This window comes from Helobdella robusta (assembly GCF_000326865.2).
Source record: "Helobdella robusta unplaced genomic scaffold HELROscaffold_1, whole genome shotgun sequence".
Classification (NCBI taxonomy): Eukaryota; Metazoa; Annelida; class Clitellata; order Rhynchobdellida; family Glossiphoniidae; genus Helobdella; species Helobdella robusta.
The window spans coordinates 4,172,652-4,244,740 of record NW_008703570.1 but is presented as its reverse complement, the minus strand read 5'-3'; the positions used below and the strand labels follow the sequence as shown (position 1 = coordinate 4,244,740).

Genomic DNA, 72,089 nt, shown 5'->3' with positions numbered 1-72,089 from the left:
ACCACGAAACACTGACCTTTTATTCAATAAATATAGGGAATAAAAAATTGTCCAAATTTTCTGTATCTACTAAAAATATCTTATTTTTGAAATTTAAAAGAATGTGCTTAACAGACACTAATAAATAATTTTTTAAATAGAATAAAATAGTGTTGTTAATATTTGTTTTACTTGTAATAGCTAGATTTAAAATATCATAATTAAAATTTAACGTTGAGTGTTCAAGAGAGAACAGTTTGGTTAATTCAATTATTCATTTAAGATTTTTGAAATAGAGAAATTTATAATATTTTGTGAAGTGTCTCATCTATTTTAAGAGCTCCCGGGCGCCTCTCCTCCTCCATTAGCGGAATGCCACTCTGTAACACATTTCACATTTCATTTCATTCCATGTGGTCATTATTTAAATTTGCCTGAAAAATTTAAAAGATTCATCTTTGTTTTGAATGATTTGCACTGATACCATTCATAGCTAAGTCGACCATTAACTTTTAATTTGAAATTTTCATGTGCTGAATAAAGTTAGTGTACAAATAAAAATACCGGGTGAAAATTCTGTAAACAAACCAACCTTCGTTCAATTTATTTTTTATTAAGTTAGAGTTGGATGACGCCCTCCACAAATTTGGCTTGAGCGAGATAACAGACGTCTTGAATGAAACTCAGAGCAAGTTGCAGGCGACCACGACGAATTATGAAATTGAACTTTTCAAACTTAAATGTGAACTGCAAAGTTGGTTAGTCCTCACATTGATTTTAATTTTATTGTCATGCTAATATAAAATAAGTTGAAAGTTTTTATATTTCAATATTATTTCACAAATTTAAAATGTGTGAGCCATTCAAATTGATTACAATTGAAAGCTTTCTGAAGAATGAAACTTTAACAAAATTGTTGGAAAAGCAAAGAGCTAACTACGAAGAGACTAGCAGGAAAGTGGACGAGCTGGAAAAAAATAACAGAACAATTTTTAATCAGTACTTACTTTTATAGAAAATTATTAACTGTTAATAAACGTTATTGTGCATTTTAGAACGCTCTTCAGTCCATTCATTTATACCTATAGAGTGATTTTCATTTGAATAAATTTTTTGTTCCTTGATCCTTCATTTTACCACATTTTTATTTAAATTATTTCCTTTTGTTTTATATATTTTCTTGCTATAACTTGATAAATGATTTATGACTTGATGAAAATTTTTCCGACAAAGATACGAAAACGAGAAGCAACAACTGAAAGTTGACCTCCACAATCTGAAAGTTCAAAATGCAGCCCTTTTAAAAACTGAGGTTTGTTGGCTTTTTTGCACTTATTTAAGGTCTACAAGTATGGTTTATCGGTTTGCTCAGTTTTTATTTTTTTGCTACCAGTCAACTTCCACTTCAGTTCAGATCGGCAAACGTTTCCCCGATCTACAAAAATGGAGACAAAACTGTAGCAACAAATTATCGCCCGGTTTCTTCAACATCAATTCCGTGTAAAATAACGGAAAGTTTAATTGGAAAAAGTGTAGAAGATGATCTTTTAAGAAATAACATAATAATAAGACAACAACATGGCTTTGTCAAAAGTAAATCATGCACACAACAAATCTACTCGAAACTCTTGATTTTATTTCCTATAATTTGGATAATTCTATTCCAGTGGATGTAGTCCTGCTTGATTTTGACAAGGCATTTGATACTGTTCCACACAGAAGATTATTTGCTAAATTAAATGCTTATGGAATAAATGGATTAGTTTATAAATGAACTGAATCGTTTCTTAAAAATAAAAGACAAAAAATTGCTCAAGGTGAAATTATTTCTGACTGGGCTAATATTTTTAGTGGTGTTCCTCAGTGTTCTGTTATTGATCTTCTATTCTTCGTTCCCTACCTTAATGACTCACCAACTAATCTGAAAAATACAAAACTACTACTACTACTACTACTACTACTACTACTACTACCACTATTACTACTACTACTACTACTACTACTACTACTACTACTACTACTACTACTACTACTACTACTACTACTACTACTATTTGAAATTTGACAATAATTCAACTTTATAACTTTTTTAAAAAGTTGCTTGAAATAAAATTTTCAACACCATTGATTGATCCTATATTTATTTGTATAACATTGCTATACTTGTATGAATTACCTATTGTTTAAAAAATACAATTTGTTCCTCGTGGAGTGAATATGAAATATATTCGGTGTTCACGCACACACAGGCGAAAAATGAGGAGAAAATGAAAGAGTCGGAGCGGCAATGTAGAGACTTGGCGGAAGGCAGTGGGGCACTCACTCAACAGCTCAATGCACTTCAGTCGCAAATAACTACGGTTGGTATTACGAACACAATCTAACGATTGCTCTTGTAGCAATTAACTGCACGTGTTAACGTATTGAACGATGATTATTTTAGAAAAACTGTGAATTGTCGGAAACAAACTTAAAGTTGAGAGAAGCTGAAAAGCTGATCGTTCAGTTGAAGAAAGAAATTAGCAGCATGAACATGAGGGGCGAAGAAATATCTTCCACTTTGGAATCAGAGCGCGAGTTGCGAATCGATTTTGAAAAGAAATTTAAAGAAAGTGAAGCAAGTCTCACTAAAATAAAAATTCAACTTGAAAATGAGCTTCTCAAAAACGCAACGTTGCAAAAATCTTTGAAGGATGTCATTAAAAAAGTTTGCCATATATTTATGTTATATCATTAAAAGTCATCGTAATATATTTTTTCACTTCGACATTTTCCGTTACAATTTATTATTGTGACATGTTTTATTGTGACAGTGAGCAAATAATTGAGCCAATTAATCAAGCGAACCATTCAAATAAGCGAGCCAATCAATTAAACAAACCAATCAATTAAACGAACCAACGCATTCAAAAATTTTTGAACTGATGCATGCGAATGTTTGAAAAAAAGTGAATGAAATTGGTGATGTTAATGCATTGATTGAATTGAACGGTTGCAACTTTTTATAAAAAAATTTTTGTGAACTTTTTCAAATATGGACATATCAAATATTAAAGAATAAATGTTTCATCAAATATCGGACAGGTTGAAGATATGCCTGAAAATCCGTCTAGAGCAAATAATGATTTAATGGAGCAGATTAAAACTGGCTACGATACTAAACTACAGATGATAGAAAACGAATTAAAATTAACTGAAACAAAATGTTTCAACTTACAACAAACAAATTCAAAACTCTCAGAGCAAGTCAAAAAATTATCTTCCGATTTGGAAAATGTTTGTATCATTAAAAAAAAATTATATTTATATTATAAATTTTTGCTAAATTAATATGAATGCAATAAACATCGATCATACATTCCAGGAGCAAGCTTCTAACAATTTCTTACAAAAACGTCAAAACAATTGCGAAATAACATTCGAAGATTGGAAAAGAAAAGTTGAAATTTTAGAAAACATCATTTCTAAGACCAAACAAAGTTATAAATGCAATGCTGCGGAAATATTTAAACTTCAAACGAAAATTGAAGAAAATCAAGAAACCATTTCCAATTTGAAATTGGCCAACAGCCGCTCAGCAGGTGCTGACAAGATAAATTCAAATGAATACCAATCAACCATTTAAGCTGACCTATATCATTTTAAAATATAAACAATAAATCATTAATCTTGAGTGGAAATAGATTTAACTTTTTTTTGAAGATTTGATTGGAGAGCTAAAAAAAGAAGTAGAGGAAGAAAAGAAAAAGAATCAGCACGAGGAATGTTGCAGGTGTCGCTTGGAATTGGAAAAATCTGAAATGAACAAGATTATTGACGATATGAAAGCTAAAATTGAAGAACATAAAAGAAATTACTTCAGCGCTCAGCTTGATACTGCTGAAATAAGGCATATTTTAGAAAAAGAATGTTCTGACAAAAATATAATCGAAAACTTGAAGTAAACTTTTTATATTATTTTAATTTTAAATTCAAGTTATTTTTCTAAAATTTAAAAATATGGCACTTTTGATAGTCGATCGCTAAAACGAACTGTGGAAACACTGCAGCCAAAGTTAGAAATTGAATTGCATAAGAAAGAAGAGCTGCTAAACAACAAAAACAAACTGGAGCAGACGATCAATGATTTGAACGCCAAATTAGAAAAAGCAAACATCGATAAAACAAATCAGCTAGCTCTTATAAACAGGCAGCAAAACCAAATCAATCTATTTCAAGAAAATGTATTTTTTCATTTTTTTGAATAAATATTATCATTTGATGAAATAAGATATAATTTGTTTCAGCTGAAATATGAGCAAGAAAGTAAAGCCTTTATAAAATTTGAGCAAAACAGGATAGAAAAAAAAATAATTGAACTAAAAGAGGAATTGGAAGTCACAAAAAGTCAGTTGGAAAATAAAGAAAAAGAAAAGTTGAAATCTGACAATGAATTAAAATATGCGCTCAATCATGTAATTGAACTAAAAAACAATAACCTTATTTTAATAGAAAAGAATAAAACGTTAGCGGCTGGTGTAGAATTAATGAAAAGCGATTTAGAAGACAAATTAAATAAGCTGGGAGCATCGAAAAATACTTTTCTTAAATTAGATATGGAAAATAACAAATTAACAAATGAAGATAAACAGCAAATTGACAATTTTGATAAGCTATTAACATCTAAAAAACATCTAGGAAAAAAACATTTCTCTTTTTACAATTTCAAGAACATGCAACACTCATATATTGTGACTAAACTCTATAATTTAGAGCACAAAATTCTTACTAATGAAAAAGAAATAAAAGCGGAAAAACAGAAAAACGCAGAACTCGAAAGACTTACAAGAAAGCAAAAACGCCGCATCGAAGAGCTGATGGATGAAACGGAAACCGCCAACAAATATCATGAAAAAATGTCGCGAGTCATCAACGCTCTGCTGGAAAAAATTGAAATTTCTGTCGATTGGATTAGTAAAAAAGTCATTGCATGTGTTCCATATTTGTTCAAATTTTTTATTTATTTTTTGTTTATTTACAGAATTTTGTAGATCCAGAAAACACAGGAAAATATCACGGAACGCAAGTTAAATCGAATGCAATTATGGGAGGAACGTGGCCGCCAGCAGTGCAGAGGTGTCGAGACAACCAGGATTGTGTGCATTCCTGCAGCTCTTTATCAATCGAACCATCCATACAATCCATTTCCACTGCTGTCAGCGAACCAGTTTAGTAAATATTCACACTAATCTTTGTTTTTTGTTTATTATTATTGAAAACATATTTTGTTTCTAATTTATTTTCTCTATTTGCTTCAATAACTATCTACAAAAGTGTTTTGCTTTATAAGAATTTACACGTTAGGGTGTTTCAGTCAATTTTTTCAACCTTTCAGGACATTGTCAAGAGAACTTCAGATAGAAAATGGTTTGGAAGATCAAACTCCATATCATGACTTGGCCATTCTTCAAACTCAAATTATGAATTGAAAATGTTTTTAAAATTAAATTACAACTACTTTGTGGAACAATAGAAAAAAATATTTTAAACATTTGAAATAATTTTGTTGCACTTTCGTTTCAACTGTAAATTCACTGAGCCGTGTAAGTTTAACTGCTATTGAAATTAATTGTAAGGATGGAGAAAAGTGTGGCGGATCCAAAATTTTGCAATGGGAGGGGGGAATTTATTTCAAAATTGTAAAGTTGGTGACTTTTTCGCAAATTTACGTTCTTGTTTATTCAAGTTTTGGTGGGAAGATGATTTTTAAAATTCTTGGTTGATGACCTTTTTTTGTTAAATCCCGTTTACACTGTTACCATATTTTATAAAGAATCTTCAATATTTTTTTCTTTCATGGTTTTGTGAGAATATGCCTCCCTGCACCCCCCTGTATCAGCCACTGCAGCCAGCACTAACAAAACGTGAATGATGTGCCCACAACACAGAGCATAAACAGATGTTGTTAAAAGTTACAGAAAGACTATAAAAATTTAAAAAAATTCTGTTATTTTTAATTTAATTTTTTTTTAAATTTTAAAATTCGCATTAGATTTTATTCTCATAACTAATTTTAAGAGACAAGTATCAGCGAAACAGAGTTCATATGAATCCGCATGAATGAATCTACGTAACAGAAACATGAGGTAGGCGGAGAGTCCATTCAAACCGACCTACCGCAACTGCAGAATCAGGCGTCTCTGCCAATCCACAATTTTCACGCCCATCGTTCGCATGCACACCCACCTGCCAACCACACACACACACACACACACACACACACACACACACACACACACACACACACACACACACACACACACACACACATCCCACACACATACACACACAAACATACATACAGGCAGATATAACACTAACAAACAATCACTAAGTCAGTTGGCTAGTTAACCAGCCACCCAGTCTGCCAGGAACGTCTCGTGAAGGTTTTCTTGATTGATCATGACGAACATCATGTAAACCGCTTGCAAGACTTTATTTTTTTATTTATTTTTATTTTTTTTATTTTCTTAAAAAAGAGGGGTTAACTAAAAAACAGCCAAATGCTTGTAGGAAAGTCACCCTATCCAAATGAAATTAAAATTGACTTCATCGATGTTCCACGTGACGAAAACATTTTGTTCTATTGAAAGACTTCGAGTGTGGCGTGTGTTACGTTAACCATTAAAATCAGAACAAAGAAATAAAGTCTAATTTATTGATCTACAAAATATGAAAACATCTAACGCGCAAATCTAATATTATGTAACATCAATTAAATAATTTAATTACTGAAATCCAAAGAATTCTTAATTAATAAATTAATTAGTCAATATATTCATTAATTAGTTAATTCATTACAGATATCCAACAACTTGAAAAGTTTTCATCATGAAAAAGTTGCTTGTCTAAAGTGGTTGCAAGTATTCAAGTCAGTCAACAACAAGAAACATGTGATTGAACAAACTGATGTTTGAAATAATGAAATGTATTGCTCTCCGTGCGAACTGAACTTGGGCTTAACGTCAAATGAGGATAATATCAATTTTATGTATATCAACACTACAACAACAGATCATATAATTTATGTACGCATACAATGCATTTTATTTGCGGTGGTTTTAAAGGAAAACATGCTTTATTGACGCATTGACGAATGTGCAATTTATGTATTAAATATTTAAAATTATTTCATAACAAAATACACACACGCACACGCACACACAAACATATAAGTTATGTATATTTATATATATATTATAAATACATATTTGTTTATATATTTTATGCAAAGACACGTGTCTGCTTTTGTGTTTGTGTTAATGCAACTGTCTGATTTGAAGTTTTGAAATAAATCCCAGTAATTGGTCTTCACAACAAAACAATTGTAACAAATGTTGACCAAAATTCGGTCACCTTATTTCAACTTATTGAGTGTTTGCAGAATTTTATCCAGCCAGGAAAAGAAGAAAGTGAGGGAATTTGAATGTTCAAGTTTCGTAGTGAGTGCTACTGCTGAAGGCCATCCGCGAATAATGCTGGCCCGAGTAGGAAATAATTTGCCAACATTAATATCATAAATATGCTTAGGTTACCAGAATAGTTTCTAAATTTTTAAAAGAAGATGATAATGTGAATTCTTTAGTTATTTATTTAAACTTCCTGCAAATGTTCTTTACGACGAATTCGAGCTTAATTTTAAAAATGTTCAAACGTTTGTGAGCCGATTTTTATTAATATTAACAGAAAAGGCCTTGCTATCCAAAGTATAAATATGTGTAAATATATCGTGACACTAACTCAAATATAGTGTTAATGTGCATTTCTTTCAACTTTTATGAATTCATATATATTTTTCTATTTTTAAATGCATTTCTAGATGTTTATATTTGCACAAATTATATATTTTAGTGTGCACTCTTATTTAATGAGCACTAACATGCCATCATGTAAGAAATTCATTTTCAGCTATAATCTCAGGTTTGTTGGTTTGAACCTACCTATTATAGTAAGATCTAACGGTAAGTTCCTATGCTCCTTTGTTAAAATTGCTAATCTTCCAAATTAATGCCAAAACTAAATGCACATTCATTAACGTAACTCATCTGTGAATTTCTAAAAAAGAGTTTATTATTTTCTTATTTTTCTACCTTGCGGTTGCTTTCAATGTGCTCATTCTAGAAAGATAAATGCTCTTTTTTTGGCTCGTAATGCAGTTTGTTCTAAAGCTTTTAATCAAATTAACTTTTTTCAATTCAAATTTTTAACCATTCATTATTTTTGAGAAAAGGTATAACTAGAGTACGTGTATGTAAGTGTGCGTGCGTATAGCGTGTTAACTTGCATGTATAATCCTATAAACAAAAAATTAGACATGTATTTATATTGTACTTTATAAATACATATGTATGTATGTATGTATGTATGTATGTATGTATGTATGTATGTATGTATGTATGTATGTATGTATGTATGTATGTATGTATGTATGTATGTATATATGTATGTATGTATGTACGTACGTATGTATGCATGCATGTATGTATGTATGTATGTATGTATGTATTTATGTATGTATGTATGTGTGTGTTGTGTGTGTTGTGTGTGTGCGTGTGTCTAACATAAAATGAAACATACAATTTTGTTTTACACAAACCATTAAAAAGTGGTTGAATCATTGATGAGTTCATTGATTTAAGGAAATGTCTAGGAAGTTATTTTGGACAAACGAAGATTAATGCATCACCGTGTATAAGTGTACATAAAAAACATGCCAATGGTAATATAAAATAATATTAATATCAATATATGAAACATCGCGTTATTAAATTTCAAACTCATGGAACTGAAAATTAATCCAATTAAAGTCATAATTAAATATAATCACTTGAAGGTAATGCAATGACGAGGCTTTCATTAACAAGGAGAAACAAGAGATAGATTGCTGTTTCAGATTAAGGAACAATGTTTTATAATCTAAAAAGATAAAAAATTAATTGTAAGCGTAAACTTTGTTCATGTTTTTAAATGTCAACAACTTTAAACACACTTTCAACACGATCATTGCACATTTTTGTTCACTTTCATACTGACCTCTTTTTCATTTCGCAAAATAATTTTTCAAAAAATTTATATACATAAATAAAAATTTGATTCAGAGATTCGAGCAGACCCATCTTCGTGGCTGTTAGATCTCAAACCTCTTCCATGCTAAAAACGTTCAGTGAATTCTTTTTCCTTTCAACAAGATGTTCATGTGTGTTGAGTCAATATTCTTCTAAATCTTCAAATCTTGCGCTAAAAGGAATAAAACATTAAGAGAACGTTAAATATTTAAAAAATGAATGTGAATTCATCATGTTGTCTGGCTATGTGAACGTATGTTCGTATGTATGTATGTATGTATGTGTGTGTGTGTGTGTGTGTGTGTGTATGTATGTATGCGTGTATGTATGTATTTATGTATGTATGTATATGTGTGACCAACACATGAAGAGTAGAAAAATTTAGCTATTTACGCATAAATTGAAATATAACCCAGGGCACCAAATTTGGAGAATCGGTGAAGAAAATTTTTGGAAGATATGAGAAGTTAACGGAAGAAATTTATGTAGTTACCAGGAATGAAATAGAAGACCGGCTCAAAAGTTTTGTTCGTTCTTGTCATTGCTGGTGTGTGCAGTAGCTAGTGCTGCCGTGTAAATGTTCGGAGCATATATTATTTTCAAATGGTCCTTATCACAAAAAGTATTTTTAAAATTATTTTGATAAACAACGAGTGCATAATAAATTCAGTACTAATGTAAATATGTTATTTTCATAAAAATTAATAAATAAGTGAGGGTGTAGTTGATATCCATGCGTAATTCGTCGTTGTTGTTTTTATTGCGTGACATTTTGGAGCGGTGTTAGTTTCGTTAGTTTATTAATCCGGCACCGCCTGCCGTCTGCAGACCACGTCACAGCAAGACTTCATTCGTTCAGGTCACTTTCAATAAATTATTTTTGACGATAGAACTGGCAGAGTTAGTTTGTCATTAGAGCCGAGTTAAAAATGAGACTGTCCAAGTTCTCTACAGATTAACAAAGTTCCACTGATTGAAGTATTTCTTAAAGCATGAAAGGTTGTGTAAAAGGGAACACGAGGCTAGAGGTTTACAAGGATGTAACGAAGGAGCGCGTCATCTCGAGAGCCCAGGTGTGGCGTACGTGTGTGTGTATGCAGGTATGCTTTTCATAACATTTCACAATTTAATCTTCCAGACTTTCTCAAATTTGTTCACCCAATTTAAATAAGAATTAGGAAGTGGAATTTTACGTCAAGTGGGGCAAGTACACCGCGTACTTACAATTTTTGTCATACGTTTTAAGACGATGAAACTTAAACTTTAGTAAATTATCTGACCAAAAGATTTTATGAAACAGATGAACCCAAAAATGTGATGTCATTTTTTTGCGGGCTTAACTACGGGATGCACGGCGTTTCTTTGAGTTAAAATGGGAAAGTGTTTGTGGAAATTTAATTTTAGATTTGTGAAGGCCTCTTCATTGGCTGTATTGTTCGCATTATGCATTGCTGCTTCAACGTTGCCACGCCCCTGATGACTGATGAGACACCGTCAGGATAAGCAAAACAGCACATCGAAATTTTTGGCAGAAAAGTGGAATTTTCGCAGGTCAAAAATGAATGACCGCAGCCATTTCAACGTATGACCACGTCTACGCAAGTTGAAAGCATTAAACAAATGAATGTTATCGGCACATCTTTCCCATCCAAACCCCCTCTTACACCATTTCTACCCGTTCTGACTGATAGTGTATGTATGTCATGTACGCATGTGTGCATGTGCCATACGCATGTAAAACGTATGCGTAAATGTACACACGCGTATCAAAAATGATGTATGTGTTAATGGGTGTGCTGCATTTTACTTTACTTGTGTGTGGATATGCTTTTTAGTTTGTATATGTACGTACGCATGTATTTATGTACGTAGAATATGTAAGTATGTGCACATTATATTGTATACTACGGTATCCGGTTGCATGCGTTCTTCTTATATTGATACTAATAGGAAGGCCTAACTCGCATAATAATTGAAACCAAGGAAGTGTTATAAAGTGGGATCATTCTCAATTAACATCCTGGCCCATAAATAAAATCTTCAAATGCAAATAATTCTAAAGGTTCAAGCAATAAATCTCAATTTGAAGATCAAGTAAGATCCAACGACGTTTAGATGGCAACCGCTGACGGATGAAGAAGCAGCCAACAAGCAAAAAATTCAAATGGCAAAAAAATCTTATCTCAATTTGTTCTGTACATACCTATGTGAAAAATCGTACTTGCTGAATTACAAAGAAAATTTTGCTCTAATTTTTACTTTCCACTCAAAATAATGAAAGGCGTAAAAGAATTTGTAACGTCATGTAAGTTACCATCGATCGGATCAACTGCCCATTCAATGGTTATTTAAAGATTTTAAATATACATCAATCGTAATTCATTACACTTTACAAAAGTAAAAATTAATTAGAGAATATATTTTTACACTTCCGGTTCAACTGTTCATCGACCATTTAAAAACAGCCATACTCATCTGTAAATCAGTTATATCAATACAATATTTTTGATTGAAGTTTGGGTGGAGGATGAACTATTGTAACAGGTGTTAATGTATCCGATTTGAATGCATAGAAAAAATGTCGGTATAAATTAATTATATAGGGATTATTATTTTAAAATGTTGACAGTCTTCCAAGGAAAATAAATTAAGAAAGTTTTTATAAAGGAAGGATCTGATTTTTATAACTCGGCCAGCCAGCCTGCAACTCATAAATTTCTAGCTATGACGCGGTGGCAAGGCAAAACCTGCATACATCCACACCACATCTAGCGTTTAGTTGACCTTAGTTGAGTCAGTTTAGAAGTATTATGTGGATGTTTGCTTCTATTCCACTTATATATCTGACGCAATAATATTTGAGATGTTACAAAACTCATAAATTTATTGTCGTTTCATTGTAACAGAAGTTTCAATCAAGTTTTTTTTTTTTTTTTAACAAGTTTATTTCATGAAGCGTGATAACGAAACATTAAAAGTATTAGTTAGTTGAGGGCTTCAATAATATAATATATACTATTATAATTATTCTATCAATTTATAATAATTTAATTCACTGTTTAAATAACGATTTTAATTTTGCAATATATTTAATGGCTTCAATTAAAATGCCACGTTGCTTATTAACGGCGTCAATAAGAATGAAACTTGAATGGAATTTCTATTCTTGAAAATATTACCTACGTAGCTTTTAATTTGTGATATCTACACACACACACACACACACACACACACACACACACACACACACACACACACACACACACACACACACACACACACACACATCATCATTTTAACTTATGCTGGTTTTATTTACGAAAATATAACAATATAAATAATAAAATTATTGAAATAATAATCGATCAAAATTTTTAATGGAGATATTATTTATATGATAATAATAATAACAACAACTACAACTACAACAACAACAACAACTACAACTACAACTACAACTACAACAACAAAAACAACGACGACAACAACAACAATAATAATAATAATCATTATTATAATTAATGATTTGGCTTCATTCAACTGACCTGAAATGAATCGTGCAGCAGCTGAAGGTGGAAAGCAAGCTATTTTTATGACGATGATGGTGGTGATGATGGGATGATGATGATGATGTCAACATGATGAAGATGAAGATGGTGATGATTGTGGTGACGATATGACGCTGATAGTATGGTGATGATGATGTCAAGATGATGAAAGAAGAAGTAGTTATGATTATGATGATGTTGTCAACATGATGATGATGTTGCCAACATGATGATGATGCTGCCAACATGATGATGATGTTGCCAACATGATGATGATGATGTTGCCAACATGATGACGAAGAGGAAGATGATGTCGAGGTTCTGTCTGCCATCAACATTTCCACTTTAATTTATTTTTTTCCATTCCCTCTTTGCGTTTTTATCACATTTTATTTCTGCCGTTCCATCCTTTAACAACTGCACTCCTCCAATTATAACTCCAACAACTTATCCATTATCCATCCATCATTATCCATCATATCCTTGTCCATTGTATACTACAAAACTATATATGAAATACATCTACACACGCACGCATATATATATATATATATATATATAATATGTATATTTAAATGTATATATACAAATAAATCTGTGTATGTGTGTATGTGAAGGTTAAACGTCTGCGTAAAATGACAATCAAAAATATCTACAAATATCTAACACTTTAAGACTTTGTTGATCTATCACTAAGCTGTTTCTTGTAGTAAACGCACTAATGTAAGAATGTAATGAAATGAAAGGTGACGGGTAGGGTTACGTACCCTACGTGCACAAATTCGCATCCTTCTGGTATAACTTCTTCTCCCTAAATAATTCATTTGTCTGCTTGAGCCTGAATCATGAGCAACTTGTAGAAAGAGATTGGAGACTAGCAGGAGAATAAATAGGAAACTAATTAATTGATCGATTAAATAATGTGATAGCTCGAAGTTCGTTTAATGCAAAAATTAATGGTTAAAAAAATTTAATTCTAAAATGTGAAAATTTTAGTGGACAAATTTGTTCTTTAATAATGCTGCTTATGCGTATTCCTGCAAGCCTATTTGCACTGCACGTCAGTTCACTTCCTAAATATTATTTTCGCAAAGTGCGCGCTGGAATATTGAAAGAGCTCGAAGAATTACGAACGTCCTAATTCGTTAGAATGATTGTTTCTAATGTCGAGAACCAATCATTCTTGTTAATATCTGATACAACTATAAAAATAATTTCAATTTTGAAACATCACTAAACATTAATCAAAAATATTGGTTCGCCGATTAATCAAAACTGAAGACAAACGTGACGACAGAGCTTCGTCTTAAAAAAGTTATTGCAGAATTCAGAGACAGTGCAAGCGACGTAGGAAAGAAAGTTGAGGGCTCCTTACTGAAGGGAACATTTATCGGTGGCCTCGGTGACTGTCGTCATGACGGTGCCCGGCAGGTCCTTCACCTTGGCCGTTAGGTCGTCCAGGTTCTTCGGGAAGCCTGTGGCTGGTGGAATAGAAAAAATAATTTAATAACGTGGTTGTTGGCTCAAATTATTTCTGTTTATTAAAAGAATTATTTAATGAGATGAAATAAAAAGTTTGTTAAAAATTTAGCGGTTTCTGAATGAATCACTTTAAATGTTTATTGTTTTATATAACAATAATGACGAACCAATCAAGGTTTGAATTTTTGGTTCAGGTTGAAGCTGGTGACTCAGAGATGAGTATTGAACCATGTGATTTTGTTGATGTTGGTAACGAAATGATTTTTTTTTATTACTATTATTTTTGCCAAGAATTTTTTTTATTTTTATAACAACCAATTTTTCCTAATACAAACTCAGATTTATTTAAATTGAAATTAATGATGGTCTTCAAAGCACGAGTCTTAATTAGGATGGAAGTGCATTTTTTCTGATTAGCACGCAATCGAATCTTGTTATTCGAGTGTTTGTTTTTGTTTAATCATTTGATTAGCTTGGAAAAGTTAGATGTTGGTCGGGCAAAAATTATGAAAAACTGACCTCGTGCAGAGTTGTGCTAAAATGCTACTGAATAATAAAAATTGTGCAGTTATAAAATGTTACAAAATAATATTGAGGAGCATTTATAGGACGTGCCCCATTTTTATTGAAAATATAAGATTAATATGATGAAATTGAATTATGTTGAAATTATCTGATTACTTGATTATCTTAATTGTCTTCGTGCTAAGAAAACCTGGAAACTTAAAATATGTCGTTAAAATGAAAACAGTGCCGTCAATGTGTGATGCTGGTCACTCATCTCTGTTTCAAAGAACATATTTCAAATTCTTTTTAAACTGAATGAACCCACGTGTAGGCAGCTTTGAATACTAAAAACTTTTATTTTTCAGACTTCATTATTTTGTGTCATAAAATTTAAAACTGTTGATAACATTTGAAATATTTCCACCGGAAATGTTTGAAAATGTTAATCATAAAGAGGATATAATAGACTGAGAAGAAAGTATAGATAAGATTGGTGAATGAATGTTGTGAAGAATTGGTGGCAATCGAGTTCAAATGGTCACAAGTTTTTACATGACAACATAAAAGAATGAATGAATGAATGAATGAATGAATGAATGAATGAATGAATGAATGAATAAGCAAATGAAAAAATTAATAAATGAAAGACTTGTCGAATGGACCAAAAATGAGTAACAATCATTAACCAAAAAAAAGTTTATTAATAAGTCTGAACAAAAGTTTAAATGAAAAAATAAACAAATGAATAATTTAATAATAGTAATAAAAAAAAATAATAATAATAAATAAAGTGTAAATTAGTTGGAGGGCACAAAGGCGCAAACGTTGGTCGGTGCGCAAATTTAATGATATGCGGGCGGTTAGGCAATACTTGAAGAATCTTGATTAATATAATTTATTCTATTTGATAGCCCAGCAGTGGTGGGCGCGTGCAATATAGGCACGCACGCAACAGACCCACGTACAAAAACAAACACACACACAGACAAAACAAGCGTATACAGACACAACAAACCAACACAGACACAACAAACAAACACATGCAAACAAAACAAAAACTCAAACAAAACAAAACACACAGACACAATAAACACAAACAGACATAATAAACACATACAATAAAAAACAGGCAAACACCCGCAGATGCAACAAAAACCCAAACACAACACACACAGGCATAACGGACAAAACACACACGCACACATACACACACAGACTCCTGCAGAGACAACAAATAGACACAACACACTCTTAAACAAATCACACACGCACGCAGCAAACACACATACACAGAATCCCATTAAGCGAATAGGAAAGGCAATGGAATTAGTTTCAGGACGTCATACGTCATTGGGGGAGTGTTGTGTGGTGTGTGGTTGTCGTCTGGTGTTGGTGGTCGTTGAGTGGTGTGTTGTTGTATGGTGTAGCTGTTGTGTGGTGTTGTGGGGTGTAAGGTGGTTGTTGTGTGGTGTAAAGTCTTTTCGTGGTGCTGTGCGGTTGTTGCTGTGTGGTTTGTTATTTGTAGTTTTCATGTTGTGTTTAATTTTTCCCAGTGATTTTGTTGTGGGTCGTTGTTTCATAATTTTTTGTGTTGTATAGTGTCATTGCTGTGTGGTGTTGTTGTGTGGTGTTGTTGTTGTGCATTAAATTTATACAATATTGTTAAACGTCATTTCTAACTCCTTCAATGTAAGCAATTAGCATTCTACTAAATTTTTCCACAAACGTTACGAAATTCAAAGAAAATTATTATCTTTTAAAAATATTTTTAAAAATAAAAAAATAATAAATCTCAATAAATGACATCCATGTTACTGAACAGTGCCAGATTTTCAAATGTTTAATTAAATAAAGTGATTAATAGCAAATGTTGATTAAACAATTTTTCTGAAATTCGGTAGGAAAAAAATTTTTTAGCCGAAATAAATTATTTCTTTTGTTTGTCATACACAACAATTTATTCAGTATATATTTATCAAATAAATTTATCCGCATAAGTTATCAATAAATTTATTCATTCGTCAACAACCTCATAACGCATTTCGAAGTTTAGGTTGGAGCCGATCGTTTAATACTACGTAACAAAAACAACTGTAGCATTTCCCTCACCAACCACTTCAAAGTTCTCTCTCTCTCTCTCTCTCTCTCTCTCTCTCTCTCTCTCTTCCGCTCCATAACAAACACATTTTTTTTATTTATTTAACCTAGTTCATCGGAATCACAGTTTTGGAAAAACCAGAATCGGATATTTTTCCTCCTACTCCAAAAAGTGTTAACAATTTGGATAAAATTTTTTATTTTATTTTAAAAATGATTTTTTAAGTTCGAGTTTTTCAGAAAATGTGAGCCGCGCAATCAATTTTAATACTGAAAATTAATAGTTGCTATCAAACGCGTCTTCCAGCACATTTTCATTTTAAAAAGGGATGTGCCTTTTAATATGCGCAGTGTTGTGCTGCGTTTTGATGAATTCTTGTAAGTTGTGACTTACAAAACCCCTCATACAAAAAGTATTCACAATTAACCCCGTAAATACTTTTCATTCTTGCTACAATAATATTAAGTTTAAAATAAAAGAAAATGATGGTTCTATAAAGAACGCGTAGAAATTTTTTTAAAATTTTTGATCAAGTTTAAAAAAATTGAACATTTGTTGAAGTTTTTATGATCCACTCATTTGGTTTGAATCTTATACTTTGTTTAAATAAACATAATATTGTTTGAACAAATTTAAAACAATGTATAGTTGTTTTTATGATCTACTTATTTGGTTTAACGTTAAATTAAATTCACTAAAGATTTTGTTCAATAATTCAGCAATACGCAAACATCCCTTCGAATAAGCCCTACGCCTCAAAATGAACAAGCTGTAGTTTCATTGAATGTTTGTGTTTTGATTCAATTTCTCAAAACTGTAGTCCTCTGATGACGCTTCATATCCTTATTTTTATGTTCCATGGTTTCATCATTCTTTCAAAGTCTTTCACTAAACTAAATTCTTGTTCGGTTTCTGCTTCCATTTGTTCTAATTTCATAAACAGCCTGAATTGAAACAAAATCATGAAGAAATTTGTATTCTAATCGATCAAATTTTCTAATAGAGAAGATGTGGAAATGTTTCTTGTTTGAGCGTTGTTATGAAACTTGCCAATTTGGAACTTTGCACATTGGCAACACTGCAAAAAACAAAACAACGCAATTTTGTGTACGGTCACAAAAACTAGATGGTGCACAATATTGCAAACAACATAATTAATATCTTTTCGCAGATTTTTAAACACGAATGTAGATTAATGTTACTAAGCAAAACAGCGAATCGAATAATTTAAAATGCTTTTTGGAGTATCTTTTATTTAGTAGTGATAGTAGCGATATTTAATTAACATTGTAAATCAAAAGTCTAAAATTTTTCTTGAAATTGAAATCAGGAGTAGTTGGAGTCGGAAATTGTTTCCCTAAGTAGAAATCAACCATATTTTCATCCGACTTTAAGGCCATGAGTTTAATCCATAATATGCTTTAACTCAAAACAACACTTTTTATAAGTTTTTTGTTCTAGTTTTTTCAGAATGTCTTACAGATGAGTTTTAATAGAATTTATTGATTCTCGCCTTTTAAGTCTGCATTGCATTTTGTTAATTTTATTCAGATTTTATGGTGATGAATTTCTAAAAATAATTTGTGACGTAATAAATCTCAAACACCCCCCTCTCACTCCCTGTAACCCTCCTTAAAAAATTTTAAACTTCCGCTCCGGGTAGCGTGACGTCATATTTGCACTAATCCTGATTGATGCAGAGACTAACGATAATGATACGAGTTGTAATGAAGTAAGTAAGAAAATGATGATGATGATGACGTTGGAAATTATTTCAATGGCAGAGAAGAAAAATAAAACAATTATTGCCTTTTTGTTTTTGAAACATAATTTCTGTTATGTCTATGGCTTCAAATTAGGACCTCGGTAAAGAAGCAATAATATTTTCAGCGAAACATTGTAACGACGGCATTAAAGGTCGCTCAAATGACAATGAAACGAAGCAGCAGAAACAAGCCACAGTTGCGACAGCTGCAACGGCTGCGATAGCTACGACACTGCGGCGTTCATTGGGGAGAAGTTGTGGTAACGTCAACACCTACGACCTCAAAACAATTGATCAAGAATCGAGCCGCCATACAACCCTGCAAGGCCTTCATCAAGCCAACACAATGATTTTGATACACTTCCTGTGCTTACATTTTTGGAATTTTACATAATATTTTGAGATTTTAATAAATAAAAGCTTGCAACGCTGTTTGATCTCTTACAAAGCAGTTTATGGTAAAGGATGACATGAATTTCAATGAAACCCAACTGATGTTGTCCTGTGCATGTTTAGCAATTCAAACAAAAACTGAACCGTAAAACGTTTTAGCATATCAAAAAATTTTTTCTACAAATTTTATCATCTTCTTTGAATATTCTTTTACTTCATCGCCTCCACTTACAACACACTTTTTTTTATCACTAGATTAGGTTTCAAGGCATATTTATATTAAGGTTCAAGACATCTAATTTAAAGGTTATAGTACGTGTTAAAGGTTAAAGGTCATCCTCTCTTGCTGGCTGTTGCACCTGTCACGGAGACACCAGTAACAATAAACATCCAACGCGACCACTTCTACTACCTGCTGCCCCGCTATCGTACGAACGACGATCGCTCATACAATTTATTGAAGAACACCCTCATGCTAATACGCCTTCCTTGGCAAAATGGAAAATATTTAATCAAAATATAATGCAACCGGTCAATAATTTTTCATACAAACTTTTTTCACCAATTTTACTCCGATTCGGTCTCATACAAAACATACAAATATAATTATTATTACATAGAGATGAATGTGTAATCCTTGAAATGGCAGGTTAATCGTTGACAGATTTGCATAGTAAATAAATGCTGCGCCATGAATGAATTTCTCCCACAATAACGGAAATAAGAATTCTTTCAAATGTGTGTTTTTAAAAATAAGGCAATTGATATTTTGACTTTATGAAAAACTAAAAAAAAATACTTGCATTATGAAGATGGTGCTAGAACGAGTTATTCTACACGAGTTAACGAAAAATCCAAACTTCAAAGTTTTTTTTTGATATTGCTTAACTGACATCAGAAACATTCAATCAGGCGGGTCATACTCGTTCGGCCAAATTTTCCCCGCGTTTTGCCGCCCATCAAAAAAATTTTATTTGAAGACGTTCATTAAAACATAAAAAACAAACATACAAAAACTTCGATATTCATCATATAACTTTGTTATCATAACAACAGAAACAACGTTCAAACAGTTTGCTATGCTTTTGTTCCTTCTGCAAGAGAAAAATTGACATGTCAAATTAAAACGGAGAACATAAACAAAAACGACCATAAACTTAATTATAACAGAAATGAATCACTCAGCTGCAATGTAAAATATTTGTTTCTATTATTCTATTTTTATTATTTGTTTATTTATTGATTCATTTATTTATTTGCTTAATTATTTATTCACTTATTTATTTAAAATGCACAACGCAGACGTATGACAAGCAAACCGCGCAATGTATATGCAAGGTAAACCCGTCACCAAAAACACTGGATGAGACGATAATCTTCAATCTGCGCACAGTCAGCATTCGAATCGAAACGAATCTAAACAAAACAAAACTATTCAAATCGAAACGAATTTCAAAGAAGTCAGCGAGGCAACAGACACGTGAAACGAGCAACTTCAGTTGTTGCCGCATTTATAACGCTGTATCTCGAGAGCGTGTTGCTACGTTTCAGAAAAAAATGCATTCACATTCATCTAATTCGATCGTTCTTAATTTAAAAATTTTGTCACTGTTAAATAATCATTATTAGATCATCATTAGATCATCATTAGATCAAATTAGATCATAATTAGATCATCATTAGATCAAATTAGATCATCATTAAATCATAATTAGATCATAATGATATCATCATTAAATCATCATTGGATCAAATTACTTCATTCTTTCTTTTATAGAAATCGAGTCATAATGATATTTGAATTTTTGTACTGCTCTGTGGAGGAATTTTCATTGTACTTCTGTTGCAATTATTAACCACTTGCATCAATCTTGCGATGTTACTGCTGTCAACTCAAATTTTCATAACTATCGATTATGTTAACACATCCTCATCATCATCTCATCATTGTTCTCATCATCAGCATCGGCATCATCACCACCACCACATCATCATCATCATCAACAACAACATAATCAGTATCATTACCACCATCACATCACTATCATCACCACTATCATCATCACTATCATCATCATCATATAACGAGATACACTACTGGCCAGCGACGGCATATAATTTCACGTGTCAAAGGCAAATAAGCAGTCTCAACCTTCCGCCGCATTCAATTCTAACTACTTCTTCTCAGTCCCTGCCAGTTCCTCTTACCTTTTCTCACCTTCCATTTTGTTACTCCACAGCACGTGACTCAAACTTCAAAACACAAATATTGACGTTTTTCTTCTTTTCATAATTTATAAACTTGTCCTTCCGTCGTGTTGTCGTGTGATCCACTTCCAATGCACCCACCAGCTGAAACTTTCAAGGTTGGCATACTTTAAGATGAGCTATCTAGCAAGCGTGTTCCTATGAACGCTAATTATATCAAGTCTAATTTATCAGCCAAATTTAATATAACTTTCATCCTACTGTAAAATTATTATTTTTAATTTAAATTTTTATTTTCGAAATATTTTTATATTTAGTTTCATAATTCAACCCATTTATTAAACGAATACTTGATGAAACTTACAATTGTCTTTTCGGGTTGAATAATTTATGAAATTTTTTTTGAAGCGTTTCTTCCACATGGTAGATTTTATCGATGCAAGAAATTCGTTGAGATGGAGATTTTGAAGGAAGGCAATTGCACAACAAGCTGGTTTCAAATAGCTGGCAAGAAGAAGATTGAACATCAAACTGCCTTTCAAGAAAGATGTCTCTACAATTTTTTTAACCATTTTTGTTTCACAACAATGTGAAAAAAGAGTGAAACAGAGTCGACTTAGCAATGTATTCTAGATTGATGTAACTACATACACATGGAATACAAACAATATTTTACAAGGGTCATTCATATAGATGAATTGAAAGAAAATTTTCGTTTGACTGGACGTAATGGTTGTGGTTTAAAAATAATTTATAACTCAAAATTGATGCTCTGTTTCTAATTCGCTATAAATTCTTAATAGTATTTGAGGAGGGGTTCTCATTGTCACTTCAACTTTTGCAAATACTTCAAAGCAGCACCTGGCCATGCAATCTTCTTAACTTTTCAATGTGATAAACGGGACAGACCAGCATACATCAGCAACTTTTTAAAAATGAAAACTTAAGCTACTTTTGCATCGTAAGCTACTTTTAGTTAGTAGAAATATGATAACTATTAAACTATTGTACGTAAAGGTATTTTATATAATAGAAAATATTGGCAGGGCAGGCAAAGCCCTTTGCCACTATCTTCATCTTTCCTTCCGAATATAAAATCCGTCTTGCCAAAATTTATCTAGAGCTTTCTAAAAACTAGTGATGTTGACTGGTTTGACCACATATCCAGTTTGCCCATTCCAGTCCTCCGCTGATCTGTTGAAGTTGTATTTTCTGCACGCTTACTTGATCAACTTCAAATCATTCCCTCTCGTCAATATAATAACATTCCTTTATAACTTCTATTTAATTTACCTAATTAATTTAATTAGACTACACTCTCCAGGTATTGCCAGCAAAACATTGATGCCCATTTGAAACACCAAGCCGAGAACATCCGTCAAGCACTTTAAATGCATTTTAACAACAATTCATCGTCGCCTTTGTATGTTTTAACATGCATTAAAGTTATTTGTTTTAAAAATTTAAACATACGAAAACCTTTTTTTGAAATTGTGTTTTGAAATTTATTTTCATGCAATGCAGCATTTCAGTTGACAAATGTATCACTCTTCAAGAGAGACAATGAAAGAACATTTTTCTTCATGTACGTACATTCAATAATTTGAGAGTTGTTCAACATTGTACTGAGTTTTCAATTTTGTGTTTCATTAAAAAATGTAGGTGTTGGAAATAAAAATATAAATAAAAAATAATAATCCAGGTTGCTTTTCTATGAGAGTGATGAATTTTATCAGTTTTTCACATTTTGTTTGTTAATAACGCAAAATTGGTGCAGGCGAAGATTGATAGGATCGTGATGTTGTGTTGGTGTTGTTGTTGTTATTGTTGTTAGTGATGTTGTGTTGGTGTTGTTGTTAGTGATAATTTGTTGGTGTTGTTGTTTTTGTAGATGCTGCTGCTGTTTTTGATACTAAGTTGATGTTACCACAATGTTGCTGTGTTGATGTTGTTGTTGTTGATGTGCTGTTGGGTTGAGGCTGTTGTTGTTGATGTGTTGTTGAGTTTGGGTTGATGATATGCTATGATGATATGCTGTTGACACAGCAACAATAAGAAAATAATGATAATAGAAGAAACGATATAGAAATAATTTCAAAACAGTAATCATAGTAATGTCTGCCCGTGTTTATTAGAGGGAGCAGACTGACATGGCAGATATTAGGAATGCGATCGTGTGTAAATGTCATCAGAGCGCAAATCCTTATCAGCCACCTGCAACCCACCCTTCTTTATTTCTTCCGCTTCTTTAAATTTATTCTTTTTAGTTTAGATTTCAGGTTTCCATTTTATTCGAAATTACTTCTAACCCAAGCCTGAATTCTAACGTCAAATTTTGTTAATTATCCTCCTAAATTTATCCTCAAAACAGCACACTGAAATAAACTTTTATAAACTTTTTGTTAACGTTGTGAAAGAGCAGAAAAAGTTGTTATTACATATACTTACACATTAACATATAACATGCAGATGCAAAAACTACTGAGTTCGCGAATTCAACACACACACACACCACGCACACACTCACACACACACACGCACGCACAAACACACACCACACACACATACACACACATACATACTGGCAGATATAACACCAGGATTAAGAATGTTGACATGCAAGCAGCAGAGGTCCGTTCCCGGGAGGAGACCAGTGGATTGTTTGTATCATCAGGTTCCTCTTCAGTCGGATGCATGTCATCAATTTTTAATAAGATTCTTTTGCAAGCGTAAACATTGCTACGTTGTTTTGTTTTAGTTGTGGTTGTGTTGTTTCAGTATATAAGCAGATGACAACTTACTGATTACAACACACACTCAAATATTTTTTTCATTGCGCTAATAAAAGTTATGACCAGTGATGCAAACACTTTGTAGGAGGGCCAAAATTTTAAATCCACCAAAGCAAACGAGGAAAATCAGACGGTGGTTAAATTAATTATGCATCAGATATTATGTTTTTAATCGCCATTAACTAACTTTTTAATTTAAATTTCTGGATTTTTTTACTTTTCTCGACCAGTCTAAACGTTGTCAGTGGCACATTTGTATTAATCTTTTTTAACTCATCCACATCCAACTACAACCAAGTTTCTCCACCAACAGTTCGAACTGTTTTGTGTTGCGCTGCCATGGACCAGTTGCGTAAATTAAGAAAGCGTTGCGTGCCAAGTCGCAAAGTCTGACCATCAATCTCCGCAATGTCTCGCCCTTCCAATTGTTATTCGTGACTGTCGAACGAGTTAGTAAATTACATCATCCATCCACTCCAACAACACCCACTTCAACCCCAATTATTCCACCTCCGATTAGAATTTTTATGCAACGTCAACATCGATCGAATTATTTTGCAAAAAAGAAAAAAAAATAAAATGCCACGTATTTCACAGAAAAACAACAAAAATGTGTCTTATTTTATTAGTGAATACATTCCTCTTTCAACCTCACTGAAACGTTCGTTTGTATGATCTTATTTCTGAATTGTTTTCAACCATCATTATTATTATTATTAAATTATATAGCGCCGAGTGCATTGACAATATTTGTTGTTGAGTCATGCTTTTTACTTCTTCAGCTCGAAAAAAATGGCTGATTGATCCTACGTAAAAGCAACAAGAGACCTGTCTTTGCAACAGAATCAACCAAAATCTGCATTAGAAGCATTTCTAACAATTGCAAACTCATCTACTAAATGTTCCTCTAGACAACATCAACTATTAGAGCCGACATAAAAGCCACCACCAGAGCAGCAGCAGCAACATCAGCGGTAAATATTTAGAGGGAGGTGTCATGCACGAAAACAGCTACGAGAGCAATAAGTTGGAAATAACGTCTGCAGTTGATCACGCAAGGGGGCCATTGAATGTGGAGCTGGAAATGAAATTATTACCTGCCTGAGTTGGAGTATAAATAACGATAATATACATAAATAACATAGAACTATAAACAACATCTGGTCAAGAATATATATAAAATATAAATAATATACAAATATGAATTACATACAAATATAAATAAAATTAGCATAACAACATAAATAGCATAAAAATGACTTTAAATAATGAAAATTAAAACAAGATAACAATAGGTTGACATTGAATATAAAAGGTTTGATAAACTTAAAAATATTTTTCAAATTCAAAAATTGAAATTTGGTGATAAAGCCAAACATTTTTCACATTTTTCACAAAAAACCCAAAAAAATAGCAGCAAAACAACTACAAAGAAGGCAAAAACGACAAAGCAACAACAAAACAGCAACAAAAGAAACGACAAAAAACAACAACAAACTTGTTGCAAACAACTGCATTCATACACTTGTGTGCATATTGATTCCTCGCTTTGCCATATTTATTCAGACTTGCCAATATGAAAGATATTCTTAATGTTCTTTGTACACGCAACTCAAATAAACGTACATTTCTATGCCATGTTGCGCCTAAAATTGCGCATGTTTCTACACAAACGCAGAACTTGTGGACTGAATGTTTGTTCCCATGCTAAACACATAACTTGCTCTAGCAGGTTGAAACACGTAAGATCCTTATAAGCGTATCTGATATGTTTACGAGTGCTTTATTTATAAGGTTATTTCTACCCGTTGCATTAATGGCTCTGTCTATTTTTGCTTGCAGTTTGAAAAAAATATTAAAATAACTTTTTTTATGATTGGTGTCTTCGGTTTTGTTTATTGTTCATAAGTCTTCAATGCATGCATGTCTGAACAACTTGTGTTCTTACAAATGACTTGGTTTGTGATCGTTGCATGTGCATTTAAAAGGAGATTGTGTTGATGTCTTGAATGTTTTGTTGATGTCTGAAATGTTTTGTTGATGTCTTGAATGTTTTGTTGATGTATTGAATGTTATGTTGATGTCTTGAATGTTATGTTGATGTCTTGAATATTTTGTTGATGTCTTGAATGTTATGTTGATGTCTTGAATATTTTGTTGACGTCTGAAATGTTTTTATGATGTCTGAAATGTTATGTTGATGTCTTGAATATTTTGTTGATGTCTTGAATGTTATGTTGATGTCTTGAATATTTTGTTGATGTCTTAAATATTTTGTTGATGTCTTTAATGTTTTGTATGTCCATACATCGCCGCTCGTGCACTAGATGCTAATTGAAATTGTGACAACCCAAAAGTCGGAGTCTGATTAAATTTTAAATTGCATCTTTTCTTCCACAAAATCTTGCCCAGACATCTCTCGGAAGCACGAAAACTTTTGTTTAACGGTGTGGCGTGTAGTGGTGTGGTCTGTATTCTCAGTGCCTTAACAGAATAATATAAAAATTTTATATGTAATTTTAATACTTTTAAAAATGCTACTACTACTACCACTACTACTGCCACAACTACTACTATTACAAGAGTACATAATACGAATATTACTATTACTGTTCATAATAATGCAGCTATTACTACTAATACTACATCTCTTATCACTACCACCACCACAACAACAACAACAACAACTATTACTACTACTACTACTACTACTACTACTACTACTACTACTACTACTACTACTACTACTATTGCTACTACTACTACAGTTAGTAGTATTAATGATAGTAGTACAACAACCAAAAATCGTAATGATGATAGTAGTAATAATAATAATAAAAATGCAAACACCAATTTTAATGATGATGATAATAATGCTAATAACAAGGACGAAACTGATGAAAAACACTTATGCACTGGGGACAAAATGCAGAGACAAGATGCTGTTGGTTAGTTGAGGGATGAGATGATGGTGTGTCATGACAGGAAATTAAATATTCTGCTGCTGTAATTAAAGTTGGATGAGGAAATTGTTGGAATTCTTTGAAGTTGCCGATGGTAGAATGTTTGTTGGTGAGAAAAATGTTGTAGTTGTTGTGAGTGGTTTTGAAAGTGCTACTAATAAGGGAAATGTTGTTGTTGAAAATGTTGTTGTTGTTGAAAATGTTTTTGTTGCTGTTGGTTGTAAAAATGCTCTTATCAATGATGATGTTGTTCTTGTTGTTTCTGCTTTTGTTGTTTGTTGGCGAAAATGATGATGTTGATTTGTTGAGTAAAAAGTTGTGGACTGTATTTTTTTTGTTGCATATGGAAATGTCGTCAATAAAGATGATGTTGTTGGAAAATGTTGTTGTTTTTGTTGTTGTTGATATTGTTGTTGTTCATTTTGTTGTTCATGTTGCTGATGAAAATGTTGTTGTTGAGAGTTAAGCATACGGACTTATAATCTTGACTGTATCTTTTCCTCAATAATAATAATAAAAAAAGCAAAAGAAGAACAAGAAAAACAAAAAATGTAGGAGGAGAAGAAAGAGAATAGAAAATAATAATAATAATAATAACAATAATTACTACAACAATAATAAGAATATTGTTGTCTCGTCATATTTTGTTCGGATTTTGTCTTCAAATGAGTAACCTATGAAAGGCAAAAGAAGAAAACAGTCGATACTCCAGCATTGTTGCATTTGTTTGTATTTTGCACACGCGCCCCTAATCAGATATAACTGTCAGTGACATGTTTCCTTTCAGATGAAGTGCTCTGAAATGAAATGTTCGGTTTAATGATGAGACTTTTGAATGTTTATCTGCTGCTGCCTTTGTCTAAGTTGATGCCGAACTGTGAGTAGATGTTGGCTGCTTCTGTTACCCTGATTTGCTTATTGAAAGCAATGCTTTTTTCAGTTTTTTTTATAAGAACAACATTTAAAAAAAATCAATTCACTCGCTGTTTTGTGTATGTTTTTGAACAATTAGTTCAAAAAAGAATTCCTACAATTTCATATTAGAGCGTCCATAACTGAACACCAACGTGTCAGGATTGAAAATCTTTGCGCACGCGTAACGAAGATGGTGCAGGTGTGTGTGTGGAAGCCAAGTAGTGCTGGAGAGATCTTCATGTGCGTGTGAGAGAGGGGAGGTACGTTGATTTTGCTGATGGAAAGTGAAGAAATATGAGTGCTTGAGTGCGTGAGTGAGTGAGTGAGTGAGTGAGTGAGTGAGTGAGTGAGTGAGTGAGTGAGTGAGTGAGTGAGTGAGTGAGTGAGTGAGTGAGTGAGAGAGCGGAGATACAGCTAATGGAAGAGTTTTATATTATCGATATTCTGTTGATAATATTGGACTAAGTATCGATATTTTGTTTTCTATTAATCATTATGTGGGTGAGTTTTGAAGACAAAGCATGTTGCTCTTATTTCATACAGAATGAAAATTTTCATTCAATGTACAATTCCTAATAATTCATTCAATGTACAATTCCTAATAATTCATTCAATGTACAATTCCTAATAATTCATTCAATGTACAATTCATAATAATGAACGTTTTATTCAACACTGGCGACCGTACTGTTTGTAATGGTTGCTGGTAATTGGAGGAGTTTGTTTGAACGCTGGTGAACAGTGTGTTACACGTTTCGCGTTCAACAACAGCTTAATGGTCTGTGTGTCAATTGTCATGTTCAATGTTGAGAATAATTTCATAAATTCAACAAAACTAAATTAAACTTACAAGTGTTTTTAAATAGAAAAAAGAAATATAAACCTATAAAGAGAAAAATAAACAAATAAATAAACCATGAAAAAATAATGTTATAAAATCGTTTAAATGTTTTTTTATTGAGTATAAATGAGTAAAGTCTCAATAAAAGTCGCACGCTTTGCAGAAAAAATAACAAAGTTTTTTGAAAAATGGATTCGAAGAAAAGTTCAATTAGGAGGAAATGTGTTTTCAACTTATTGTAGATGAAGAACCTTTGAACATTTTAAACATTTGTGAAGAAAATATTAAAATAAGATTTTGTTAATGAGATTTTTTATGTTCAACATGAAAACCAAATATAAATTGTAAATCTATATATTCGAATCAAGGAATTTTCGGTCTCGAAATTTTCTGTCCCGGAGTTTTCGGTCCCAGATTTCGATATATAGGAATTTTCTGTCTCGGAATTTTCGGTCCCCAACGTTTTTAGTACACAAAAAATGAGGCAAAGGGGATCAACGCCAACATGGCTGTTTAAAAATCTATTAGCATATTAAAAGAAGTGGGCGTGGTTAATTAAATGCGTGGCGTAGAGATATTTACTTAACCTTCGTAATGTATCTCTAACCCTAACACTAAGCAAATGCAAGGAAATTTTGAACTACTATTATTACCTTAAAATCCTTGAATACAATGCAAGCATTACTCAAATAATCCATTGTTCAAAGCAATACAATCACTATTTTACATACATGAATGCAAGCACGATTAATTTGATTTACGCTGCGGGTGTGGTGTAGTGGTTACGAGCGTGGACCCCGGGTTTGAATGCATGCTATGCCACATTCTAAAGCTTATCATGTGCTTTGAGTACGTGATGCGGTGAATAGCGCGTGCCTCGGCCCGACGTTTGAGCGCCGTTAAAATAGCGCTGTATAAATAAACTGACGTTTACGTATAAATTTTAAATAGGGGACCGAAAACTCCGGGACCAAAAATTTTTATACATTAAAATCTGGGACCGAAAACACCGGGACCGAAAATTCCGAATACCATTTATTCGTATGTGGGAAAATATGTGTTAAATTGTTTACAAAATTTCATTTATCAGAAAAAAATTCCATTTATTGAGTTTAGTAAAATATTATAGTTTTTATTTCCATAAATATTTCAGATGCTTTGCGAATTGATACAGTTTTCGTTGCTGTTGTTTGACTGTCCCTCCCATCTTGGAGCTAACAAGTGCCTTCGCGGAGTGCTGCCTGGATGGACGATGGAAAGACAAGTGGTGGTCAGTTGTGGTTGTCGGTGGTGGGCTTGAAAAGTTTGAGAACATTGTTTGGGTTGGAAGAGGGTAAGCGTGTTTGTTGTTGTTGTTGAGTTTGATTTGAAGCTCTTGAGACAAGCAACGCAACCGCGTTGAGCTGTGCAAGTAGTTGTTTTGTTGAAATTGTTGGTATTTGTATTCATCTATTTATTAATGGAAAAGTTCGGTTGAACGCTGGCATGGAACGTTTTAAGTGGAAGTGTCGGATAATGAATAAACTAATGAATGACTGAAGTTGCATGCATCAATACAACGGACAGATCTAAAGAAACTAGGTGGGAACAGTTTTTGAAAACTACTTCATTCTTCATTTCTCAAGTTTAGAAAATATTAAGGCTGAGGAGTTCTCTTTAAACTATTTCAAACAAAAGTTTTTCAAAATAAAAATTCACGACAATTTTTGTTTCAACAAAACATAGAATATTGATAAGGCTTCATGCATTTTCGTTTCATTTTGCTTATTTCATTCCAATTGCAGATCAAAAGTTATTTCTTTACTGAAATCTTGATGACGTTCTGTTAAGTGTTACCGAATATGCGCAATATCATATCTGTTCATTGCATGTGTTGTTACCTGTGCGACGACGCATCTACGTGTGTTGTCTGTGTGTGCGTGTAGCATGCGTGCGTGTGGTGCGTGTGTGTCTGTAGTATCAATGTGTTGCGTCAGCAATTTCGCAATTTTCAACTCCATCATGATCTGTGATGGAAATCATTCCAAACTGTTCGACGACCGAATAGGAAATCCCAGGACCTATCTCTTTTGCGTTAACGCTGCATCGCCATGATGATGATGACGACGACGACGATGATGATTATGATGACGATGATGTTGATGATGACGACTATGATTATGATAATGATGATGACGTTGATGAAGACACACCAATAGTATGAGTGGTGGAACTGGTGATGGCGATGATGATAATAGTATCTATGACGATATGGCAAAAGTGATGATGATTTTGTAATGACATAAAGAATAATAATAATGTTGATAATGATGTTTCGCATGTTGAAGATGATGATGATGATGGGAATAATAACGATGACATTTTATGCCTTGCTGCTGACGTCATACTGGAAATGAAAGAGAAGGAAGGAAGAATTTTTTAAGTTGAAAAAAAAAATCTTTGCATTAATATGATGTACGCTTTTAGTACGCTGTTGTTGTGAGCGTTAACAATGCTAATTTCGCCTCTGGCTGGTTCGTTGGTGATCACAGCAAATTCGTGCTAATATCAAAATAAACTATTACAAAAAACATTACAAACAACATTACAAGCTACATTACAAGCTACATTACAAGCTACATTACAAGCTACATTACAAGCTACATTACAAGCTACATTACAAACTAGATAGACCAATTCATAATTTTAACAAAGTAAACTTCTAATAATCCTAACTAGATTAACGTAATAATGATGTTGCATTACAATAATGCCGTATTGTATTATTTATAATAAGAAATGATGGTCGGAATAAAAGTGCAAAGAAAATAGAGAATGAAGTGGCAGGTTATTTTATTGGGAGGAAATTGGATGACTTGTTGACTTCATTCCGATGTTCAGGCGCATAAAAAAACGAGAAAAAAAGAAATTGTTTTTTTTTATGTTCATTCTTGGTCATTTCAACTTGACACACATAGGTGGTTGCATACCATCCCATTGAAATGGTATGTCCATCATTGAGGTATTTTCGCATGTAAGTGATTGCATTTATTCTTTCATACTTTCAAATCATCTTGAAATTGTGAAGACCTATAAATTATTGAAATGATGCTCGTCTTTCGCCTTAAATTATTTAGATTTGTGGTGCAAAATAATCATAGGCGTACATTTTTGTAGTTAGTCTTCGTTTTCAGGTAATGCATCATTTATGTTTGAGGGGGTACTTTTGTTGTTGAAAACAAATTTTTATGTAAGTTTTTCAAAGTTTTCGGTCTTCAAAGTTTTCAATAAATTTTGGTTTGCTGATAAAAGTTTGAAATTGAATATTTAAAAGGCTTTTAAAAGTTCTTTGGCATGCCATGGAGAATGTTTTTCGAAGTAAGATTGAATGTTTTAAATTTAATTAATTGAATACTTCTTTGCAGCAACATCAATCGAAACAAATTAGCTTTGAAAATTTAATCGCAACGTATTTAAGAAATGTCGACACTCATTATTGTGCATTTGATATGTTATGTTTCCGTTAGTGTATCAACTTTATTTCAACATCTCATTGATATATTTTATGTTGAGACACCAAATATTCACGTTATTTAGTTAAAAAATGGTGTCCCAGTGACAGTGGGGATGTGCAAAAATGTAAATGAATTGAAAAAAAGTTGGAACCTTGTGTGCCAGACGCACTCGGGTGGAGGGGGTCCGATCCTTCATCATCCCTCTTCTTCCTTCCAAGTCTGCCCTCCAACCCAGGGTCCTCCTTTGGAACTTCTTTCTTCTGGATGTGGTACTTTGGAAACATGTTGTAATTTGAGTGCACAACACAATCACAAAATGATTTTGATGTTGGGAAAAAATGACGGAGGATTGGTTCTGTCAGTATTTCAATAGGAAGTAATAACTGTTGCGTGCCGATGTGCAGCTTGATGTATTAGAAGAAAAAGAAAAAAGTAATTGCTGTGGAATAAGTTGCTTCAAGCTATGATTTAATGGAGGTTGCAATTTATGTTTTGGAACGTACATTCGTGCCTGTTCATAATTTTTACATGTACTAACCGCTTCTGCGTTTTGGTCCAACAACGTTCGAACAAATTGCTTATTTACATTTTTGTTCAATTAAATACGCAAAATAATAAAAATCTGAAATGAGTTTTTTCATTTCTCGGGTCTATGAAAACCCTGCCCAGCCGTATGCCCCTACTTACAGTAACGTATGCAAATATGATTGTTGAATACCTATCTACACATATAAATATGTACATACATATATACACAAATATATGTGGTGGGCTAGTTAGATAATTGCTCAATGAATTGGTTACAGTGCAAGTTGTCTGGCTCTCAAAAACGATCATATGCATTGTTCGTATGACGCGGTGCTTTCGCGAAACATGGAAGTGCGTGCAAGTCGTTTTGTGTTAATGTTGCAGGTCCTACAGCCTTCGGGCAAAAAAATTTTAATTTAACTGATTAATTTTTACTAAGGAACGATATATAAACAGATCTGTGCAAGTGAGAACTGCTTATCAGAAAATAAGATATGAAAGTTTAAAACCATCGGCACGTTGACTGACGCTGTGTTATGTGTGCAGTCTAAATCTGTGAGCAATAGCGAAAACTATTGCCATCAAATTTTTCAAACAATATTGAAGCAATAAAATTTCAAAACAACAACAAAATTATCTTGTTACATAATCGCAAAAATTGTAAATATACATTTTTTGAAAAAAGCAAATTCGAAAACGAAAATTCGATCCAAATGTAATAGCATCTAAAAAATTCCGAAATCAACCAAATTAACTAAAAAATTATTTCAGACGTTCGTAATTTGTTTTCAACACACTCAATGAGCTGGTTACTGATCCTAATAAATGGTGGAAAAATGAAAAGGTTGTCACCCACCTTATCTCTAATTCCTTGCCTCATGGTTTCCCTTTCTTCCTCCATCTTCCTGTACTTTTCATTTCTTCGTTCCTCCGCTTCCCTCTTGGCTTCCAGCACCTCAGGGTCTTCCTCTTCGTCTCCATCTTTTTTGTCGTCCTTGTCTTCCAACGCTCCTGTAAATGTTTCAATTAATTTATTTTATAAAACTACTCATCTAATCAGAAATCACAATCAAATTTGTTTGAAATTTCAAGTAAAAGATTTTTTTTTCATACAATTTTTTTACGTCCTCAAGCAATATTTATATTTGCAATAATGTTCAACTACTGTTTTTTTTTTCTGTCGTCATCAGTGGTCTAGACAGAAGTTGGCTCTGGACTGTGAACTTGATTTTAAAATGTTGCAATATTTTTTCGTTTACTTCTCAACTGTTTTATTTATTTTCTATAGAGATCAAACCTCATCAACCCTTTTATAAAAATAAGAATTCACTTCAAAACAAGATGAGATGACCTTCAACTGCGATTGCACCTTAATTTTACCAAAAATATTTCAATTATTACATCCGTTTTGAAGATATTTTTCCAATTTAAAATAAATTCGTTTATTAGCCATAAACAATAAAATAATAATCGTATGACATTTATATTCAAAGTAATAATTAGAAGAAATGAATGGCTTTTATGGCTTTGTATCTTAATAAGAAGAAAAATATATGACAAATTTAACAATCAAAAAGAAATTAAAATTTAAATGCCAGAAAAGCGAATTAATGAAACATACAAACGAACGAACGAACGAACAAACAAACAAACAAACAAAACATTGTGAATATAAAATTTGTTCATTCTCTTCATTTCATCTTCGTATCAGACTTGCTTGTATATTTGCAATATCAGTCGGATTGGTGCGTAAAAAGATAGCTTTCTTCAATTCTAATTTATCGAACACTGTTTGTTACAAAAACGTTTCTGATGTTTTTTAAAATTACGTTCATTACTCTTATAAAATAAACTTGAACTAATTTAATTATTTTAATAATTGGGTTTTAGTAAAAAAACTTTTGTTTTTGTGATTGGTACAAGTTGAATGTGACAAAATGGTTTATAATAATTTTGTTAATAAAGCGTTATTAAAGCCCAACCAGAAGCAAACAAAATTCAATGCTAAATTGTAATTTTATTTCAAAATATTTTTTGTGCTAACTAACGGCCAGAAAAACAACGGCCAACAAAAAAATGTAATGTGGATTATGAAAAAATGTTGAACATCTTTCAAGAGAAGAAGACAAAATCTTCTTTAAGCAGACGTGCGGGTATGGAGGCTTACATTCGTTCTCCTTCAAATTTACTGCTCGAAACTTTGAAAGCTTCTAAGCATATGTCATCGACAAACATTCTTACAAAGACAAGATTAAGGTATTATTAAGTTTTCAGTAGTTTTTAAAATATATTAATGCTACTTTTGCAGTAGAACAATATAATTTTTTTAATTAGATGAGCATTTGTGTGTTTGTGACTGTAAGTGGTATTTTTTTGTTATTTTCATTTTTAACGAACATTACAATCATTATTGCAACATTCAACATAACGTCATCATACCTTTGGCATCATTTCAATCAATCATTGCGCGCATTATTTATTAGTTCGAATTCAATCCAACCTTAATTAAAATATATATCTAATTAGGATTGAGATGAAGTTTTCTTTCCACAAAAACATGAATGTTATCCTTGAAAATATTATCGTTGTTTGTTTATTTAAAGTCAAAAAATTTTACTTCAATATAAATTTGGAAAATCTTATCTTTTGATATTTGAGTTTAATAAACAAATTTTTCCACATATTTTATGCAAGATAATGAGCATTTTTTTTAGTTTTGTTAATTTCAGTGATGAATAAAACTAATTTGATGACGCATAATAATAAATTTAGATTTAAAATTTGCATTTAAAATCATTGAGCAACTTAACAAACGCTGGCAGCTTTTATTTTACCTTGTGCAATTATATGACTCGTTCTACCTGTTCCGTTCTGCATGCAAATGCTTCATGATGGGTTATTTATGAGGCCGCGCGCGCGTGCCGACTGAGAAACTTGTTATGCCATTTATCAATACTCTTTTTTATATTTTGTACTAAATCATTATTTCTGCTTATACTTTTTCTATTTAATCATTTTTTTGGCAATCATTTCGTTTCTCTGTAAATCTTGATTAATTTTTAAACAACTTCATTAAGTTGTTTTACTGAAGAATATTCAAAAAATTTTGTTGAAGAAAAAAATTTCTTCTGTAGAAACCACTACATCTAACCAAACTGCACTTTTAAAAAGGTGCCGCTGTTGTAATGTAATTTAAAACATTTAAGACTTCCGCAGAAACGTTTAAAAATGTTTGAAGCATCTGAAATTACTCACCCTGGATGTTTGAAGTGTCGGCCCGCACACGCGTCGTCATCATCAGCCGAATTTATCATAATATATTTCAACTTTTTTTTATTCACTTTATCAACGCTGACGTATCCATTAAGTTTTAATGTAAATTAAAAAGACCACTTGCTTTGCTAATTGTAGAAAGATTTGTTTGAAGGTCAACATCGTTTGTGCCTGAACGCTGAAAGCATGGAAGGAATGACAACCTCAGTGCTATCAATATTTTATTTTATTTCATCTATTTTACATTTTATTTTATATCTTCCAAGCCCAGACAAGTTAATTTTAAAATAATCTGTTTTGTTTCCATGTAAATGAGGTTAATTCACATTTAATCTAGTAAAGTTTGTCTTTTATTTTATTTGCAGTGATGTTGCATCTTACTCTGTAGCCAGTGGGGGAAAATACAACAATTAAATGATTTTTTGACATTAATTGGTTTATATAACAAATTAATTATTAAAAAACAAAATGCATTTTTTCATTATTTTATTCCTCCTACGTTTAATGTCTCCATCAACAAATCCCCAAGTGTGGCAATTCTCCCCGAATGCTCCGCACTCAATGTACCTAGGCAGTGCCGGATCCAGAACTCCACGCTGGGGTAGGGGGTAACTTTTTTCAATTGATGACTTCTCTTTTTTGCTTATCTCTCTTATATCTCAATACAAAAAGTATATCAAATTTGCCGTCAAAGGGGCAATTAAATTCATATATTACGTGATTACGCTTTAACTCAGAGTTATCTCTAGGACTGCAGTTGTTTTTCAGTATTAGGTGAGACGTCTTTTTATTGTTGTAATAAATTCGGAGTTTAACTTTACTATTTGGGTTGTTAATTGCCCCTTTGACGGCTGTGCACGTCAACATGACTCATATATCGGGATTACTACTACCTCACTGACTAGAAGGCTTACGATGCATAAACAGAGTGGTGCTATCAAATCTCATTTGGACTCAACACACTCAATCACTATTAGCCGTGAAATCCTCGACAGCAACACCAAAGTAATATACCAGAACAGCAACTACACGCATCTTAAAATTGCAAAAGCAGTCCTAATTGACATCAATAAACCAAAAATAAATATACAACAAAAAATGACAACCTCACTTCCAACCCGGCACTTAACCAACAACGAAAACAAAGAAGTAATAAAAACTAGCATCGTAAATAGTGACAAAGAAGAATATGATGCAATCGATGAAGAAAAGGAGACCAAAGAAGATGACCAGCCAATAAAGAAACCTGACACCTAATTCGCATCAAAGTTCAACTTTACAACACCAAAGTTAATTTTTAAAACGTCAAAGTTCATCTTGACAAAGTCAATATTTCCCTATATATACAGCAAGGAGCACTGATGATGATTCATTCGGAATCGAAATATGACCTTATTTGATAGCACCACTCTGTTTATGCATCGTAAGCCTTCTAGTCAGTGAGGTAGTAGTAATCGCGATATATGAGTCATGTTGACGTGCACAGCCGTCAAAGGGGCAATTAAATTCATATATTACGTGATTACGCTTTAACTCAGAGTTATCTCTAGGACTGCAGTTGTTTTTCAGTATTATGTGAGACGTTTTTTTATTGTTGTAATAAATTCGGAGTTTAACTTTACTATTTGGGTTGGTTGGTGTGACATTTTTATTGATGATATGCTTAAGAATAGCTTCATCTACCTTGTATGCTGTTGACATGTGATTTCTGTAATACATCTTGATTGTCATCTTGATTGTTGGTACTAGGAAGGTTATTTTACAACACCAAAGTTAATTTTTACAACGTCAAAGTTAATCTTGACACAGTCAATATTTCCCTATATATACAGCAAGGAGCACTGACGATGATTCATTCGGAATTGAAATATGGCCTTATTTGCAGCATGAATTCGAAAAATAAGTTTATTTTGAATTTTAATAAACTAAACGTTCACCAAAAAACTTTAGTGAGAAAAATTGAAAAAACGAACTACAAACATATTAACGCCAAACATTCGGTAGAATTTATAGAATATTGTAAAAATTATAGTCTATTACCAACATATATATATATATGTATATACACATGTATGTTTGTATGCATGTGTATAATAAAAAACTATTACAAAATTGAATACAGGTGTGTGAATCCATACCTTCTAACGAATGTATATGTTGTACGCGCTTGCGCTTCGCACAGTGCACACATGTTGTATGTAATAAAGTTGTATGCACAAGAACGTATATTGTAAATGTATGTAATAACGTTGTAAAGTGCATTTGTTGTTTGGTAAACGTTGTGTGTGTAAGATGTATGAGCAGAACTTACGGATGCACACACATTTTGTACGCTTATGTACATATTTTTCATGTGCATGTCTATACAATGTGTTGTTGTTGTTATCGTCGTCGTTGTCGTTTTTATTGTTGTTGTCGTTGTTGTTATTGTATGGTTGTTGTGTTGTATGTATCCACGACTACGCAACCTCGATGTGCGCATTCAATTGGTCTGCATTGTTTACTTGCCTAATGTAACCAAACGATTGATTTTTTCTAACGAAGACCTCTACTTTGTTTATAAACTGTCTGGCATGCAGAATGAATTGACTTGCAGGTTTCAATCTAAAAATATAAACGAGCAATCTGAAAATGTTTGACTGTTGTTTTCAACGTCTAAATGTGGAAGCAGTGCTTTAAACAGAAATTTTCAAAAATGGTTCTTAGACGCGAGAATGATGCCGACACTGCTTGTTCTATTCAGTGCTGCGTGTGTTGAGTTTTTAAAATATTATAAATTATCTTCACAACGCATCATCAGCCGAAAATTATAGATTGCCATTGAAACCAAAATCCATATATTTGTGAATATGATAACGAGGGGAACGCTTTTTTCAAGTTGTGACATCCATCCAAATGATGAAATTTCGATTGGTTTAAACAGTGGCGATAGTCCGATGATGATAATGTAGTTCCTATAAACAATTGCACTCAATGTAACGCATCAAATAGTTCTCAAATAACATGCACTATGTCAAAATTGTTGAATTACACGAAGGAACTGGAAGGAAGGGTTTGATCAGAACGTTGACCCGGAAGCAGTTGCGTCATTAGGCTGCACTTTTGACGATGTAAAGGATCACTCCCTGGAGTTCCCTGCGTCAATTATAATGGATGCGTGACGTCATTGCTCCGCCTGCTTGCAGTGGAACGTGCAATGGAGGAGGGACACGATGGGACAATTCCAGTTTGAATTTTCATGATTATAACTATTTCATGATTAGCAGTAACCATGAAAAACTGCAAAACGTCAACAAACCAACATATCACTTCAATAGAACACCACAACAACGCGCTGTTAAATTACTGCAAACAAAACAGAACGAAATGATACACACGCACACGCACACGCACACACACACATTTAACAACACATACAACATTAAGACTACAGCATATAACAACAACAAAAAACACAAAAAACGAAGATGTGGCATCAACGACCACCAATTAAAAACATCAGGTGACATCTAACAAGGAACACGCAGAGTGCACGCACGATTGAAAACACAAACACGAATACGTCAGAACCAAAAAACCAAAAATTGTTCCAATCTTATTTCACCATTACAATTATTACCACCACCATCGTCATCATCATCAACACAACCACCATCATCATTACTTCCACCCCAATCATCATCATCGTCGTCGTCGTCATCATCACCAGCATAATCATCATCATCATCATCATTGACAAACTTTAATAACTAAAGAGCAAATAAAATAAGGAAAACAAAATCCAAGGAAAAATCCGCACATCTCATTAGCACAACATCACATCAGCACAACAACGCAAGTAGCACCTCAACACAATAAACCGACAAAACCGACCAATAACCGCATCAAACTTATGCATAAGCATGCAAGCAACAAACACAACAACGAACAAACAAATAAACAAACACACAACACAAGCACAGACACAAACTGACCACTCAGCGGATTCCCCAGCAAACCTCCACCCAACAGAGACACCATGATGATAATGACGATGTTGTTGTTGTTGACGATGTTGTTGATGTTGTTGCTGATGATGTTGTTGTTGGCGTACGTTAATAATGAAGTTGTTGTCGAACGTTCTTTTGCAAAAAGCTCTGCATGAAATGTTACAATTATAATTTCATCAGGCTGGCACGACCGAAAATCATCACATCATCCAATGATTGAAATATACGTTAAATGTATGTTATTCAACGGAGGCACCGAGTTCATTTTATTTTAATGTGTTTCAACAAATTTAAAATTTTCTATAAGAAAAGTTGAACAAAAACTGGCAACAAATTGTCTGAACGAAATTATTAATGAAAAGCCCAACTACTTAGAGTATATAAATCAAGACTGAATATGTAAACAATAATCATAAAAGTGGCAAAACTTTTCTAATCCAACCAAACATCATAAAACGTGGAATTAAAAAAATAATAATGTCATTTGTCGATAATAAAATCAATAAAATAGAGTTAATGAAAAATTAAAAGTGGCGTAATACATTTAATAATAAAGTAAAAGTAATACATTTAATAATAACAATTTAAAGTAATACATTTAATAATAATAATTTAAAGTAATACATTTAATAATAATAATAATAACAATATGTTATTGTTATGGATTAATATAACACGTTCTTCTTTAGGACAAGTATATAATAGGTTTAAAAAAGCCCAAATCAACCCCAATATTGTGCCCTTCACAGAATACAGTCGGACCTCCGTACAACGAACTCTGGTTCCGGAGAAAAAATTCGCTATATAGAAATTTCTTTATATAGAATTCGCTTGGGTAAAAAATTATATATCGCTTTAAATGTGTCAATATGTTATATATTTATGAAAAACAACCATTCCGTCATTTATTTTCCAACTAAAAGTAATAATATAATTGCAAGAAATATGAAAAATAACATAATATTGTATATACTTACATATATGTATGTATACATACATGGCAAAAAGCTTAATACTTGAAACAGTAATGCAAACATATTACTCACATTTCACTATGTTCAACAACTAGGTAATTTTAAATGGTCTGATATATCTTTTAACTTTTATAAGTTTTGTACGTTATAGAGAAATTATTTTTGTTCTATGGAAACAGTTTTATGTGTAAAATTCCAAGAGACATTAAAAGTTCGTTATATAGAGATTTTCGTTGTATAGAAGTTCGTTATAAGAAGGCCTGTCTGCATAATATACGATGAAGTTATTGCTTACAAAATTGATTTGTTCATAAAAGAATCAGTTCGGGATACATTGAAGGAATTCAAGTTGAATTTATTAAAAGATCTATTGGTGACATTTAAAATGTTTTTATTATTAGATTACATTGTATGAAGGTATCATTAACGTTTGCTCTAAGTGTGGATATGATATTAATAAAACTAAACAACATAATAATAAAATAATAATAATTTTAATATTAATCTTATTAATAGTAATATTAATAACCGCAGTATTAATATTAATATATATTAAACTAATTATTAATATATAAGATATTTATTGTACAAGTTTTTCAAATTTTTCAAATTCAGATTATTGACAAACTTCTCCCATATTTCCCGACACAATCTCACCGTTTAAAAGTACTTCATAGGCAGGTCTCGCTGAAACATCGTAACACGCTGTCGCTAAACCTTTTAGTTTTCACGTTATTATTATTATTATTATTATTATTATGAGCGTTTGTTTGCGCTTTTTCAAATATTCTCAAAAACGCCAATAACCACAATCATAAATTGTCCATAGAAAATAAATAAGCTTTAAATTCTTTTCGAAGAATTGCTAGGGAGAAAGTCGGGCCCGTAAATGTTGTGGCAGACTATTCCAAATCATCTATCCAACAATAGCAAAATTTTTTGATCCTATTTTCAATTTAGCGAAAGGAACTTTTAGCAGATCTAAACCATTTGAACCAACCAATCCAAGTCGATGCATTGGAATATCCCTCTGAACAACTTTATCTTGAAGGTATTTGGGAGCCGGGCCATTCATGCATTTATAAACTACAACAGCAATTCTGAAGACAACTTCTTTCTCACTGACAGCCAATTGGAGTAACATGTTCAAACTTTGATGCACCAATTACAATCTTTGCAGCCCTATTCTGTATTGACTGCAGCTGACTAGTCACTTTATTCGTGATGCCACAGAACAAAACATTGCAATAATCCAACTTTGAATGTACGAACGCATTCACCAGACTTTGAAACGTTACATCAAACCACCCGATGTCAGCTTGGTAATCGAAGGATCAGAGGTTCTGCTTGGAATTATTTGCAGTGTTTCACAACTTCAAGTAAACCAAACAGGACAGAATTATCTTCTTGTTTCTTATTACTATTGGCTGTGTTTAACTTTTTTGAGTGATTTCATCAGAACGGTTTCTATGCCCAAGTTATTTATTATGATACTGAACCAAGTTCTGTTAAGTACATTTTTTTTATAGTTTCTAAAGATTTATCCAGTAATGCATCGACTCTTTGCAACTGATTTGTTTCTTGAAATTTTGATTAGGAGATCTTCTGAAGTGACTCCATTCACGTTCAATTGCTGGCTCTTAATGGGATGCAACATTCATCCTGTTTTTGAATCAATTTGTTAATAATTGCACAACTATCCAAAACTTAACACCATCCTCTCAAAAGAAACTTCATGTTTCGACTAGCGTCAATTAAACGTAATATGTCGCCTTTAGATGCTTTACAAGTGGACGATAATAATATTTAGCATAGCTCCAATTTGAAAACATTTGCAAATTTACTAATAATATCGCCGCATTGAAGCAAAGACAACAATGAGCTTTCGACATTATTAGTCTTTGATAACGGATTTGATACAAAGGTTAAGGTGGCGGTTTTCAACGTGGTGGTCGTACACACACACGTACACACACACACACCACACACCACACACACACACACACACACAAACAAACAAATCAACTAACATAATATAAATGAATATATTTTAACAAGTCTATTTAAAACTCCAAAGGTATAAATCATCGTTAAGCTTAATTTTAGTGAAAGTGTCACTTCCATAAAATCTTGTCACGTGTTGAAATTTATTGCCCACAATCATGTCATCTCTATTGGAAACAAATTTTTACTTTACAAAATTTTAGTTCAATTCTTCATCATTTAATTACAATAACAAACTTAACACTACTCCAACTGTGGTAAATGTAGTGTACTTGCCACCAGCAAATTGAATTAATTAGAGTTTGGTATTTAAATAAAAAATATTTCTGTCATAACACTTTAAAAATAATCAGAAATTGATCTGAAAAGTAACAAACAACAGTGGCTTTACTAGGCGTATTACGAAAAAACAGAATCTACTTTATTTTAATTACTACTTTAGCTTTAAATGAATAAATAATAATTTAAATCGGAATGATGTTGGAGCGGGTGAAGTTGCATTGCTGTAATCAGTCATCTATAAGTACCAACCAATGCAAGCGACTGAGACGCCCGTTAATGCTTTATATTAAACACATTCTTCTTTTATTATGAAAATTAAACGATATTTTTTTAGAGAAAGAATAAATTTAATAAAAATAAAATTTTAACAAAAGTTAGCCGACAGATTTTTTTGCAGCTGCTTACTAAAGACTCTAATTAGAAAAAATATTAAAAACCTTGAGATAAGATCGTTCAGGTTTCCCGGTGAAATTTTATAGAGGATCAATCATTAATTTTTTACTTCTATTGTTTCCTAATAGTACCAATCACAAACCAGCAGATTTCGCTATTCCATGTTACGTATGAATACCAAGACCACATCCTCCCATCTTATTTATATGTAAATTTTTCAGCGGCTCGCACAATACTAAAAAACAGCTCGCAATTATTTTCTGCGCAGTCGAACGAACGCTTCGTTACTCATTCCATCCCATTCCATTCGAATCTGCAACGTACGTACCTCCGTGCACGTAATGTATGCAAACTGATGTTGAATATTGCCCTATTTCTTTATTTCTAGCGCTAACTAAGACCAAGCAGGGATTTTACTTTTTTTTGCAGGCGTTCAAAATAATTTCCACAAAATGTGGTTTATCATTAAAATTAAATAAAACTAATTTAAATTAATTATGTTATTTCCAATCTACTCTGAACATTTTCCTGCTGACACCTCTCGGCATAAATATTTGACGAGATGATAATTGCAGTTGTTTAAGCAGGTGCACGTCAAAATATTTCCCTCCAAGAAAACGAAACGAAACGAAACGCGTCTTGCTAGCTAGCGTGCGCGATGAAAATTTAATTGCATGCTGACTTCATTCATGCCATTCGAAATAAGCCCATGCACCAACGTTCAAAAGTTGAACCATTCAAATTATGTCGTAAATCCTTTCTATCCGACCCGCCGCGTGTAGCAAATAATAAAAATGCTATTACACTTTTCAGATCCTGTCTGTGATTAATAAAATTAATTACCTTCAAATAATTAATGGCATAAAGTTTAGCTTGACCCATTTCACCTCTGGCATATTTATTTGTCAATTGTAAATATATTAACTTATAATCAACAAATTACATTACGTTACATTTGGCGGCGACATTTAAATTTGAAAAGTGGACGGTATTCAACAACACCATTCCCCATTTACGTGTTATCTCCCGTTACGAATGATCAAATTTTCATAAAAACTTTGTTCAACTGGATCTTCGATCATTGATTTTTCAAAATGATCACAAAATTTTTTTTCAGCAAAATTTATCACGAATAAAAAAAAATTTCGAGGCCTAAAATGTGATTATTATTTTGTTATGAACGGCAATACAATCAACCGACTAAAGTTATGAATGACTATATAACGCTAGGAAGGATTCCAGGATGAAAGATAATAAAATTTTCAGTTTAATTTAATGCGTTTCATCATTTTTTACATCGGTTGTTTATTTGCTTTTCTGTTTTTTTTTTATTTTATAATTATTAAAATCTATTAAGTTTATAAAAAAAATAGTTAATTAATTTGAATTGTTCGCGACAAAACTTGATGATCTATTATAGATAAATTTAAACATTTAAAAACATGAGTCTAATTTTGTTATTATTTATAAAAATGTGATTCTAGAAATAATTTTAAATAAGCCATAAGGCGAATCACGGACAAATTAATTAATTAATTTTCTAATAAGATAAATGATTAATGAACAGTTTTCGGATGAAATATTTCTAAAATAACGTCGCTAAGTAATAAATCATACAGTTAATGGAAATACAAATTTAAAGTTGGACAGAGTTGATGGATTAATTGTAAATAAAAAATTAAAAAAACTTTCAATGTGGGCTACTCTTTTTTTATTTAGTGCTGAAATGCAGTGAAAAATAATTGTAGAAAATTAAATTTCATTACAAGTTTATCACATTAATAAAATTATTTAACCAACTTGTTCGACGTTTCAATATGTGCGAGTCCAATAAAATTTATTTTAATTGAAAAATAAAATTTAATTTAAACGAGAGAATATAAAAAAAAGTAAAAAATCGTAATGATATAGAGATAGGGAAAATCCTAGTTTAATTTAACGAAACGTCGAGGCTTCCTCTTCAAAAATCTGTTTTATGCTTGCCGCTCCGTGCATATGCGCTCCTCTGCACAGCGCTCGCACGATGTCTTCTCTCAAGTTTATATCTCTCTTCGCTGTATTCAGTTTATCCGATGAATGGAACATTCAATTTTAGAGAATTTCATTTGATAGGTTGGATCGCATTTTATTAAAATAAGAAAATTCTTCGCAACGGATTGAAATTGATGGCTCGTTCAGAAAGCGCGCATTTTATTTCGCTAGTAACGATCTAAGAGAATCTTTAAAATGTTGAAAGCTCAAAAATTCAAAACCCACTAGCTAAAAAACCCACAAATTAGTTAACAATAAAAAATAAATTTTCAATTATTTATTTCGTTGATAACTTTCAATTTTTAAAAAGTTCTTTGTACTCGTAGCTGTTGCATAAAAACTTTGCAGTTCATTTTTCGACATTTTCCAGCATTTTCTAATAGTTCACTTGGTATGGTTGGGTATTTTCGAATTTTACTAGTGACTGTATGGTGAGCGGTTCAATGACAAAATGTCGCCGTCAAAACCGCGCCGACAAAATTGCGTAAAAACAAAAAGCCGACGAAAGAACGCAACATAGCATTGTTGGTAAAAGTTTGAAGAAATGAATTTTTTTTATTAATAGGTTTGCAAAACGGAAATTTTAGCAAATTCATTAGATATTAGCTAGTTCATCATAAATTTTAAAAAAATACAAGAATAAAACAAAGTGTAACTAATTGATAAACGTTATTATTTTATTCAAGTATATAAAAAGTTTTAAATAAAAATGAAATAATTTAAATTGTAAATATGTAAATTGGATTCAAAATGCTAATAGAATATCGACTAAGAAACACAGAAATCAAAATAAATATACACAAATATATATATATATATATATATATATATATATATATATATATATATTGCAATATTATATAAATTCTACCGAATGTTTGAATGGAAAATAAACTTATTTTTCGAATTCATAAGGCCATATTTCGATTCCGAATGAATCATCATCAGTGCTCCTTGCTGTATATATAATTAGTATTATAATTAGTTTATTTTGAATTTTAATAAACTAAACGTTCACCAAAAAACTTTAGTGAGAAAAATCGAAAAAACGAACTACAAACATATTAACGCCAAACATTCGGATAAATTAAAAGTTAATGATAAACTAATGTTTTAATTATTTATATAAATTTTGTTTTTTTTTCTCAATTTTTTGATTCCTTAGCAAAGTGCAACTGAAATTTTTTCATCATATTTGTTCAATATTTTCATCACATAATTCTATAATCTTTTTTTATCCCTTTGTGGAATTTAGTTGAAATTTGGACACTCAAGTTACTTGCCCGTTTATAAATCTTATTAATATTATTGTTATTGTAATTATTATTAATATTGTTGTTATTATTATTATTATTGGGTATTAAGAATATTTTCACTATTTAAGATTACATTTGTTAAAAACATTCATAAGTCAGTTAAAATAAAAAAATTTGTAATTTGCAAATTTTTGAAGGCTTCGAGAATTTTCTAGAGATATAAAAAAGAAATAAGACAAAAAAATTTGGAGTAACAATTGAGAAAAGTATGAGATCTCTGCAGAGCACGAGACCTGTATTAGATGATTTCAAAAGAGCATGACAAGGAAGAAAGAATACTTTTTATTATCAGCCCAGCAGCATCAGCACGGCCAATAATTTTCATGGAAGGAGGTGGCATTGTTGGAACGAAATATATAACATGGCTCCGTTTTGGATGGCTATAGCAATGAAGACTTTATATGACCAATTGCACTTTACATGCCTTCAAAAGAAAATTTGAAAAATTTGAATGCTGGAATGCTTCCTGGTTTGGTGTTCTATACATTAGCGCAACCGCAACAAGCCACAATTAAATAGTGTTCCTCATACGATGGCTACATTCTCCTATTTTTGTTATGCAAAAAACTTCTTGGTAAAAGGTTTTGTGTGAAAACAGGTAATCAAAGGAAAAATTAAACTGTTTATCGTTAGTAAGAAAAAGATGTTGGCTGGACTTTGTTGTTGTTCATAAGAAACAGTCGAATAAAGGTTTTGTGATGTCCTTAATGTTTTCCTGGGTTGTTGTTCAGATGGAAACTTCAGTGATGAAAAAAGTGATTTGAAGTCTTCTTTCTGGTTCTATCCAGTTTTTTTTAAATAAAATTCACGCCTCATAATTTTGATAACATATACTTAAATAAAAATAAATGAATATATAATATAAAATTATAATTATATATATATATATATTATATATATATATATATATATATATATATTATATATATATATATATAGATTTGTATGTGTGTGTGTGGATGTGGATGTATGTGTTTATTTTAGATACATTTCCTAATTATTTAATCATATTTGTATTTTAAATATTTAAATATGTTTGTGTTTATAATTTGTTAATTTCAGCGCCAACAAACGCGTATCTACATAAACACACACTTTCATGCACCTACATGCACTATCACTCTACACTCCACACAACAAACAAGTGCACATATGCTATGGAATTAGCAGATGAATCGATCTACCGATCTCAAAGCAGGTTCTGTCATTATACAGAGCACCAGCTACCGACATATATTATGCCATTTCTTTACGTAAAAATTGGGCAGAATTAAACATTTATTTTTATCTAAATTAATTGAAAGAAAACATTAATATGGCTTTATATTTGGTTATTTGAAAACCTGTGACATGATGATAAAAGTAATGGCTGAAAATAATTTCTGCAATAACATGTTTTAACGAACGTTGAACTCTTTAAAAATCGAAACTTATCAATAATTGTTTATCTGTATTTAAATTTTGTGGCAGAAGCTAGTAACATCCAATCCACTTGACATCAAACAGATTTGTCTACACATTCACAAGCATGGCATCACATGCTTATATAATAATGAAGTAAGACAGCCAGTGGCGGATCTAGACAACTTAAACCAGGAGTCAAAAATTTGAAAATGTTTACAATTTTATGGGGAGCCAAAATTTTTCCGGGGTGGGGGCCAAGATTTGTGGTAGTGTAACTGCCGATCTTTATCTTGTTTATCACCTTCAGTTTTTGGTCGATCTTAAACACAAAACAGTCCATTTTCTGACTTTTATCAAAGAGCTGCTCAAAAACTGGGCAAAAACTAATATTGCTGCTTTGCATAGTGGACATAATGGTGTCAATGCCTATAAAACACTTCCAAGATGTACCATAATAAGCATTATTTATAGGCATTGTGTTAGGTTCAATAATATGCCAAACATACTAAACAAAAACACTATAATCGCATTGTACAAACACACACACATACACAATTTATTCTTTCATTTTCTTGTTCGTTTATTTATTCAGTTGTTTTGCCCGCTGTTAATCTATTTTTAATATTAATACATCATTAATATTTTAATCTATTAATCTACGCTTACACCAAACATACAAAACAAAAATACTGTAATCGTATTATACATACACACACATATACACAATTAATTCCATCATCTACTGGTTCGTTCATTTATTTTATCCAGTTGTTTTGCCCGCCCTTAATCAATATTTACTCAGAACGTTCAAGAAAAATTACAAAGAAAGAAAAAATAGATTTAGTTTGAAAATTCTCAGTTATTTAATCGAGAATCATATTCAAATACAGTAAATATTGCAAAATTGACAATTTTTACTTAACTCATCAAAATTGTTAAATGTGTAATTGCTCTCTCTCGCGTTTGATTCTACGCCATGAGCCAGCGTAGTCGCGATGAATGCATTTTGCGGTTGTTTCGTTTGCGGATGCCACTGAAGTATCGAAGACATAGATGATACCTCTTAAAATCATATACGCTTAAGCTAGAAGAATATTTTTTAATGGTGAAACTTGAGATTCATTTACAAACATCATTCAAGTTCAAAGACACGCAAAAAATATTAACTTAAATATTTTTTAAAAAATTCATCAAAAAACTAGCTGAATAAATTTTTTCAAATATTGATAACGATTCTGAAGTTATTCTATATTATATGCTTAATTTTTAAATGTTTTAATCCGACTATAATACACTTAACATAAAATATAACAATTATATATGCATTTTTTACTCGCTAGTTGCTAATGATTTTAAAAAACACCTCAAACTTTGAGACATCGGCCGTACGTAATAAAATATAAATGTGGTTAGTTGGTTAGAAGTTGGTGCAGTTATTCGGTTTAATGTCTCACGCAATCATTGGTTAAGATGGGTCGTCAGTTTGAGCATGTATTAATTTTGTTAACAACTTTGTTAATTAACTTATGTATATAAAACTTTGAGTCTAATATTTAAGTTGTTCATTGTCATCGCAAAATTTTAGCTTAATCGGATGATGGCCAATCACATGGAGTTATAAGCGTGGCAAATGGACTAAACTTTAGAAGTTAGTTACATTAAAAACGCCAATAATAAAATAAAATAATATTATCATCCTTGTGCGACAAATTATTTTTTAAAGTTTTAGTAGTTAAACTTCTTAACCGTTTAACAGTAAAACTTGAACGACTTTCGAAACTAGCAATGAAACTTGGCTTTCTTTTGCTTGTATTGCCCAGCGTGCAGTTTATGGCTGCTCTGTCGTTGAATCAATGAGGAATGGTGCATCGTTTTAAATATGACAATAGTTTCTTGAGTCTCTGTTGTGTGATCAATTGTTGAAGACGTATAATTAATTCGTTCGTCAATGTATGTTTCTATTACCATGACATAATCTTTTTAAATTTCAGTGCCGTTTAAAAATAATTTTTTAGAAAATTCAATTTTTTGTAACTTTCAATTCGGTTTAGTTTTTTTTTAATCATGCAAGTTTAAAATCAGAATTTGTTCTTCACGTCATCAGTTTTTGTATTCTTATTTGTATAATGATTATTTTGAACCACGAAATATTTTTTTAATTTAAAAAACAAATTAGCTGCAACGGTTTTCAAAATACGAACTATGGCACGCCGATATAAAATTTTAAATTAAAATAAAATTCTGTCTCAATCAAATATAAATAAAATACCCGGTTAACGTTATCAAATTGGAGGCTAAAATGATGTCACTGTTAGTATAATAAATGACCCATATAACAGGTGGTGTTGTACAAAAGAATAGAACATCATCTGTAAATAATGTTAACAGAATACATCAACTGAAATAATTCAGATTAAATTGAAGAACACATTAATTTTCCCCAGAGAAAACGTCTTTACGACTAGAGTTTTATAAGCCTGGCTTCAATTAAAATATTTTTAAAACGAGCTAAGGAATAATTCAATGATGATTTGCTTCTCCACTAAGGGTTGTTAATTTTAGATTATTGTTAAAAGACGTTTCCTTTGTTAAATATGCCAATTTCAATCTGCATTTTTTTACAGTAAAAATTAATATTTGAAATCGAAAATCGATAGGAAAATAGTAAGCTAGGACAATGAAAACCAACTTGCAACAACAAACATTGATGCTACTTTTTGGTTATTATTTTGTTTTTTATTTAAATTTTTCCTTCATCGTGTTGATATACAGGATTGAATTGTCATAGTTGATTTTTAGTTGATTTTTATTTGCATGATCATTTTATAATTTTTCATCCCACCGATTTCGCTCACGGTGTTCATATATTTTTTAAATATTTATGTTGTAGCTTACTTAATCTCTGCAACTTGATTTGATTTTTAATATATTTTCCAATTATATCATTGCTAATATATATACATATATATAATTAAAAAATTATTTCAACATCTCTTATATAGCATCCACGTTTTTATGAAGATATTTAAGCCGTTCTTTACTAGGATGCTAATGAAATCTCGATATTTATGTGTACATTGTACGCGCACGTTCGTGTGTTTGCTTGCTTTTATGGATGCACATGACCGATTAAGCTGGTTCAACATTATCGTTGTTGCCATCAATTGAGCTCTGATGATGATGATGATGAATTTTTTTCCTTTTTAAATTTCTATGTTCAATTCAATTTGTTGAAATTTCTTTTTTGTTGTATAATTTGTAATAATTTATAAATTTTCATCATTTTTGTGTGTTCCCATAATAATTTTTTAGTGCTGTTAAGATAATTTTGAGCGTCTTGTTATTAACATTGTTGTGTTGGTGTGATTGTTTTGTGATAATTTTCACTGTGGCCCTTTATCTTTTGTAGTTTTGTTGTTGTTTTTGATGATGCTGATAATTTAACATGATAACAATTATGATGACACTTACGTCCACTATGGTGATAAATCAAATGCATTTCGGCCTTTGTTCCAGCAATCAAATCATGCACGATACATATCCACTGCTTCGCTGTCCTCCTACTATTCGAAAGGAATGTTGCGCTGATATGTGTATGTTCTTTTAAAATCAGTTCTTATCATCACACAATTTTTTAGCAATTGCAATCGTTTTTATAATGTTACTAATTTATTTATTATTATCTGTTCATTTGGATGGTGTCTGTGCCTGTCATGAAAGTAGTAATTATGCACATACATACATATGTTTTTTGTTTATATGTTTTGTATGTTTGTTTTGTTTGTTTGATTTGTTTGTTTGGTTTTGTTCGATTTGTTGGTTGTTTGTTTGTTCAATCGTTTGTTTATTTGTTTCATGCAGCACACGAGAAACGCTATGCAATGTTGATGTCGTTGAATACCATAACATTATTTTTTTCTGAAGTTATAACGAATTTTGTACAAACATTACAATATTATAATGAAATAATATTGTGATTATGGGGAGATCTTAAAACAACAACATTGTATTGATGTTGTAATTCATCATTATCATCATTGGGCGGACTTTTCTTCCACAAATTCTTATCTTTTGCCAATGTGGTCATTTCGTTAGTTGAATGTTCATTGCCAAGATCCAGGTGCTCAAGATATTGGTAAACCTTCGTTCGGTAGGAAAGATGAGGTCTACCTTTTCTATTTGTTCCGGTATTCGATTGATAAAGGGCATAGATGTTTGCTAATTAGCTTTTATCCATTCGAAGACAGTGTTCGACAAATTGCAACTATCTTGACTTGATTAACCCGCTGATTGGGGCTTTATTAGTTATCTTGTATAGTTCTTTGTTGGTCATGTAAGCTTTGGCTTAGTTGATAATTAACATGATTTGATAACATTTTCTTATAAAGATATCGAACTTATGCTTCATAACTTCCGTTAGTGTTGACGATTCGCAACCATAAAGCAACATCAATAGAAATGCCGCATTGAACAGTCGAGTCTTGAACTTGATTTTCAGTGTGGATGATCTCAGGATGGTCTTGAGTTTGATTAATGCAACCCTTTGCCAGAACAATTTTATTGTCTACCTTTTTCTCATTTGACGCTATGCATGATCCGAGGTACTTGAAGTCGTCGGCAATCTTATGTTGTTTGCGTCGATGATGAGAGGTGTTTTTGAAGCTGATATGTCGTTTAGTTGGATCTAGACAGTCTTTTCGACATTTATCTCTAAGCCAACCGCAGAGGAACTTTCTTTGATAGCGAATAACTGCTGTTGTGCCCTTCTGGCATCGCCTTCTAAGAGAGCGAAGTCATTAGTGTATGAGAGTTCGTTAAGTTTTTGTTCGGGTGTTTTTTCTACTCTCTTGACGCATGATTTTTAAGGTTTTTGGCTTTTCTGATAAGATGTTAATTTATATGTTAGATAGCAAAAATCCCCAGCAGATTTTCTAGAGACATAATCGATAACTATTATGGACACAAACGGTTCAAGTACGTCACCTTGTAGGACGGCTGTTGTTATGACGAAGGGTTCATACATCTCCCCTCTGATGAGTACTTGACTTTTTGATTCATCGTACATCACTCTGATTGCATTGACTATCTCTGCTGGTATTCGATAGTGATGTAAGATGGCAAACATCATTTCGGGGTCAATTGAATCAAAGGTTTTCCTGACGTCAATAAATGTTATGTATATTTGGATGTCCTGTGCATTTGCTTCTTTCATGATTTTTCGCAAAATAAGAATTTTTTGGTTGCATCCACGACCTGCTCTAAAGCTTGCTTGACTCTTTCGTAGCATCTTATCGATAGGGTTTCGTATTCGGTGTTGTAATTAATTACAAGAATCTATACTTATTTTATTATATTATGGAGTTATTTCATTAAGTTTTTGTAAAATTTGATAAAATATATCATCAAGTAACAAGATTATGAATATATGTATAACAAATGCTAAGTTTTCCTTGTTCTGGTCTAAACTTACACACAAATAATGATGATGTTGATGGTGTTGTTTTGCGAACAGTTTCAAAACTTTAAGAGGTAAATATATGCTTGAGATTAGTTAGAGTATTAAGAAACGTAAGAATAATTGTTTATGACTTTGACATTTCTAATTACAAATCAATTTTGATTTGCTTTATTGCTTTATTGCAATTTGTAGCCATTCTAACATGACTAAACTCGTTCTAGACTAGACGCGTTTCGTTCCATCATAGTAGCTAGAAATAAAACACCAACCTAGTGCAATTACTATCTCAATAGATTATATTGCAAACTAAGGTGTTTTTCAGATAATTCACAATAGCAAATTTTATTTGATAAAACATAGCGTTACTTTGCCATTAGGTGTGAATGGAGAGCCGACCTGCATCCGCAAGTCCGTGAGTATGTACAGGGGTGAGAATTTGTCAACTTGCAAATGCCAAAAAAATATGTACTTGTTACTGCAAGCACAATTGGCGAACTGGTCAGTATGAGTACATAATGTACACCATCTCTCACTACAACGAAATTAGGAACACCTAACTTGTACGAGGCTAGACGAAAGGTCTACAAATTCTCATTCCTAGACATACTAACTCACTTGCGGATACTGGTCAACGCATTCAACCCATTGGCGTAGTAAATCTCTTTCAAACAAAATTTGTTTTGGTAAATTGTCTTGAAAATCACTTCAGTTAGCATTTATATCTACGATAAAAATGTGCTGGCGAATATTGTTAAACAATTCAATGTTTGAAACATTTTCTTATTTTTGTAAATAAATTCAGTGTGGAACAATTATTATCATCATTTGAATGCAAAAGAACTATAGAAAAACTCAGACATTAAATTTAATTTTAAAGAACATTAAAATTTTTTTTCAGACCATAATTAAAATGATACTTTTTAAGCTATGTTTATTTTACTTAAAATAATTATCAAATTCAAAAAATTAACAGCACGAAATCCGAAATTTTTTTCATTACATCAGTCAGCTAAATCAATTGAATGATTTTTAGTACATAGCTGAATTTTCTAATTAGTACCTATTTAAAATTTTTCACCCAGATATTTGAAATTTTCAAACAATTTTTTGCCAGGCGTTTTTATTTTAGAATATGATAACTAAACTAAAAATTTTTCCTAATTTAATAAAATATTCTCAATTAAGTATAAAAATATAATATTCATGTTTTTTCAAATTAATTTAATCAACAACTCAGTCGAGCTTCAATGGGATCCAGGAAAGATTAGGGGGATACGTGGTGGCTCAAGGGAATAATTCAGAAGAGAATCCAGAAAGATGGGGGATCAAGAGAGATGCAACATTTTAAACAAAGTTTTATAAAAAATTAATAAGGTTCTTTTATTCACTAACAGTAGCTGAGTCTTTCAATAACAAAAGATTACTAAATATTACTTACTCCTCAGCAGGAAATAACAAAAAACTTGAAACGTCCGTACCCACTTGCTCATATTTTGGAAAAAACAAAATCTTATTTGTTCATCACCATCATCACCATATCATCGTAAGTAAACAGCCGCAAAATTTTGTTTGTTCACCACCGTCGTACAGGCATCGTCATAGGGAAACGCTCGCATGCATTGGAAACCCAGTATTGAAAATCAATAAAAACTCTTTATGAGCCTGGCTGCTGGTTACTTGCGATGTATTGATCACCAGCCTCGCATCATCTTTCTTCCCTTTCTCCTCCTCATCATCGTTCTGGTCGGTGAATGCTTTCCATGTTGTTTACCGAAGTCATCTTCATCGTCATCGTCATCATCGTTATCTTCCTCATCAACACAATCATCACTACTATCCCCGCCATTTTATTGTTGTCCAAGTGACCACACAGTAATTTTTATTTTCATAACAGGTAATGCAGTTAGTGCATCATTTTCGGTTAAAATTACTTCGCCATGAGAATCTTCACTGTTGCAATCATTCGATCATCTTCACCATTGTCACTAACGTCATCATCGTTGTAGTCGCTACTACAGCGATGGAATTCTGCAGTTAACCGTAGTCATTATCATCTTCATCATCGTCGACGTCGTCGTCGTTAGCAACCGCATCAGCACAATCATCACTGCAACCACTGCCATTTTATTGCGTTTGGTTAAATCTCTTTTCTATTAAATTATAATTCATTTGAAAATATTAATAAAAACCAAATTTATCTTTTCAGTTATAATACTTGCAACTTCACCACTGCAATGCTATTTTAGATTTTGAACACGATTTTCTTTTATTATGTATTTATGAAGAAATTTCCTGAAAGTAATTTCTGCGTTGAATCGTCGCTTTCGAACGAGTCCGTTGTATGCAATATGGGCTTCATCATTCAGCACTGATAGTGTCGCATTGCAGATAATATGCGTTCATCGATAGAGCCTGAGGGAGTGGCATCACTTTGTTGGGGTGTGCCTACTGGAAGCAACTGGATATCTCAATCTATCTAATACATTACAGATGTGACGTGCATTCATTCATTCTTTCACGCTTCTACTGCGCTTGATGATGACAATTCTGTTTTTGTTGCTGTTTTGTTTTTTTTTCTTTTTATATTTAGTATATTAATTTACAATAAACTTTTAGAAATATTAATACAGAAAAAAATTCAAAAAATAGTGTACATAGTTTTTTTGTTTTTCCACTTTGACAGGGAGCCAAAATTAAAAAATTTTGACTGGGACCTCCTGATCGGCCACTGAATGTTTACAATTAAAATTGTCCTATAAAAATTTATTAACATAACTTCCGTAAAATTTGAATTTAGTTTCTGTCAAAACTGGATCCACATTTTTTGGTGAAATAAAACAATGTAAAAAAATCCGGATCATAAAAGTTTAAAGTGGAATAACTAAACCAAAAATTATGTACTTCAAAAATTTTGCTTTTTTTGTTTCATACGCAAGATGGCAATGTTAAGATCACTTTTGCCTAGTGAAAGCAATGCATGCAAAAATTACTTTTACTCAATTTAGTTTTTCAAAAAATTTCATTTGCTGTAATTGTTGAAATTTGAAAAAATATGATTCAGTAAAATAATTACAGAAAATGCGACAGCATCTCAACATGATCTTCCTAATAAACGGGGCCCTATAGATGGCTGCAAACATTAAAATTGAATGGTTAACATGGCAAAAAATGTGGCTAAATAAAGTTTGTCATAGTTTTATGCACAGCTAGCACAACTTTGTTGATTCATACATGTTTTACTAAAGTGAAACGATTATTTATATACATTGGCTAAAATTAATCACGTCTAGTTTCAAAATCACAAGACTTTAAATAATGGACCAACTTGTTCTGCAGTCTATAAAAAAGGTCGCTATTTAAAACACGTATAACAAAAAGTAGTTAAAAGTGGTTAAACCACAAATTAACCTATTTGAACCTATTTGGTCTGTTCTATTTAAACTTCTTCGTAAGAAATCCTCTCACTCATTTTTTTCCACTCAACAGTATCATGACCCTTTTGTAAATAAAATGAATGCCTTAAAACATCTAATTCTCATTCTACTCCTCATAACTTTAATAAACTTTCTACTGAGTCTTTCTCTCTATTTACTCCTATAAATTTTCTAGAACTAACTAAAATTATTAATTTTATTTCATCTACAACTTGTTTTCTTGATCTCCTTCCTTCTTTCTTTAACATTTTATTCTATCATTCTCAAATTAGTTAATTTATCTCTTTCGACCTCTAATTTTCCTACTTCTTATAAAAGATCTATTTATATTCCTATTCTTAAAAACTCATGCTTAGATCCTTCCTCTTTATCTAATTATAGACCTGTTACTAATATTACTTTCATTTCTAAAATAATAGAAAAAATAGTTTATGATCAATTTTCATTTTGTTTAAACTCTAACACCTTGATACCTGTATCTCAAGTTGTCTATTTGAATGAGTTAGCCCCAATTCATAGGAATAAAGAAATAACGCCTGAGTTAGGGACTAACAGGCTAAAGGGGGGGGGGTAATGTTATAGCCGCTGCAACGGTAAAATTGCGCTACATTATTTGTTATTTTGATTATTCGTTATCTTTGTTATTATTGCTACACTTATAATTTTTAGATTATCAGAATCTCTTGTATATAAGGAGCAAGAGTAGCGAAGTCACTAGCAAGGTTTGAAGCGAAGTCGTAAATACGATTTATGTAGTTTCTTGGATTAGTTTAGTGTTTCTATTACTGTTGGCATTCAAATAAACGTTCAACAAAGTTTGCGTTTGAAGCAGTTGTCTTCATCTATCGGAAATCCTAAACCTACTGAATAACGATAACTTGACGATCGTTGGAAGCTACAACACTGGAGTCGGAAATATAGAAATCTTTGAAGTTATAACATTGTTGTTGGTAGTAATGAACGTTAAAGTGTTACAACAATTTATTATAAAGCGTGAAATAGTGCGCATATATAGGTACTTATGTGCACCTGTGAACAATGTTTGTAAAATTTTAACGAGCGTTATGAATGAACCAATTGCATTATCAATTTATCTATTTCTGATTTCAGTTGTGAATCTATATAATGGATTTAAAATATTTTCAAAAAATCAACTCATTTAACTTTCTGTTCAAACATTGCAATTCTTTTTTGAACGATGTTGCCAAGAGAATCTGTGGAATCGGAATCATCTGCTTCATGTTCTTCCTGCTTCACACTAACATAATCGCTGGACGAGGTTTTAATTTCTCTGAAAAAATTTGCATCTTCGTAGTCGTCTATAGCTGAATCTTTTAACGTTTTTGGCACCATCAAAAATTTTGTTTTCGAGCTCTGGTGGTCTTTTACGCTGACTCGACTGTGGATTTAAGTTAATAATGAAGTATTTAACAACTCTTCACCATCAATAAAAAATAGAAATAATAAGTTTAACATAATATTGTCCGGAGTGTTGTTATCGTTATCGGCTTCGTTATCATCCCTTTTTTTAATGTTTGAAATATTGAATTTTGGAGCATATGGACTGGAAAGAGGTCGGGACCTGACGTAAGTTGTCTTTTCTTCGCTGTATGTCGCTTTTTTCGTTTTCGTCTTTAAATAATTTATGATAATTTATTTAACCACATAAAAATAATCGAAGTCTAAAAAGCGAACAACAAAAAACAAACGTTATATTCGTTGGTTTGATCTCTGTTAGCGAAACCTTTGGTTGTAACATTTTTGGTTTCAGGCATTTTATCTAGATTAGTGGCAGAAGCATGCCACAAAGGTCGGCCAAACTGTTTGTTGTTGTTCCGCAGTGCTGGCATGAAGCCAAGTGGAAACAACTTCGTTTGTGAGAAAATGTTTGGAGATTTGTTTCTTGGTGGACTCAGCTGGTCGTCAGAAAGGTGCACCTCGTTCGCCATGTCGTAGCTATCTTTGGAATTAAAATAATGTTCCTTTAGTATGCAATTAAAAATAACTTCTATCATTTTATTACTTTCATCTATTTCATTCTGTTTACCACTGTACAAAGGATTTGTCTTGACCTTGATTAAAATATTTATAAGTTTGCTTTCGAAAAACCTGATCTATTAATCTAAAATAGAAAATCTAAATGAGTGAATAAAAAACATAAATACAATCAATTGAAACAATATGAAATATTACAGAAATTATAAATGAATAACCAACCTAAAATAGAAAAATTAAATTCCAGGATCGTTTACAAAGCCAACAATAATAAAATATAACCACGTGGAATAATAAAATATAACCACGTGCAATAATAAAATATAACCACGTGCTATTTGCATTTATATATAAGATGATACCAAAGTAATGAAACCTAATTTACAAGCTCAGAATAGAAATACATAGATAATTATATGAAATATAATTTACATATTTAATACATATTTGACCATAATTAAAACAAATAATATATATTTGACCTTAATTAAAAGAATTACCACATATTTGATCTTAATTAAAATAATTAGTATTATGTGACTTTAATTAAAACAATTAATTTACTTTTATTAATTGAAAAAATTAAAACACATTTGACCTTAATTAAAACTATTAACACATAACTGATATTTTCAAAATGTTGAAATTACGTTTGAAGGTATTTTTAAAAGCAAGGAATTTCTGTCTGCGTTATCTCCTCTCATATCTTCGCTCTTTGGTTCCATCCAAGTATTTGGCGCCTTAAAGTAACCATCATCATCAACTCGGTTGCTCATGAGAAATAATTTCAAATTGGAGATGAAATCCTGGTGGAGGTTTGGGTATTTGACGCTCAGCACATTTCTCGCTCTCCTGAAATCTTTCATTGAAAGTCAAATTTCATATTCACAACGAAAATCTTCATTTTATATTATGTGTTAATAATTAACACCAACCGTTATGATTTTCTATTATGTGCAGGACCTCGTCTGTATTAAATAAATATTAATTTATATAACAAAAAATGATGTAAACGCTCATCAAACCTGGAGTTAAATTGGACAGAAAATATTTATTTGACAGATCAATCTGCACACTTTTACTATTATAACAAATGTTGTTCAGTTTTTTAGTTAGTTCGTTTTGAATCTGAAATGGAATAATGTTTTAGTTTTGTTTAATATTCATCTAAGAAAATTTAACTTTCATACTTCTTTTTCCAAATTATCAAGTTTTTTCATTAATTCACCCTCGTGTTTTGTCAAAATTTCAACTCTGCTTGACCAATCGGCTTCAATTTTTTCACGCTCTAATAAATTGGCTTCAATTTTAGATTCTAAAATTTCAATCTTTGTTGAGCAGAAATCTAAATCTTTTTTCAAAGTTTGTGTTTGAATTTTTGTAGAATTGAGCTCCTCTTCTTTATTCCTGTATTGATTTCTCCAATCAGACACTTCATCGCTCAAATTTTTTTTATCATGCTTTAATAATTCAATATTTTCATTTCTCTTCTCTAGTTCCAAAAACATTTCAGATTCTCTCTTCTTGTATCTTAGTAAGTTGTTTTCGTTCTCTGATAATTTCATTTGAAGCTTCATTTTCTCATCTTGCATACCATCCAGAGTAATTTTTGATGCTTTACCATCATCAAGCAAAATTTTTATTTCATTTTTAAAGCTTTCGTTTTTTCTTTCTAATGCTATAACATCATGTCTCAAGTTTGAGTTCATTTTTCTAAGTTCGTCTATTTCGTAGGTTTTACTCTGTAATTTTTCCTGAAGTTCTTTTATGCAATTTTCAAACGATTTTTTATTTTCTTCTAAACGTTTCTCAGTTTCCGCATTATTCTCATTTAAATTTGTTACTACAGTTTTCATATTTGCATTTTCTTTTTCTAAATTAATACATTTTTCATTGAGATTAAAATTGTTCTTTTCAAGCATGCTGTACTGATTTTGTAGTTCTGTTATTTCAAGCTTCAGCGTCTTATTCTTTCTTTTCTTACTCTCAATTTTTGTGCTCATTTGTTCTTCCTTCTTTGCAAAAGTTTCTAAATTGCATTTCAACTGTTCCTCTAATAACTGCTGAGTCTTTAATTCAATTTTCAGCTTATCTTTTTCCGCAATACATTTCGACATTTTCTCTCGTAACATTGAAATCTCGTATGCCTTGTCGTTCAACTCGTCCTGGCAGTGAGTGAGCTGCAATTTTAAATCAGAATTATTGGACTGCAGTTCGATTGCATTGTTTGACAGGGTTTGTTTGGATGCTTTCACTTCCTCTAATATTGTTTCCAAAGAAATTAATTCGTTCTTCAGGCTGCTTACTCTATTTGCTAATTTCGTCTCTCGCTCGTTCGAAAGTTCTAACTGTTGTTTCAAACCATCGCAGAAAATTTCGAGTTGTTTGTTTCTAATTTTCAGTTTGCTCATTGTTTGTTGGTCGTCGACGAGTTTATTGTGGAGATCCTTGCAACATTCTTCGGTTTTGCTTATCTTAAAAAATCAATCAACCATTATTCTTGTACTGAAACTTATTGATGAAAAATATTTAGTAAGGTTTAACTCTACTTTGGCTTGTAAATTTTGCTCTTTGAATTTGAGTTGTTTGTTTTTCATGTCCAACATCATCAATTGACAAACATCTCCATTCATAGTGCCACCAACATTCAGATCCATTTTATAATTTTTTGTTGTCGCTCTTTCAAAATTAAGTTAAAATATTTTATATGAGTTTAATTGGAAGCTAAAAACAAATTTTGACTTATTTTTGGGTTGAAATGTGTCTTTTTCAACAAAATTTTCCAAGATATTTTTCTTATCTGCATAAATGAAATAATATATTGGCATATCGGATAAAAAATAAATGAATTTCGTTTGTTTAACTTGAATTGCTGAGACTTTTACATAAACTTTTTTCCAGACTGTTTTTCATTAACTGCAATTCATTTATCTGCCTCGTTAAATGACGTTGTTGAAATTCAAGTTTCAAAACATTCTCGGCGGAAAAATAATTACATTTGGCAATTTGGAAATGATTCACATGGGATAACATGTGGTAAATGTTTGGGTGCGAACGCTTCAAACTCTCAACTACAGCCTGCAAACTTGTGAATGAAGTTTCTTATTTCAACACTCATCATTACAATATTTGATTCAAAATGTATTAAAAATAACTCTACAAACTTTAATTCATTTTTTTTAGATTTAGCCAAAGATTGCTCAAGAAGAGTGATTTCGTTCTTAAGAAACTTTTCTTGTTCCAACAACATTTCAATGCTATGATGATAATTGTACCTTGATAATGTATACAAATCTTGAATTCCCAGTTTCAAATAAAAAATTTGTTTATGTAATTATTATTAAATCAAATGCTTATCTAATAATATTCAAACTTAGAACGCAGTATAGAACGCAATTGATTCGAGTGAAACTTTTTCAATTGAGTTTTATATAACAATTATCCTAGTCTATTCATTGTTAATTATTCTTTATAGAAAAATATATATTGGTTATGTTTACAAATTGTTAGATCATTTTTGTGATCAAATTTGTAACGTATCAAAGAAATACATTTAATTAAAATAAAAATAACTTAATAGAGTGTTGTATGTCTTCAAAGCAGGTCAACTTCTGTAAGAGATCTTGTCTTCTTGAATCGAAAATTTTTCTCATTATTTCCCTATCTTCATCCTAAATTTAGGTTTACAAAAATATTTTTGAAATCAAAACTTTACTCAACGCATTGGTGAAAAAAACGTTCTATACAAAATCACTTCTTCAAAGTTTGTATTCATTTCCTTGAAACTCATCGCATTATTTTCAGGGCTCCTAAAGAAATTTCCAAGAAGTTCGTACATCTTACATCTGTCGTCATAGCTTTCGGATATTACACTTTCAAAATTTCGATAATATAATCCATTTGAAGTTGCGTCCGACTCAAAATATTTTTGGTCATGGTGAGGTAGTTGGTAGCGAAGTTTTTTAAGTTTTACTTCTTTCAAATCTTCGCGAAGAACTTTTATTGACGCTTCCAAATGTGATATATGATCTTGATCACTCATTCTCATTAGCTCCAACTCATTCAGTTTTTCTACTAGGGTTTCGCTTTTATTGAAGGAGGCTTCGAGCTCGTTTTTAAGTTTTTTGTTTTCATCTAAAAGAGCTTCAATAGTAACTTCGCATCTGACATGCTTCGTTTCAAGATGCTGCAGTGATTTTTCCATCTTCAGACTTGATTGTTTGATTTCGTTTTCTTTTGATTTCAGCGCTGCAATATCCTTTTTTAATGATTGATTTTGGTTGACTAACTCTTCAAGTTTTTCCTGAGTTTTTTTATTATCAATTTCTTTGTTTTTCAAATTTGATTCAACAACTGCGAGCTTATTCCTAAGATTATTTGACTCGTTTTTAGCTGCGTTTTCTTTTGATTTGAGTTCATCTGTTAAGTCCGTTAATTTTTTTTCAGCACCGATTAATGTTTCTATTTTATTTTGAAGAAGAATTAATTCTTCGTCTTGAGATTTCATCAACACCATCGTTTTTTCACTCTGCTTCACAACTTCTTCGTATTTTTCGCGGCCTTTTTCAAATTTTTGATTAGAATCTGAAAGCTTTTGGGTTAAATTACTAATTTGTTCAGACAATTCTAACTTCATTTTGTTGAATTCATCTCGATTATTTTTCAAGTTTTGTGACATTTCTAAATTAACATTTTCAATAAATTTCAATTTTTCCTTTGAAATCTTGCATTCACTCTCCAGTCGACATATAGTCATTTCCTTCTCAACCAACGTTTGCGATTTATTGCAAATGTCTCTTTCCAAATTAATTTTTTCATTTTTAATTTGTTCACAATTTTTTTCATTGGCAATTTTATCGATTTGACTTTTGTTTAAATTATTTTCTAACTTTTTATTTGTATGATTTAATTCTGATAGTTGATTTTTACAGCTAGTTATTTCAGTATGTAATTTCTGAATATTATGTTTCAGTGTAGCATTTTCTTTATTACAAGCTTCTAATTGTTGCTTCATTTCAGCGTTCTCACTAGAAAGATGGTCAGTTTCAGTTGAATGTCGACTTTGTTGTTGCTTTAACTGCAGTCTCAACTTTTCAACTTCTATAATTAAATCTACATTTCTTTTTTCAAACGATTGGATTTCTAATTTCAATTGTTTCGTCAAATCAGTTTCTTGAATCAATGATGTCTTGAACAGAGATTTATTTGAATTTTGATTCAACCACCTTGCATCTCTAGCGTTATCGTTGTTTTTCGTTTTGTTAACTGCATCCAAATCTGGTTTGATTTTCTTAATCTTTTTTCCATCATGTTGAATGCTTTCCATAGTTTCATCCTGGTTGACACCCAAATTAAACTTTGTTGGTTCATTAATTTTATAATCATCATCATTATAATTTAAAATATTATCGTTATAGCTGAATTTAGAGTTTAGTTTCTCTTCAAAATGTTTGCGATCATTCAATTCATACTGCTTTCCAAGCATGTACACATCAGAAAATGTGGCGTCAAAATTTTCAACCGATTTCTCAAACGACAATTCATCAGCAACTACGGTGACAATATTGTTGTCCTTCGTTGTTGTTGCATTGCTAGGCATGGACTGATCGAGATGGCAGAAACATTCTGCAACTGTCGGGTCGTCATCGTATCCGCACTGACAGTGCTTGTACTCCGAAAACATTTCTTATGCCAAACTCACAAAGAAATAAAATCAACTTGATCAATATGTTTTTTGCCTGTTAAATTATCTTTTAGAATAATTATAACTCTTATATTATTATTACATTACATTATATTATAATATATTATATTATATACTATAATTTAATATTATATTATATTATTTCATATTATATATATATATATATATAATACAATATTATATTATGTTATATTACATTACATTATAATATATTACATTATATCAAATATTTAATTATTATATTATATATAATTTTATTACCTTACTTAACTCTTATTTTAAAACAACATAGAAGAATGGTTGCAGTAAAATGTTTTTGAGCAAGGTGGTTGTTATGGAAATGTGGCTCCCTGCCATGCCCGCATCAATTATTAATTCGTTTCTCTTATTCTTACAGTATGTTGGATGTTCATCACAGAATGCAGTAACTTTGCTATCGACAGAGAAACTACTAATAATGAGAAAAAATAAACTTTTTGGGTCAATAAAGTATAAGTGTATTAAAGATACAACCAACAGTTGATAACCTACTACATTGAAAATGTTGAAGGATTACCGAAATGCTTTTTTTGTTTAAGATAAAAATTAATAAGGAATAAAGGAGTAATGAAAGACTTTGTTCTCTATATAAAAAAATTAAAAAACAATAATAAAAATACGGTAAGAAATATTGAAAAACTGAATCAGAAATTGATCAAAACTGAAAATGTAGCGACATTTCTTAATGATATATATTATTATATATCATTAAGAAATATTTGTCTTTCACTTGGAAAGACAAACACAATATATATATATATATATATATATATATTTATATTTATATATATACATATATACATACACGTGCAGTCGTTTAAAAATCACAGCATTGCAGGCATTGTTCAGTTTCCAATTCTTTATTGTTTAATTTGCATAGCTTATTTATTTTTTATATATACTTATTTATTCATATTTTGCTGAATTCGATCAAAGTTATCTTACGTTTCTCTTTTAAGCTTCCAAACTTTCTTATCAACTTCTTATGATCGTAATTCAAATGGTGAATCGTATTTACAAGAGTCATTTTAAAATTAATTAACGAGGTAACGTTCAACGGAATTCGTTATCTGTATATATGGTTTAAAACAAAAGAATCTATAAACTTTTACTTTCATTTTGCAGATTCCAAATTATGCCAATTAACTACAGAACTAGTCAAAGAACAACGGAGAAAATTAACGCTCCAAAAATGTGCAATTTGTTGTACAACTGAAAGTTTTTATAAATTTTCTTAGTGTTATTGTTTTATTTATTTATTGTCTAAATGTTGAAAATATTTACAGTCAGAACTGTTTTTGAGATGCACGAAGCCTATAAACATGTTAATCTTAAATGATAAGATGTCGACGTATTTTTAATAGGCGCAGTGAAGAAAATATCTAAACTCAACATCGGATTTAAACTTTATAAAACCCAGAGCTGTTTAAAATATAAAAATTTTTAAAGTTCAAATAATTACATTCATATTCAAAACTCAGAAACAGGATTTTTTCCTTGCTGGAAAGGTTTTAACTTTTTCGCCACTACTGGCTCCATATCGTTTTACGAGTGGTTTGTTTTATTTTGTGATAGGATTTATTTTCAAAATATTATTTACAATTTAAAATTTTCAGTTTTTTAAATTTCCGAAAGTTTGGTTTAATTTGAGGCGTCTGTCAAGTATGAATATTCTGCATCTAAGCTTGTTCAAAATTTTGGAGTGAACTTTGATTTTAGATACTTTAGATAATTTAATTTTTAGTTTCAATTTTTATTATTTTTAATAATTTTCAGATACTATACTCAAATAATTAAACCAAAATTCAAATAAAATATTCAGAGATAGTTGGTTAAATATAAGGTTTTAACATTAAATCATTTTTATTCATAACAAAATTCTAATGAAGAAAAAATTTTTGGAGCGGATGTTATAAGGATTAATTAAACGTTTATAATAAACTGAAATATTTTGTTTTGTTTTGCAACGCAAACTGTGTAGTCAATTTAAATTATTTCAAGTCATTGTTGTTTCAAATAGATTTTTTACTTTTTTACTTCTTTCCCCATAGCAATGACATTTAGAAAATAATTTCAAAAGTGTTTCTACATAAATTTATTTACTGTACATTTGAGAATACTACCCAATACAGATGCAGATGTGTCAAACCATCATTTAAATCTGAGCTAGCTTATAGGCAAGCGATACTTCTTCCAAGATTCATGCTCACATTCTCAAAATATGTTTGCCGTACAGCATAAATTTTTGTTGATGAACTGTTCATTCTGCTGCTTGTTATGATCTGCAGGCTCAACGTACTTACAAACTTTTTGCGCCAGTGCGCTAATGCACCAATGCAGATACAAATGTTTTTGTTCTAAGTTTGTCCAAAATGGGTCAGGGCATTTGCATGACAAAAATTTCAGCCCTAAGCTACAGCTTGTGTGGCTTGTAAGCAATGCAGTGCTTTCTTTTGGTTGTACCTTATTTTAAACATTAAGAGTTGCACAACATAAGCACGATGAAGTTAATCATTTTGGTTTAATTGTTGTCAGTGTCGCCTAAGCATTGTGGGAAAAGTATTTAGATTAACTGTAGAACTTGGCTATGATTTCAAATACTTTTATTGAGTACTATTAGTAGTTTTGTTCTAAAAATGAACAGCATCTGGTATCAAATGATATGGGAAGAGCTGAAAACCCGTACAGTACCAAGCAGTAGTACAGATCTTCAAGAAAAGAGCACCAGACGACATAGATCTGCAACCACGCTACTGGACAACGTCTTGTCAGATAACGCTGAGTACCATTGAAGGCCCAAGTTTGTGTATATCTGCAAGAATCAGTCCAGCCTCTCTATCGAACCCTGAGTATTGTGTGCTTTTTAATTTTTATTTAAAATTGCATGCTGCGGACATGGACTGGCCAAGATTTTTCGTTACGTAAATGAAAAAGCCGTTCGACTAATTGATAAACAATAATCCAGGCTTTAATAAAATTTGATAAAATAATTCAAACGATGGAATGAAAATGAAGGGTGTCTGAATTATGATAACAGAAAAGATGTTGATGATAAATTGAGTTGTTATACCAGTCTAAATAACATTTTTAAATTTGCGTCAATAACTTTTTATAAATTCATTTTTCTTATTTTCATTCATTTTTTATTTATTTGTCTATTTATTTATAGTTGCTCATTTAATTAATTTTGAATGAATTGAACTGAGCGTAACTGGATAAATTGCTTCTCAACTTGTTTAATTTTAAAACATGACATCACATTCTACATGGTTCCGAAATTATTGATCAGAATTAATGGAAGCCCTCAGTTATTTTTGCTGATATGGACTGGAAACATGTTCGTATAGAGGCGGATCTAGACAACCTTGACAGGCGGCCAAGATTTTCAAAAAATTAATTGACGACGTTGGGGGCCATTTTTCAAACAAAAGCTACCTTACGACCGGAGGGAATTTTTTACAAATTAAAATAAAAATATTTTAATTTTAACGGGACTCATTTTTCTGGAAATGTGGCACATTTTTTTTTTCAAAAACACTACTTTTTTTAAAAACAACCTCTTTTACCACCTTTCAATATTAATAACGCTTACAACGCGGGAGCACTGGCCCCACGGTCCCCCCTAAATCCGCCACTGTTTTTGTACACATAACGTTGTTTCTCTTGTGATTTTTTCATGAAATTTACAAAATCAAACTGGTAAATGTTTATAAACTCATAAACGATTTTATAAATATAACTTTGTAAGCTATTTTTCCCACTTATTTTTGTCAGAAATTGTTATACTTATTATGTTAGTATCAATAAAATGATTTTATAAATAATATTTTCAAAGCCTTTTTTAGTAGATTAACTGTAATGGTTTTAATAAATTCCATCATTATCATATTCTAATTTCCACAGATTAGCCATATAATCGGCGTGAGCTGCATCAGCTTCATTATAGTTGTATCCTTTGAAATAAAAAATAACATTGAAATAAAAATCAATCAATCAGTTTGTAAAGCGCTATTTACGCCATGCTCAACAGCGCTTCTCAATGAATTTTACAAACAGATGGGTCTTGAGATCCGCTCTGAATTTCGTAAGTGATAGAGAAGTAGTTAGAGAAGGTGATAGAAAGTTCCAAAAAAAGGGCCAAAAAAAGCAAACACAGATTCAGCAAAAAGTGTTAAACACAAGTTAAGAAGAAGTGAGAATAAAAAGACGATTGTGAACCAGGGCGTTTATGTTTAATTAATATACCTGATAAGTATTGATACTTATGAAATTATTTAGATTATGACTTGCACGTTGATGTATTAAATTTAAAAATTATTCTATATTATATATGAAGTCTGTTTAAGGAAACAAAATATGAAGAAATAGGAAAAAAGATAAGGACAATAGCAACTAGACGAGTAGCATAGTTGAAAGCTTTTTTTGAAGGATAGAGTATAGAATTAGGAAGAGCCTTAGAGCAAGTTACAATAATCAATCCTTGATAAAACTAAAGAAGTAACAGGAAGGAGAAGAGTTGGATCACCAAGAAAAGGCAAAAGTTTTTATTCCACGTTTCTAAAAATAAGAACTTTTAGCAAAACTACTAATCTGAAAAGCAAGAGACATGCTAGAATCAAAGATAAAGTCTAAACTACAAAACTTATGAGAAAATTGAGTTTCATAATCAATTAAGATACATAGTTTAAAAAAAATAACATTGCAACAAAAATTCAATAAATAAATGAATCAAATTAACGTCTCGGAGTGATGATGTTTGGAAAGCACGAGCATCTCTTGCAGTAGCACTCCATGACATTCCTTGAACATTCAAAATGCTCTGGACACTTTGGGTTTCGATCTTGGCAGTAACAGTAATAATTGGCAACCGTATAAGCCTGGAATATGTACGGGTCAAAAGGTTTGTTTTCAAGGTTGTCATCGCAAAAGCTTGATTTCAAGCAAATAGGCACCATAACGCAAAAAACTAAAATTACAAACATGTTCAGTTTTTACGCTTGCTCAAGGTAGTACACGAAAGGTACAATTTAGAACGTGTCAATAGTTATTATAAGCATTTGAAAATTTGAATTATGCAAATATTTTGATCATGCATGTAAGTCTGCCAGATATTTTCAGCGATTATAATAACTTAGGTCCAAGTTTCAAACAATTATTGTTAGTTTATATAGTTTTGTTATGTTATTATTTTCTATTGCACTATTACCACTATTTTATTATTATTATGTATTGCAAGAGAGCTGGTCAGTTTTGTACAACTCACTGGTTTAATTCATAATACTTGTTTTTATTTGTCTTATTGGTTTTAAATTGGTTATTTGAATAGGAATAATTCGGTGGACTATGATGTATATGGAAAAATAAAAATAAATTTACGTACAAATATATATGAGAGCATACAAAATTTACACATACAAATTAATCCATATGAAAAGCAAAACCAATGAAATAAGTCAAAAATGTCTCCAGTCAGGCATTATATTTTTGTCAAACGAGCTTTAAACAAATTAATATCACTAGCCATCACAAACTCAACACTCAAACTATTCCATGTATCCACCACTCTGTTCGAAAATTTAAATTTCCCATGATTCGTTTTAAAATTATGAGTAGACAACTTAAATTATATTTTTTGTGGGGTTCCTTGTTATTTGAAATTTTGGTTTCTTTTGGAATCCTTATTCATGTGTTTTCATGAAATAAACTTATAAAAAAATTAAAAAAAAATGGATGCCTCTTTGTTTTTTCGTCGTCAGTCTCTTCAGTAACGGAAAGCCATTGATTTTATAAAAAGTATTAATAGTCATTTGCATGTTCAAAATACATCGAGATACATTTATCAACATTTATTTTCAGTTCCCATTTCACACTCTATTCATACAAATCATTCGAACAAGCTTGTAAAACCACCCAATCCTCATTACATGAAAAATGTTTAAATATCTTAGCGTCATCAGCATGCATATAAAGGCCAATCCCAGAATTCAATTTTCAAACATCCAAAATATCATTCATTATGAATGACAAACAACACAGGACCCAGAACACTTTCCTGTGGAATACCACTGTCCACTTTAAAACGATCATATGTGCATCCATTCCATTTAACTTTCCAACGCTTTTAATACAAAATGACATCAACAATAATGGACATTTGGGTGGTTAAGAGGGGGTTAGACAAATTTACCAAATACTAAATAAAAAATAATCACAAAATGATGGCACTGAAGTTTTTTTTCCAAATTAATTCATTTTAAACATAGATTATCATCGTTAGTAATTTTATTCAATTTATAAACAAATTGTATCTTGGTGATATCTTTCGAATAAACCAATCGTCAAATATTCAAAATCAAAACATTGTTGTGAAGAATTTTCCACCCCAACCAGAATAATCCCAATTGTCACCTTCTCCACCATCCTCTCCCATGTATCTATCATCTTCCATGCATAGCTGGCATCGAAACATTAATAAAATTTTAGAACGAAAGATTGTTAATTCTAATTATAAATATTAAAAGGAATTGATTTCTACAACGAATTCGGGGTGACTGTCACGTTTTACAGGATCTGCTCTCAAAGCATTTGCAAATTTGTTGAAAAGCTCATTTGCATCGAATCGGATTTTTTTAATTTGCTATGACGATCAAAAAATAATGACAGACGAATGTAAACAGTAGAACATCAAGTTAAATGTGATTATTTAATGTTCTGATTAAAAAACATCTTACTCAGAATAGAAGTTTTATTAAATGATTAGCAAACAAACAATTTATATGGTAGTCTTTAAATTTTTGTCAAACTAATATTAATAAAATGTTTATAATTTGCTTTCTTTTAATATCTTATGATTTTTGTTTCTATATTTATTTGCATTTACGTTTTATTTATAATTATCACAATTTTTTATTTATTTTATTACAATTCATTTTTCAATATTTTTCAAAGGCATAAACAGCAAACATACAGTGCGTTTGAATACACGTGAAACAGCGTATAACACACACTGCACACACACACTGCACACACACACACACACACTGGTATGCGGGATTTTTTTGTAATCGAATCCGGTCCCAGCAGTATCAGTACCAGGCACTTTAACGCTACACCATCGCGCAGTATGCATTCACATATTGTAGTCAAAATGAATAATCATATTAAAATAGATTTAGC

General features: G+C 31.4%; 3 protein-coding genes across 3 annotated transcripts; all 3 read right to left on the bottom strand.

Annotated features, from left to right (window-relative positions):
* Window positions 1-13,724: 13,724 nt before the first annotated feature.
* On the bottom strand, window positions 13,725-39,977 carry HELRODRAFT_153940 (hypothetical protein). Its single transcript, XM_009010783.1, has 4 exons — window positions 39,865-39,977; window positions 33,474-33,628; window positions 32,241-32,361; window positions 13,725-14,112 (listed from the first exon to the last, which is right to left on the bottom strand). Exons 1-4 carry the CDS (start codon window positions 39,908-39,910, stop codon window positions 14,003-14,005), a joined length of 432 nt encoding a protein of 143 aa, XP_009009031.1. The 5' UTR covers window positions 39,911-39,977; the 3' UTR covers window positions 13,725-14,002.
* An 18,353-nt stretch (window positions 39,978-58,330) lies between these two features.
* HELRODRAFT_158798 (hypothetical protein) lies at window positions 58,331-59,124 on the bottom strand (the record flags this gene model as incomplete). Its single annotated transcript, XM_009010782.1, has 3 exons — window positions 58,331-58,574; window positions 58,758-58,807; window positions 58,885-59,124. 3 exons carry the CDS (start codon window positions 59,122-59,124, stop codon window positions 58,331-58,333), a joined length of 534 nt encoding a protein of 177 aa, XP_009009030.1.
* A 3,603-nt stretch (window positions 59,125-62,727) lies between these two features.
* HELRODRAFT_158796 (hypothetical protein) lies at window positions 62,728-64,853 on the bottom strand (the record flags this gene model as incomplete). Its single annotated transcript, XM_009010781.1, has 3 exons — window positions 62,728-62,841; window positions 62,925-63,313; window positions 64,199-64,853. The coding sequence occupies 3 exons, from the start codon at window positions 64,851-64,853 to the stop codon at window positions 62,728-62,730; spliced, it is 1,158 nt and encodes a 385-aa protein (XP_009009029.1).
* Between the last annotated feature and the right edge of the window lie 7,236 nt (window positions 64,854-72,089).

What these genes read in the sequence shown, in the direction of transcription:
- HELRODRAFT_153940 (XM_009010783.1), bottom strand. Translation starts at nt 39,910, where the DNA reads ATGGTGTCTCTGTTGGGTGGAGGTTTGCTGGGGAATCCGCTGAGTG. An exon ending in GCTGGGGAATCCGCTGAGTG is followed by an intron (nt 33,629 to 39,864) that starts GTCAGTTTGTGT and finishes AAACATTTACAG; the next exon opens with GAGCGTTGGAAGACAAGGAC. An exon ending in GAGTGCGTCTGGCACACAAG is followed by an intron (nt 14,113 to 32,240) that starts GTTCCAACTTTT and finishes CTATTCCACCAG; the next exon opens with CCACAGGCTTCCCGAAGAAC.